The 69,363-nt window shown below is 28.3% G+C and overlaps 4 protein-coding genes across 8 annotated transcripts; all 4 read left to right on the top strand.

Annotated features, from left to right (window-relative positions):
- The first annotated feature begins 9,011 nt into the window (after positions 1-9,011).
- LOC105257920 (cytochrome P450 4C1) lies at positions 9,012-14,696 on the top strand. 3 transcript variants are annotated; one of them, XM_025408530.1, is made up of 14 exons: positions 9,016-9,110; positions 9,915-10,099; positions 10,187-10,240; positions 10,523-10,632; positions 10,870-10,960; positions 11,105-11,290; positions 11,531-11,624; positions 12,852-12,954; positions 13,063-13,168; positions 13,392-13,498; positions 13,588-13,656; positions 13,864-14,032; positions 14,224-14,403; positions 14,467-14,696. In XM_025408530.1, the coding sequence occupies exons 4-14, from the start codon at positions 10,600-10,602 to the stop codon at positions 14,667-14,669; spliced, it is 1,341 nt and encodes a 446-aa protein (XP_025264315.1). In that variant the 5' UTR covers positions 9,016-9,110; positions 9,915-10,099; positions 10,187-10,240; positions 10,523-10,599; the 3' UTR covers positions 14,670-14,696. The 3 variants fall into 3 exon arrangements, with proteins under 3 accessions (XP_025264313.1, XP_025264314.1, XP_025264315.1); XM_025408528.1 differs by having other exon boundaries at positions 9,012-9,110; positions 9,915-10,240; XM_025408529.1 differs by having other exon boundaries at positions 9,014-9,110; positions 9,915-10,240; positions 14,470-14,696.
- Positions 14,697-29,765: 15,069 nt separating this feature from the next.
- Positions 29,766-35,597, top strand: LOC105255161 (cytochrome P450 4C1-like). 2 transcript variants are annotated; one of them, XM_025408534.1, is made up of 12 exons: positions 29,766-30,006; positions 30,292-30,401; positions 30,639-30,729; positions 30,873-31,058; positions 31,990-32,083; positions 33,014-33,116; positions 33,225-33,327; positions 33,567-33,673; positions 33,796-33,864; positions 34,073-34,241; positions 34,422-34,601; positions 34,666-35,597. In XM_025408534.1, exons 1-12 carry the CDS (start codon positions 29,844-29,846, stop codon positions 34,851-34,853), a joined length of 1,563 nt encoding a protein of 520 aa, XP_025264319.1. In that variant the 5' UTR covers positions 29,766-29,843; the 3' UTR covers positions 34,854-35,597. The 2 variants fall into 2 exon arrangements, with proteins under 2 accessions (XP_025264319.1, XP_025264320.1); XM_025408535.1 differs by lacking the exon at positions 30,292-30,401 and having other exon boundaries at positions 29,934-30,006; positions 34,666-35,595.
- Positions 35,598-42,544: 6,947 nt separating this feature from the next.
- LOC109610526 (cytochrome P450 4C1-like) lies at positions 42,545-48,649 on the top strand. The gene is made up of 13 exons (XM_025408531.1): positions 42,545-42,943; positions 43,795-44,133; positions 44,414-44,523; positions 44,758-44,848; positions 45,027-45,212; positions 45,451-45,544; positions 46,768-46,870; positions 46,979-47,084; positions 47,324-47,430; positions 47,520-47,588; positions 47,801-47,969; positions 48,152-48,331; positions 48,412-48,649. The coding sequence occupies exons 2-13, from the start codon at positions 43,971-43,973 to the stop codon at positions 48,609-48,611; spliced, it is 1,578 nt and encodes a 525-aa protein (XP_025264316.1). The 5' UTR covers positions 42,545-42,943; positions 43,795-43,970; the 3' UTR covers positions 48,612-48,649.
- Positions 48,650-56,375: 7,726 nt separating this feature from the next.
- On the top strand, positions 56,376-60,790 carry LOC105258432 (cytochrome P450 4C1-like). Of its 2 annotated transcripts, none has more exons than XM_025408527.1 (12): positions 56,376-56,713; positions 57,009-57,118; positions 57,356-57,446; positions 57,590-57,775; positions 58,020-58,113; positions 58,911-59,013; positions 59,131-59,236; positions 59,473-59,579; positions 59,669-59,737; positions 59,945-60,113; positions 60,302-60,481; positions 60,548-60,790. In XM_025408527.1, exons 1-12 carry the CDS (start codon positions 56,551-56,553, stop codon positions 60,745-60,747), a joined length of 1,578 nt encoding a protein of 525 aa, XP_025264312.1. In that variant the 5' UTR covers positions 56,376-56,550; the 3' UTR covers positions 60,748-60,790. The 2 variants fall into 2 exon arrangements, with proteins under 2 accessions (XP_025264312.1, XP_025264311.1); XM_025408526.1 differs by having other exon boundaries at positions 58,890-59,013.
- The last annotated feature ends 8,573 nt before the right edge of the window (positions 60,791-69,363 follow it).

The raw sequence follows: 69,363 nt of genomic DNA, 5'->3' as shown, positions 1-69,363 counted from the left end.
TATATAATTTTAAAATTGAATGACTGAAACTTGACTGGAACTGTAAACTGAACTGTCGACTGTGCTGCTTATAGTGCTAGTTAGTGCTTATTAGTGAATGCTTAGTGAACATTTAGTGAACTAGATAATAAGTGAATTAAAGATCTAACGAACTAATGAACGCTTAGTGAACTAGATAGCAAGTGAGCTCTCGCGCCTTGCGCTTGCATTTTTTAAAGTAGTTCCTTCTCCTCCTTACTGGATGGTGGGAATTTTTTGTAATAATTTCAATACTCCCTTCTTAAGGACAAGGAGGCTGATTTTTGGGAGGAGAGGCGTTTCTTAAGATTTTTATTGTTTAAGCCCTTTCGCTGGAGATTTAGTTCCATCCAGTTGAGAGTGGGAGCGAACTGATTATCTTATCGCTTAATGCTTTGACGATTGAGGATGGCCTGTCGAACGAGCGCACGTGCAGTATTAATTTCAGAGGATTTGTTTTATGTTTACCTATGGTCAATTTCTCGAAGACCACAGGCTCTTTGTTTAACATCTCTAAGATGAAGCAAGTTATAGCCATAGATACGGGTGGTTCGAATTTCTTATACTTCCGAGTCTCATAATTCAAAAGTTTATTTAAAGTTTCTTTAGCGCTATCTCAACTGGCCATTCTCAATATTAGGTTTAAATGATTATACAGGGTGGGGAAAAAGTATGGAAGCAAACAATTATTTCCGAAACTATTCATTTTTCGACAAAATGTCTTAGACATAATTTTTATGGTATGAAAAGATGTATTATGTGGCATAGACGGCATGACCTTGAAATGACCCTTACGAGCTGCATACAAATAACGTAAAAAATTTCAAATGGAACTCGTCAGTTTTTGTTACAGATTCTTGTAGCTGATGTCGAAACGTTTACAAAACACTGCATATGAGCCCCATTCCCTTAAAAACACTCCCAGTTACGAAACAATTGTGATACAAACAATTTGTATGCACATTGACATTGCTTACTGATTTCGCATCATGACGTTCAGTTGCGTCCACTAATAACATGTAATTGTATCTGTTGTCATATGATACACTGTCTATGAATATTCATAGAATTTTTTTGATTTCTTGATCATCGCTACCTTATTTATTATTATCATTTATTTTATCCTTAAAAAAGTAGTGTCAATTGGCATACAAGTTTCGGATATTGTATTTTGAAAATTTGCTATTTTTGTCGTTTTCTATCATAGGAATTGTTACTGATTTTCATTTCTGTAATTTCAAATGTTATTTTCACGATGGCCCGATTAACAGAACGAGAGCGAATATCGCTGTTGATGATGCGTGGTTGGGGTGAGAATGAAAGAACTCACGATGAAGTTACAGTTTTGTTTAATGAAACTTTTCGAATCGGACAACCGGGCATAGTAAGATCTATCGTTGCTAAGACAATTCAACGATTTAATGAAACAGGTTCCGTAAAGGATAAGCCAAAAGTAGGAAATACGAATTATCACAATTGTTTCGTAACTGGGAGTGTTTTTAAGGGAATGGGACTCATATGCATGTTTTGTAAACGTTTCGACATCAGCTACAAGAATCTGTAACAAAAACTGACGAGTTCCATTTGAAATTTTTTACTTTATTTGTATGCAGCTCGTAAGGGTCATTTCAAGGTCATGCCGTCTATGCCACATAATACATCTTTTCATACCATAAAAATGATGTCTAAGACATTTTGTCGAAAAATGAATAGTTTCGGAAATAATTGTTTGCTTCCATACTTTTTCCCCACCCTGTATATCGCGGGTTAGGTTCCGTTTTTCTATGCGCTATCATTATTCGAACAAGGATTGCTTTGTGCTTCAAATGCAAACCGATCCTTGATTTTTCTTTCACGGTATCATTTCGAAGAAAGAAAAGAATCGTGGAGTCCACCAGACGTAACAATATACATACTCCTGGACAAAATTAACGTATAATTTTTTTCACTTGTTCTATAAAATTTTTCGTTAAAATTTAAATATCAGCTTTTAAAAAAAAGTGAAAAAAATTATGCGTTAATTTTGTCTAGGAGTATATATATTAGCAAAACATTCTTTTGCACAAAATGTTTTGTGAAATGAATTTGATACTTTGATTTATATTCGTTTTGTTTTCAATATTAATCTTTTATACTAATACTCAGTCTGTCATCTCTAATCACAGGGTCGGTTTTGATCATGTTTTTAATTGGGAGGATGTACAGATTTTAGATCGGGAACCATTTTTGAGTAAGAGATTAATTTCTGAAATGTTATAAAGGCAAAACATATGGTTTAAATTTGCAAACAGACACTTAACGTTTACCAGAAATTTATTTAAATATAATAAACAACTTGTCAAAGATGTAACTTAGTTTTCTATCATAACAAATAGGTCTGCGACTTTCCTTATGTGTACATTTTTATATATCCTTTGATTCACTTTACCGTTTATAAATTAGTCACATCTATCTGTTAAAGATTAGTCGTTCTTTGTCTTTAGAGATATTAACTTGTTTCCATTTGTCTCCTCGACTCGCCATTATCTTCGATGCCTGGAAGTATATTTCAATTTCATGGTTTTAACTTTTGATTTCTTTAATTTTTATTATTTTTTACTCTATGTTCAGTTTATATTTATTTAAAAATTTTTTGAAAATGGACATTTAACTCTACATCTTTTTAATCTTTTTACGTTAAATTTTAATATTTTTCCATTATATATTAATTTACATTATCCATTTATCTTGTTTCACCTATATTTTACATAGGCATCGTCGAGATACCGAGACATTTAGTATTACTTTGGACGGCATCCTATCTCATCGATTCAGATATGTAACACCTTTATTATAATTATACCACATTATCATATGTGCGCTAAAGATGACCCAAAAATAGGATCGAAACGTTCGCTATTCCTTCCTTTAATTTTAATTTTATTTTTATTTGTTTCATGCTTTTTTTGTATAATAAATAAATAAATATGTCATAACATCGACGCTCGACTCGTATTGCTATTGAAACTAATTTGTTAATTTTATATTTCGAGTTCTTATACCTTTATTATTTTTAATCTTTTTTAATGGCACAAATTAATTAATTTATTAAATTAATGTAAAAATCTCCTAAGGATTTTTCAATATTCTCACGTTCTTTATTCAAAACTGTTTATCGTGTTGTCCCTGACTATCGAAAGTACATTCTGCCCTCGTCGTTTATGTTCACAATATACAGGGTCTACCAAAAGTGTGGAAACCCCTAAATATCTCGGAAAATATACGTTTTACAGAAAAGTGTTTCCAACAAAAGTTGTAGGGTTTAAGAAGATCTATATACTGATTCTACCAGTTTGACCTTGGATGGCGTCGTCAAGGTCAGGTCAAGGTCACATTGACTTTTTTAAATGACACCCCCTACATTTGATTGCATATTCTTATAGCTTAATTCAAGAGCTTTCCAAAACACTATAATAATGTTCATTTTTATTAAGTACTTTGCGAGTTATGAGGGTTGAAATAATTTCTTAATTTTACATAAACCATAAAATATCTAGTAAACCATTCATTTTTCGATTATCTTACCTTCATACTTTTATGTACAAATTAATGAGAGGAATCAATTGGTGTAAAGAAAACACATAGTTGTTTCTAAGAAAAAATATGTAATTTGCAATTAACAATTCCATATTTTTTCTTAAAAACAACTGTATGTTTTCTTTACACCAATTGATTCCTTTCATTATTTTGTACATAAAAGTATGAAGGTAAGATAATCGAAAAATGAATGGTTTACTAGATATTTTATGGTTTATGTAAAATTAAGAAATTATTTCAACCCTCATAACTCGCAAAGTACTTAATAAAAATGAACATTATTATAGTGTTTTGGAAAGCTCTTGAATTAAGCTATAAGAATATGCAATCAAATGTAGGGGGTGTCATTTAAAAAAGTCAATGTGACCTTGACCTGACCTTGACGACGCCATCCAAGGTCAAACTGGTAGAATCAGTATATAGATCTTCTTAAACCCTACAACTTTTGTTGGAAACACTTTTCTGTAAAACGTATATTTTCCGAGATATTTAGGGGTTTCCACACTTTTGGTAGACCCTGTATATACACATGGGCTCAAGTCTGTCTGTATTTACTTGTCAAGCTCGTTGTCGGTTATTATTTAAAACTGCTACATTAATGATATATAAATGCGAATGCAAAATTATATTTAGAAAACTAACAATAAGACACTCCTATGTGGTACACAGTAAAAAACATTTTGTATTTCTGTTAAAATTTTCTCGTGTAAAAACTTTTGTGTTAAATTTTTAACAAACTCTTATGTTAACGTAACATATTATCATTGCGTTATTTTGATATTTCTGCGTTGAATTAATATTTATCGTTTCTAAGAGTTAAAACAACACAATTAATATGTAAATGCACGTATTTTTGATGGAATATGCTATATGTTAAACTGAACAGATAAGTTGTGTTATTTTTCTCCCTATAACAGTGTCCATATGTTAAATCGACATATCTCTTCTGTTATTTATCATAAAAATGTAAGAATAACATTTTCTTTCAATTAAATTTAATATTATAAATATGCTAATTTACCATAAACTTTATTTCCACATAAAGTTTAAGTGCTACACTTTTTTGTTAATTTTTAAGCATATTACTTGTGTTATTTATTTACATACTTGCCTTCTATTAAATTAACATTAAAATTAGAGTGGCTAAATTGGGACATGTGAAATATGTTAAATTTAACAGTAAAAGTGTGTATACATCATATATCATTGTATACATACTGCTCAACAAAATTATTGCATAGGTAACTTCATGTCAAAATTTCGGATAAATTCAAATAAGCATAACTCCGTCAATGATGCGGAAGAGGCATTATTTAAGCAGAATAAATAAAAATATGAAATAATAGAAAATTATAATTTGAATTTTCATAACCGATATATTTTTTTATTAAACATCTTATTGTTAGTATGATGAAAAGAATGGATATATTCTGATTTGGTAAGAACAATTTTGGGATGAAATGTGGGAAATATACAAATCTCTTCCTAATGAAGAAATAGTAAAAGTTATTCACAAGATTCTGCTATGATTACACGTATAATTAGCATATAAAATTTAATAGATAAATATTAATAAATAAACTGAAAAATCATGGAAAAATGCAAAACAATGATTATCTTAATTATTTTCATATTATTAAGAAACATGCAAGAGATAAAAAAATGTTGGATCACATATTAAAGAATTTAACGAATGTGAGTAATAGTATTTTTCTTCGTAAAAGTATGTTCTCTCTTTAACATGTCATATAAAAGTGTGTTACACACATACCAACACACACACACACACACACACACACACACACACACACACACACACACACACACACATATTACGATGTATACATATATATGTTATGAGAATCGAACCTGAGTCTTTCTCTATCCGAGCAACTTAATAAGCTTTATTTCTTATTCTTTATTAGACAAAAAAGCAATAAAACATGCTTCAATAACACTGTAGCAACTAATGTCGTTGATTTTATTAGAAATAGTTCGAAGCGATAAATTACTAAATAATTTATCTCCTAATACGAGTCTCTCTTTCTCTATTTCTCTTCTATTTATTGATGTAGCGAATTGATGAAGCGTTAGAAGATTTGATATGAAAATTGATAAAGAAGTGTAAAATGTTTTTCCTTATTTATTATCTATATTGATATTCATATCTGGATTTTGAAATAGATTTGTTTTAAACGGAAACAATCCTTATTTCAAATCAATGCTTTCAATCACAGAATTTTACTGACTTTCATAATTTCATAATCAAGAGACACGGTAGTGTTTTGAAATCGAGTCATCATTCAGGCGCAAGACACACCATATATTTTCTTTATTACGCGAATGGCTAAGTTGCGAGTAATGCATATTATCGGTCAATAACCGCTGAATCGATCAAATTCTTATTAGGTTTAATAAAATGCTTGGATTCAATTTATATAAGATGTCTTTATCTTTGCTCTATAAGCAGAAATATAATGATGCAAAGTCTCAATGTGAAATTTTTTAATGTAAGATACGTCCCCATCGTGGCTATATTTTTTACATATTTTTCTTGTACGGTTCGCACGTTTGACGAAAGAAGCACTGTTCTCGTGACGATGAGAAATGTATTATTTTTTTATCATGCAAGAATTTACCGACTGTAATTGGAATGAATTGATCGGTACATACAGTACTTTCCGATTCACGCATGATGCGCATGGCGTGACAGAAAATGTATAGATCATGTCACGCATATTATACATTTTCTGTCACTTTATGCGCATCATAGATGTCAATTATTTGGATCGACCATGCGTATCGAATGTAATACCCATCCAAATAATTGCCATCTATGTATCGATTAATTTATTGTAATTGCAATCGGTAATCTTTCGCATGACATAAAAATTGGTACACGAAACATAAAACTCATCCTATATGCAGTCTCTTGGATTGCAAAGTCTCTAGTAACACACTATCTAGTAACGTTAATAACAGATTTCTGAAGTTATTTAGAGACAATTTTTCTTCATTAAATATGTCGACGGTGGTGAATAATACACAAATAAATTTGGCAACGTGGAGATTTTAATAATTAAAAGCTTTTTAATTTTAATTTTTTATTAATTTTTAATTTTTAATATTTTTAAATTAATATTTAAATTTTAATATTTTCTTATAAGAAATTAAATCAATTGTTTTGTACAATAATTTGTTAAATGAAAATCATTTTATAAAAAATTTCGTGAGTTTTTTCTTATACAATGATTTTTCTCCTATTATAAATTCTTCTATTAAAAATTGCATAAATTTTTTGGATGCAATTTCATTTTACGTTAGTAGACGTCAAATATGAATTGACTTCTACTTACGCATTTTTCTGTGTGACAAATTTTGTCAGAACGATACGATGTAATCAATACAAATTCATATTAGTACATACAAGTTACATCAACTGTTCATCGTTGAATAAATCGGGATTCTGACTTTTACGACAAAGATGTAATAACTTTCGACGAAAATATAAACATAATCATCATATAACATAATGATATAAACATTTTCTTCATCTGATTATTTATCAGCAAGATTATTTATCACATCTAACACACACACACACACACACACACACACACACTCACAGACACACACAGACATTCAGACACACACACTGTCGATAAACGTAAAACAAAACTAACATTCTGAAACTTATCAGAAAGAAGGACAAGATATTGATGGCGAATTTAGCCGATTCAAATCGACATATCAAATTAACAATAGCCAAATAACTCTTACAAAAATTCGAAACCTTAGAATTTTTTTTTAATAAAACTGGCGACAAATAGACAACTGAACAAATTTTATTAATCTAAAACGTTATCGATGAAGAATACGGAAAAATAAATCGAATCGAATTTTAAAAGGCGTTGACTTTTAATGGAATCCTCCTTTTTCTCCTCCTCTTCTACACATACACACACACACACACACACACACACACACACACACACACACACACACAAACACACGCACGCACGCACGCACAATTAAAATTTTGCTATTTCTATCGCGCTAAAATTATAATCCATTTTCTTTATTTTTATTTATCTGTCTATAATATATTTGAATAAAGATAATATTAAAAATAAAATTCAATCAGAACATTTGTGTATTGACGTTTATATAATATAAATAATTAAAATATAAAAGTAGAGGCTCCAAATTAATAATTTATAATAGAAAAATTAATAATAAAAAAAGACCAATTTGAGCCTCAACGCAGTAAACAGTGTGTAATGTTAAATTGTATTTATTATCAAATTACGTCTAATTAACCTGACTAAATGTTTCGATCCTTTTGTGAATCCTTTCACTGGTACAATATAAGAAAGAAAACAAATAAGTTGTTACAGATTAAATTATCGAGCGATACACATAAATTTAAGGTGGTGAGAGTCGTAGATAATAATAAAAAATGATAATGAAATATCATCAAACCATGCATCCAAAGAAAAACGCACGATAAAAATGATATGTTATGAAAAATTGATATAATAGTATTAATGTAATATATTTTATAAAAATAATGTCATAAAAATAATAATTAATGCGTGAAAATTTTAATCTAATTATATTTTCTGTAACTATACAGTTGTAGCAAAATATACAATATATTTTACCGACATTTTGAAAAGATTTACTTGTTTTATAATAGAAATTTATCTAAAAATTTATATTATATAAGAAAATAGTATTATTACCTGTGCGGTTATTTAATAATAATAATTAAAATAATAATAACAATTATAATAATAATATAATAATATAAAAATAATATAAAAGTATATAATAATATAATAATAATATAAAAAATGATATAATAATAAATTTATAATAATACAAAAATGATAATAATATAAAAACAATATGCATTGATAGAAAATATATACTTTGATGTACACTATGCAAATTTTACAGAGAGCAATTTTGTCTCTTGATATAAATGAATTCTGATAGCCTAATCTTATCTGGAATTGTTCAATTGTAGGCATTACGTCATATATGTATATGTAAGAAGAAATTATGTCAATTAGAAATGAATATATTTATATACATTATATAATTTTATTCCTTTATAACATGTTTTTAATTTTAATATATTCAAAATGATCGTGCATGCAAGCAACAATGTATTATGTGCAATCGTACTTTCGTATTTTCATGTTTTTCGTGTGTGCAATAATACTTGTAGATAATCGGGATATAGGCAAAAGAAGCTGCCGGCAAAATATTGTGCGCGAATAAAGCAGTTGGCAATCGAGAATGTAGACGGGATCCCCACCCATTAAGAATAATAACTGATTATTAATACGTTCTTGAACTAAAGAACGATTATAAGTATAAGCCTCACATTTATCTTATTAGTTCGCGTAAATTTATTGCACTGAATTATATATTTCCATAACGAAATTTGTGATTTTATTTTAATGATTTGAGTTGTGTTTCTATCGTCGCATCATATAATCTATCAGGTAATCTTTATAATATTTGTACAAAATAAAAATTTTATAACATTCTTTTGCAAAATTTCAGTGTTTAATACTGATTAATTAGCGAAAACGTGGTTTTAATAGAAATTATTTCAAATACTATAAGTCCTTAATTTTGCCTCATATTGCGAAAATTTTATTAATTAATACTATATATTAATTATTAATAATATTATAATACTAATATATAATATTTAACAGAAAAAATTTTTTAAATATTTATTTGTTTATGACAGAGTTTGCAAGCACTTTAAATACTTTATAACTTTTATTAAAATTTATTTATTACAATTTGTTTATTACAATTTTGTATCATTGCATATCAATAAAAGTATTTTCATTAATTTAAGATATTTATAAATAAGCACAGAAATGAACTGGCGAATATTATGATATGATCTTAAGAACATTTTTTAAAGTTATAGAATAAATAAAATTATAAAAATACTAGAAACAATTTATGTTAAAGCTTTGACATATAATAGATCTATGATGATAACATTCTCCTTAATAATATAATACTATTAAATACAGTTAAGATGTTGCAGTAAAATCTGGCGAAATTTTATATTATACAATAGAGAAACAATTGCAAGAAATTGGCAGAAAAATTTTTTTTTTGATTAACAAATTTGGTGCATATGTAATATTTTTTCCTGAAATGAATAAATTTATCATATCTTTTATAGCTTGATTAAATTATTACAAAAAATATGCGATTAATGTATTACAATGATCTTTTATTTTCTCCCTCTCTCACTTTTTTTTATGATTAATATTCTTTAGAATATCAAGATAGTTGCCAAGTTTATCGAAAATCAAATATCTACTTTTACATGTATCAAAAAATATGTATGCAATACATATGAACCAAGAATAAAAAAAAACAATAAACGGAAGAAGATTCAGATTACTTAGACGGTCACAAAGAATATCGGATTAAGAAACGATGTTTACTATATCGTTATTATGTATGTTTATTTTATTGATATATTATTTGTATAACAAGTATTACATAAATTATAAAAGAAACTGGCAACTCATTAAACTTATACCAGGACCACCGAGTTTACCAATTGTTGGCAATGTGTTCCAATCACATATTTCAGAAGGTGAATACAAAATTTTTAACCTATTCATATTAATTAACAAATGATCTGTTATTTATAAAAATTAAATTTATAAATCATGTACTTTGAAACATATACTTATCAAGAATACATATAGATTTCTTATCTGAGCACTTTTCTCCACAACAATTATTTGTTTAATTAAAATACAATTTTTTTTATTAATATGTTTCCAACGAATTTGAGTAAAGATGCACTAATGTTGAAAATAAAATTTATCCCATCAAAATATTTGTACATTAATATTTATAATATTATTTTTAGAAGAAAACTGGAAGCTTCTATGTACATTATCTAATGAATATTATCCCATCTTTAAAGTTTGGAGTTTTTCCATTTTTATGGTGTTTATTCGTCATCCAGATGATTTAGAGGTAATAAAAGAAATTCAATTTTCCATAGACATTACGAATTAACCAGCTTTGGAAATCTTGCCATTCATAAAAAGATTTTTGCTCAGAAAAATGTTTCTTAAAAAGATAATAAGAAAGAATATCCCTAATGAATGAAACCAGATACAAATTTAAGATACAATTATTATTTATGTATTTAATATTTAATGAGATATAATGAACAGTTTCTCTTTTTTAACATGTTTTCGGTGATTTTAGACGATATTAAGTAACACAAACCACATCGAAAAAAGTTTTTTCTATGACCCATTGCATCCTTGGCTTGGCACAGGACTTCTCACCAGCAAAGGTAAGTAATCAAAAGATTACAAAATAATATCGTGCTATATAAAAAAAAATAAATGTAGGGTAATAATATTATTTACTGTCTTTCTGACAGTAATCTTACATAATATTATTTGTATTTTATTGTAGTATCTTGTTTTTGTTATAGGAGTTAAATGGCAAACGCGGCGAAAAATATTAACACCTACATTTCATTTTAATATATTGAACCAATTTGTTGATATATTGATCAAAGAGGGCGATTGCATGACTAAATCTTTGATGGATGTTGGAGAGACAGTAGTAAAGGATTTATTGCCATTTATTAGTGAACGTACGCTAAACGCGATATGCGGTAAGGCTATTGTAAAATTCTCATTGTACGTTATGTGCAGGAATTTCATTTTGAACGAGATCGTTTTTTAAGATTATAAGATAATAAAAAGGATAACTTCTTCCTATATATGTAAAGATAGATGGACGGATATATAATATCTGGTTTTTTATACTTAATGCTATCCAAAATATTCTTACATATTCAGCTGTAATAATCTTTGACTGTTATTTATATCTTGTATAATAAATGTATTTGTAGAAACTGCCATGGGTGTTTCTTTACGAACTATCGGCGAATTCCAGCAACAATATCGAAATGCAGTTCACGACATGATCAAATTGATATTTTACAGGTAATTTATATGAGTGCAGTAAATATACATAATTATGTAATATATCTATGATCCTTCAAGATATAATTTTGATACATATACACAGTAAAAAATAAAATGTTAATTATAACATTTTTCACATGTCACAAAAAGTCCACTCTAAATTTTAAGTTAAAATAACTCATTCGTATGTTATTTATTGACAAACTAAAAATGTTAAATAATTGACACAAATGTTACGCCCGCGGCGAGAACTTCGATAGATATCGAAGGCGCTCTAAAGAGATCAGCCGCTCGCGAGACGCGCGAAATAAATAAACACTTTTAAAAGGAACTAAGAGCTTTAATGCACAACACAGAACACAGAAGTGTAGCCACAGAACGTTAACACACAATAAGAATAACGCGGATCGGCTCGATAGAAATGCGCATCCGCTCAGCTTGACAGCTATTTTACGACTCGACAGTCATACGTCTTATAAACATTCTTCTTGACAACCAGATGTTCTTGTTAATCGGAGCCATCCCGAACACGGATATCAGGGACGTAACAATACTTTATTTTTGTTATTGTGACTTTAAGTGTAATGTAAAAATAACATACAAATTAATTAAAAATTACATGAATAGATAGTTACAATAACTTGTAATAATTGTTGTAAAACATTAACATATGATAATAATTATTTTAACTTAAATTATTTGTAATAAAAGCACTTCATTTTAGGAAATTTGATTATTTTGAAAAAAAAAAAATATTTTTGTATTGAAAAATTTAAATGGTGTTTATACAGAATAGACCATTTTAATCAATATGCGAATATTTCAGAAACAATCATTAAATCGAAAAATGTTTCATGTCAATTCGTTTAAATGGTCAAACTGCAATGAAAATGTAATGTTCATTGCTAAATATTTCATTATAAAATAAACATTATTTTGAAATGTTAAAAAGATGGGAAATGTTAGGTCATGTTGTAAAATTAAGAAAAAAATGAAATATAATAAGATTTAAGGAGAAATTATTTTTAATCAAAAAATTATAACTGAAACAAAAGTAGAATGTTTTGAAAAGTTCCTATCTTTTTGGTAACAAATATATAATTTAACATTTTTAACCTCTTGTACATGATTATTTAAAGATTACTTTGACATGTTAGAATGGGTTTAAATAACATTTTAAAAATAAGGCTTTTATAAAATTATATTATTATTGTAATTATATAGCTTTATTAAATTACTGTTTAGAGCATTCAGGCCTTGGTTTCACAACGATATGGTATTCTCATTATCATCACAAGGAAGAAAGCAAAAGAAAATCCTGAAAATATTGCATGGATTTACGGAAAAAGTAAGTAATATAAAGAACCATAATTTAAATTTTTCAAATATTTACATTTAAAATTACACTACTATTAATATAAAAGAATCACTGTAAAATTTTGTACTGCGTACGTAGATTATTGCGAAAAGAAAACTATATCACGAACGTATCAATGGTCAATACTTAAAAAACCTTGTAAATGATAAAGAAGCGGCGACAAATGATGTCGACACGTTTGGAAGTACGTACGAACAGAGTTCCTAATTTTTTGATTGCGCAATCTAATATTATAAATTATACTTATAGTATTTATACTAAACATAATCACACGTAGAAGTACAATATATATTTGCTGTAAAATTAAATCATTATTTGTAATAGAATTTGAATTTTAATCAAAAAATGTTTAAAAATTAAAGCGCAACGCGCAAAAATGAGTTTGTTTCTAATATGCTTTTTTTTAGTTAAAAAAAAGCGGTTAGCCATGTTGGACCTTTTATTAGCGGCATCTCAAGAATATTCTTTAACTGATTTGGACATCAGAGAGGAAGTTGATACCTTTATGTTCGAAGTACGTATCTGTAATCTTTTTTCATTAATCTTTTTTTGTACATATTATCTAAGCACATATAATATATGATGATATGATGATGATTACAGGGTCATGATACCATAGCGACGGGTATAATGTTTACTTTATTACTATTAGCTGAACATAAGGATATTCAGGTACGTATTTTTAAATATATTGCGATACATTATTTAAATTACAATTTTTAAATGGCAAGTTCTTTTATGTTACAATATATTTTTTCAATATTAGTAAATATGTATATCACTTTATTTTTTATTTTCATTTTTAAGTATTTACTTACATCTATGTAAATAGAAAATAGAATATTAAGAAATATATTTTAATTATTATGGATGACATAGGAGCGTGTGAGGCTTGAAGTCGATAATGTGATGCAAGAGAATGAAGGGAAACTTAACATGAGATCACTGCAAAATTTATCATATTTAGATAGATATTTAAAGGAAGCGTTACGTTTGTATCCCAGCGTGGGTATAATATCACGATGCACTGGAGATGATGTAAAATTACGTAATTATTCACTTTTTTCCTATATAGTATATCTTTGAATATATTATACATATAGCACAGAATACATTATTGAATGTCAAATAATATTAATGTATTAATATTTTAAGAATTCATTATGAACGTTTTGTTTTTTTCAAAATTTCTTTTGTTGTAAATTTTAATATTTTTTAATTTTATAATATGCTTTCCAGAATCATATGTCGTACCCGCTGGAACGTTTGTAGCGCTTAATATCTACGCAGTTCACAGAGATTCTAATTTTTGGCCAAATCCAGATGTATTTGATCCGGACAGATTCTTACCCGAAAAGATAAAGAATCGTCATCCTTATTCTTATATACCTTTCAGTGCAGGATCAAGGAATTGCATAGGTAAACCGCCTGCAATTTTTGTTTCTCCTTATGTCGATCATTTTTAATAAATTTGACATTAAGTAGGTCAACGATTCGGCCTCCTGGAGTTGAAAGCTATGATAGCTCCTTTGGTGCATAATTTTTATTTGGAACCCGTTGAATATTTGAAAGATATTCAATTAAAATTGGATTTAGTTATTCGTCCTTCTCACCCAGTTCATGTGAGATTCATCCCAATCACATGCAAACAAAAATCGTTTAAAACTAACGCGGAGGCTACATAAGTGTAATAAGTTGAGTACAGCATTGCATTGCAAAAATAGAAGAAAATAGGTAAGGATATTATATGTTCTACTTTATTATTAAAATATTATATATATATATATATATATATATATTTATGGATATTATATTTAATCGTCAAAATATCCACACAGAATGTCTTATAAATCAGATCCTTGTAAATCCATCCAAATAAGCAATTAAGTTTATTTATATTAAATAATATTATTTATATTAAAATAATATGTATGTATAAATTTTATGATAAATAATGATAAATAATGCAATAGTCTAATATAAAATGTACATATTTTGTATAATTTATATTAATTTTTATATATACATATATATTCCTGGACAAAATTAACGTATAATTTTTTTTCACTTATTCTTTAAAATTTTTCCTTAAAATTTAAATATCATCTTTTAAAGAAAAAGTGAAAAATATTATACGTTAATTTTGTCGAGGAGTATATATATTAACAAAACATTCTTTTGCACAAAGTTTGGGAGGTGAATTTGATACGTTGTTTTACTATCGTTTTGTTTTCAATGTTAATCTTTTTTAATGGCACGAATTTATTGATTTATTAAATTAATGATATATAAATGCAAATGCAAAATTATATTTAGAAAACTAACAATATGACACTCCTATGTGGTATACATCATATATCATTGTATATATACTGCTCAACAAAATTATCGCATGGATAACTTCACGTCAAAATTTCGGATAAATTCAAATAAGCATAACTCCGTTAAAGATGCGGAAGAAGCATTCTTTAATCAAAATAAATAATAATATGAAATACAAAATTATAATTTGAATTTTCATAATCGATATATTTTTTTTATTAAACATCTTAATATGATGAAATGAATGGATATATTCTGATTTAGAACAAGCTTAGTATGAAATGTGGGACATACTCAAATCTCTTTCTAATAATGAAATAGTAAAAGCTATTCGCATGATTCTATTATGATTACACGTGGAATTAGCATATAAAATTTAATAGATAAGTATTAATAAATAAACTAAAAGATCATGGAAAAATGCGAAACAATGATTATCTTAATTATTTTCATATTATTATTATGAAACGTGTAAGAGATGAAAAAATGTTGGACCACAAATGAAGAATTTAATGAATGTGATTAATAGTATTTTACTTCGAAAAGTATATTCTCTCTTTAACATGTCATATAAAATTTTCTCACACACACACACACACACACACACACACACACACACACACACACACACACACACACACACACACGTCATGAGAATCGAACCTGAGTCTTTCTCTTTCCGGGCAACTGCTCTAAATCACTGACACGAGCTATTCAGCTCTTACACCTAATGCCGCTATTTAATACAGTGTTATGCGACTGCAGAGCAATGTTGGAATCTTCCTCGATGGTTGCAATGTAAATTGTCACGGAGGACTCCTGATAAATCGTTCGCTGAACAAATAAGCTTTATTTCTTATTCTTTATATCTTTATACTTTATATTTTTTATTCTTTATATTCTTTATTCCCTATATTCTTGATTATTTATATTTGTTATTCTTTATGTTCCTTTATCTTTATATTCCTTAATCTTCATACTCTTTATTCTTTACTCTTTATATTCTTTATTCTTTATACTCCTTACTCTTTATTTCTTTATTCCATATATTCTTTATTTTTTGTTCTTTATTTTTAATAAATGCATTTGTAAGAGTAATTACATTTTATAGACAAAAAAGCAATAAAACATACTTCAATAACACTGTAACATCTAATGTCGTTGATCTTATTAAAAATAATTCGAAGCGATAAATTACTAAATAATTTATCTGCTAATACGAGTCTCTCTTTCTCTATTTCTTTTCTATTCATGTAGCGAATTGATGAAGCGTTAGAAGATTTAATAAGAAAATTGATAAAGAAATATAAAATATTTTTTCTTATGTATTATTTATATTGATATTCATATCTGGATATTGAAATAGATTCGTTTTAAACGGAAACAATCCTTATTTCAAATCAATGCTTTCAATCACAAAATTTTACTGACTTTAAAATAATTTCATAATCATTTTTGCATTATCAGATAAATATGTAAATAAAATGTAAATGAATATGCAAATAAATATGTCATTTATGTCCGTATTTATAGTCGTTTCTCGAATCTTGACTCAAGAACTTATCAAATGAGATATTCAGATTGAAGTTTTGTGTCTTGAGATAAGAACTGTTCAATAGTTACATTTTGATTAAAGATCACTTGAAACTATATTCAATTGAAAAGTGGAACAATTATTCATATGAAATTCGTCTTGAGATTTAAAATATTGATCAAAGCAGCAATACGCGCTTGTTTGTGTAATCTTCTTTTAAATAAGTTTCATAAGTGAATACAAAAGTGACAGAATGTCATCGACACAAAAAAAATTTTACATCTTTTGAAAAATAGTTTTTACTTGAATGCATCAAGTACACATATGTTATTGAAAATAAAAAAAACGGATGACAGTTCCATTAAAGCCAAGCAAGAAGCATGACTCAAGATTGCATCTGCTTTCAATGCTAGCATTATGTTTATAAAAAGGTAATTATTATATATAATAATTTATGTAATTGTATATAATAATAATAATGTAATAATATAATAATATAATAATATAATAATATAAAAATGTAATAATATAATTTATGTAATTATATATAATAATTATTATAAATAATTTACATTATTGTATACAATTTACGTATTACATAATTATTTGAGTAATTAATTTTTTACATATAGACTACAAACAAACAGTTGCAAAGATTATGAGCAAATTTCAAACAATGCCAACGAAGCAAACTAGCTAAGGAAAAGCAATATAGAATTGCCACGGGTGCTGGAGAAGCTATTGGGGATGTAGAAATAGATCATTTAATAGAAATTATAAACCCGCATTTAATTATGGAAATTCCATCACTTAATGATTCCGACAATCTTATCCAAACTGACCAAACTGACGAACATAAGAGATTATTGTATATTATTATTATTTATTGTTAACAATTTCTCACTAAATCGTCTTAAATTTCACACGCGCGTGGAACTGCGGATTAATAGCCGTTTTCAGGGAAAGGCAGAAATTAATTTAGAGACTTTATCAAAAAAGAATCGTTAGGCGGTGTTTATTTATCTCTTGATGTACAGATAGCGACGGCTTCCGACGGCTCGTTCGACCGCCGTATATACGGTGATATTCGTCTACCGGATTTTTTCGAATACGACCAATCGGGCGAAGGCACGCTTTGCCACGCTTTAGCCCGACAAACGTGTCCTCAACAAATATAAAAAAAAGGAACAATACACAATATAAACATACTGTTGTTCGGTTACATACATGACCGTTATTCGCGTCTATTTTAAATAAATTGCTAACATTATCTTTATGATTATTATAATTATTATTAGTATTATTATTATTATCATTATATATTATTATTTTTCTTATTTATATTTATACTTATATTTATACTTATATTTATTATTTATTTATTATTATATAGATTATTATTTATTAATAATTTATGTTTATTAATCATTATTTTATTACCGTTAATGAATCAATTACTTTATCCGATAATATATAAACGATACTCTACCAATTTTGATTAAAGAGCCTGAAAATGAAGGTACTACAATTAAATTATTTAATATCAATAAATATTAGAGATTTTAAATTAATAAATTTTAAATATTCTTATAAGAATATTTTATTATTGATTATATATATATATTGTTACGCGCGTGCCCGAGTCGTCACGGCCCTGCCGTTGTCCGGATCCTGTCGGCAAGAAGATTATTTACAAACAACGACTGTCAGCTGAGTTCGGTTCCAGCTGTCCGGCGCGGACGCGAATTTGTATCGAGCCGCTAATTTTGTGTTAAACCGTTCTGTGTTATCGTTTGTGTTGCCCTGTGTTGAGTATTAAAGCTCTTAGTTACTTTTAAAAGTGTCTATTTATTTCGCGCGACTCGCGAGCGGCCGATTTTTTCGATATTTATCGAAGTCCTCGCCGCGGGCGTAACATTTTGGGGGCTCATCCGGGATCGGACGAAACGGAAAATTGTGAGAAAGTGACCGCGAGAAGTGACCGTGAAAGAGTGATGGCGACAATAGCCGCGAAGAGGAGAAGGAGGGAGCAGTCGGAGCCGCCCTCGGAGGGGCGGGCGACGGAACCGCGGACGCCGGAGACAGCGGCAACGGAGGCAGCGGCGACGGAGACGGCGGCGACGGAATCTTCCGCTCTGCTCACCGTCCTGCAGGAGATGCGGCGGATGCGCGAGGAACAAGCGCGACGCGAGGAGGAAATCGCCGCGATGCTGCGCCGTCACGACGAGGAGATCCAGCTTCTACGCGGGAGCCGGCTACAGTCTCCTCAGCTAAGTCCTTCCGAGTTTAAATCGGGGTCTCGGGAAAGTCGCGACGCGGAGACACGTAACGAGACCGGATATAAGTTGAAGCCGGATACGTTCGATGGGACAGTTTCGTTGCGGGAATTTTTCTCGCAGTTCTCCCTCATAGCGCGCGCGAACCGTTGGGACGACGCGACGAGGACTGTAGTATTAGCGTCGTGTTTGAGGGGGAAGGCCCGCTCTGTTTTGGAGTCAATCGAGGATTTAGAGACCTGTACGTTCGAGGAACTAAAATCCAAGCTCGAATTGCGTTTCGGTGAGGGGCAATCTCAGAATTGCTATACGCAATTCACGAACCGAAAACAGAAATTCTGGGAGGATTTTGCAACTTTCGGTTCAGAGTTAGAGAGGCTCGCCCGTTTGGCCTACCCCGAATGTTCTTACGCGGTGCGGGATAAGATTGCTTGCGCACAATTTGTTTCGTCGCTTCTCGACGGATTCGTGAGGAGGACTCTCCAGCTGGAAGGCATAACTTCCCTGAAACTGGCCGTAGAAAGGGCGAAGGCCATAAAAATAATTCAGGGAGAGAATTTCGAGAGGAAAAGGAATTTCGAAAGGCGCTTCGAGAGAGGGAAGGGGGACGCGCGAACTTTTGAGAAGAAAAGTGAAGAAAACGGAAAGAAAAAGGGGAACGAGAGGGGAAACTGGAAAAAGCCTAACACGAAGGAATGTTGGCTTTGCGGGAAGACTGGACATTTCCGTGCAGAATGTCCGGAAAATGTGGGAAACACGGTTTAGTTGCTCTCGGCGGGGGGAGAACAACTGGGTGGAGCGAAACCCCGCTGTACATAAATCGTATAGGGTTAAATTCGGATTGTTTCAATTATAAAGGGAAATTAGATGATAACGAGTGTAATTCTAAGATAGATATGGGCTCCGATATTTCTATTCTTAATAAGAGGTTAGTTAGGAAAGGTAAGCAGAGATTTCCTGTTAAAAAGGGCACAATTAATTATCCTTCTGGGGAGGAGGTTCCCATCGATTTTATAGTAAGAGAGACAGTGGCTCTGGGAAAATTCTCCAAAGAAATTTCTCTGTATGTGCTGGAGATGAAAGAGGACTGCTTACTAGGCATAGATTTTCTGAAGAAGGCTGGCTTGGAAAATGTTTTTGAGGAAGCCTTCGGTTTTTCGGAGTTCGTGGAAAAGCAGAACCTAAATTGCTCACGGATCCTGAACGTTTCCGAAAAAGTCCCTTCCATTTTGAAGGAACTTTACGTAAAGGATTCTGCGGACTTGGAAAAGTCTCAGAAAGACGTTTTCGCGAGACTTTTATTCGAATATGAAGACATATTTTCCGAAAAGATTGTTGCAGGAAATTGCGATATTTTGTCTCATGTTATTAACCTAAAAGATTCTTCTCTCATAAAGCAGGTTCCTCGTCGTATTCCCATACAGATGCGGAGTGAAGTCGATAAAATAATTGAGGAAATGAAGGATCAGGGAGTCATTGAGGAGTCACAAAGCCCCTGGACTTCTCCCGTTGTTTTGGTCAAAAAGAAAGATGGAACGATAAGATTTTGTGTGGATTTTCGGAAATTAAACGAAGTAACAAAAAAAGACTCCTATCCCTTGCCTAAAATAGACGAAGTGCTCGACCAACTTTCAGGTAACTCTTGGTTTTCCACTTTAGATCTTAAGAGCGGCTATTGGCAACTAAAAATTCATCCTGCGGACAGAGAAAAGACTGCTTTTTCTATCGGGCACGGATTGTGGCAATTCACCGTAATGCCTTTTGGACTGTGCAACGCCCCCGCTACTTTCGAACGTTTAATGGAAAAAGTTTTGCAAGGGTTACTGTTTAAAATTTGTCTGATCTATTTGGATGACGTAATTATTTTCGGAAAGGACTTTCTTGAGATGACGGAAAATCTTAGACAAGTTTTTGCTCGGTTACGTTCCGTCAATTTGAAAGTAAACCCGAAGAAGTGTATTCTTTTCGCGAAGAAAGTAAAATACTTAGGACACGTAGTTTCTTCGAGAGGCGTTACCACAGATCCCGAAAAGATTTCCGCCATGAGGGACTGGCCAATTCCACACACTAAAAAAGAACTCCGAAGCTTTTTGGGGTTCTGTTCTTATTATCGAAGATTTGTCAAAGGATTTTCTTCTTTGGCTAAACCTTTGTATGCCCTGACGGAGAATCAGGCTAAGTTTTCTTGGGATGAGCAGTGTCAGAATGTTTTTTTGGAATTAAAACAAAACTTATCTTCTTCCCCTACATTAGCTTTTCCAAAGGGAGAGGGAGAATTTATTTTGGATACCGATGCTTCAAATATTGGAATTGGTGCAGTCCTATCACAGAATCAGGAAGGGAAGGAAAGAATAATCGCGTATTTTAGCCGCGTATTAAGTAAGACCGAAAGGAACTATTGTGTTACGCGCCGAGAACTTTTGGCGATAGTTGATTCTATTAAATTTTTCCGACATTACCTTCTAGGACGAAAATTTTTGATCCGAACGGATCACGTTTCTTTGAAATGGCTTCTGTCCTTCAGAGATTTAGAAGGGCAGTTAGCACGTTGGCTGGAGAGACTCCAGCAATACAAATTCGAAATTATTTATCGGAAGGGTCGGATCCATAAAAACGATGGACTTTCCAGACGGCATTGTGAATCTTCTGGCTGTGTGTACTGTTCCAAGGTCGAAAAGAAGAATTCGAGGGAGCTTCAAACATCCGTCGCTCGGATCCTTCTTACAGGAAACACTCTGCAGGATTGGGAAAGAGAGCAATCCGAAGACCCGAGCCTCTCTCTGATTTACCATGGGAAGAAAACAGGCATATGTCCACTCCGTTCGGAGATACCCGATGGAGATATTTCCGCCCGAGTTTATTGGTCCTATTGGAACGCAATAAGTTTAGAGAATGGAGTTCTCTATAAGAAATGGGAAACGCCAAATCTCAGATCAAGCATCTTTCAGCTTATTGTTCCTCGTAAGCAGGTTGATCGAATTTTAGAAGTGGCGCACGATTCTTCTTCTGGAGGACACTTCGGGGTCAATAAGACTTTGGATAAGATTCGCAAGCGGTTTTATTGGGCCACCTGTAAGCAGGATGTACAGGAATAGAAGGTGTAGAACCTGCAAAGTATGTGTGTCCAAGAAGGGCCCCTTAGGAAAAGGAAAGTCCCCGTTACAAATATATAACGTGGGAGCCCCTTTTGAGAGACTTCAGATGGATGTGCTAGGTCCTCTTCCTACTACCACCCGAGGAAACAGATATCTTCTTGTCATCGTAGACTGTTTCACCAAATGGGTGGAGGCTTTCCCTCTGAAGAATATCAAGGCGCGGACAGTGGCGGAAGTCTTCGTCAACCAGATAATTTCCAGACATGGGATCCCTCGGGAAGTCCATACGGATCAAGGAAAGAACTTCGAATCTAAGTTGTTCGCGGAGTTGATGACTCTTCTTGGAATCAAAAAGACGAGGACGACTGCTTTACATCCTCAATCAGATGGACAGGTCGAGCGACAACATTTAACCATCATTAATTATTTGTCCAAATTTATTTCAGAAAATCAAAGAGACTGGGATAGTTGGATTCCCATGTTTTTATTAGCGTACAGATCTTCTAAACATGAAACCACTGGTTTTACTCCTGCCGAGCTGTATTTGGATCACGATCTTAGATTGCCCTTGGATCTACTTCTGGGAAGTACACCAAGGGGGGGATCTCAATCCGAAGCTGACTTCGCTTCGAGCCTTAGAAGAAAATTGGATAGAATCCATTCCGAAGTTAGAGGGCGGATGGACATAAAATCTTCCCGAATGAAGAGCTGGTATGACCGCAATGCCAGACAAATTCTTTTTCAAGAGGGAGAGTAGGTGTGGTTCTTTAATCCTCGAAGAATTAAGGGAAGAGCTCCCAAACTTCAATCTAGTTGAGAAGGCCCTTTTGTAGTAGTGAAGAAGTTAAGCGATGTGGTGTCTTGCATACAAAAATCCGTTAGGCATAAGAAGAAGATCGTCCATGCGGATAGATTAGCTCCTTTTTCTGAGAGACGATAGGGTAGATTAGATAGGGAATAGCTTGGAGCCTGTAATAGAAATTAAGATAGGAATTAAGTTTCTATTTTCCAGTTATTGCGTTTTCTTGTTATTTTTTTTAACAGGTGAAGTGTTTTCTGAATGGAAAAGGAGAAGAAAGCTGACGAGTCGTGAAATGGAGATTTAACAACGTGAACTCTGAAAGAGAAGACTGCCTCGCCCACGGTTTTTGAGCCGTGGTTTTCCCGTGAGCCGGAGGGCGAATGCCGAGGCAGGGACTTGGGGAGTCCTTTTGGGACGACGGGTCCACGGTAGATACCCCCCTCTTGTCCGAAGAAAGTCACGGGAGGAGAAGGACCGAAAAGGACTCGCGCCGGGAAACAAGAGGATGGTTGAAATGGGAGACTGCCCTGGAGTCGGTTCTTGAGAGACTGGCCAGCTCTCTGGATGGAATCGATTGGGAGCCTGCCCGGTAGATTGGGACCTGTTCGGAACGATGCTCGGTAACCGGGAGCAGCAGCTCAGGGAGAGCAGGATCGTTCGGGGTTCCTGGAAGTCCACGATGGTTGAGCCCCTTGCTGATTGTCGGGACGACAATCTTGAAGAGGAGGGGCAGTGTTACGCGCGCGCCCGAGTCGTCACGGCCCTGCCGTTGTCCGGATCCCGTCGGCAAGAAGATTATTTACAAACAACGACTGTCAGCTGAGTTCGGTTCCAGCTGTCCGGCGGCGCGGACGCGAATTTGTATCGAGCCGCTAATTTTGTGTTAAACCGTTCTGTGTTATCGTTTGTGTTGCCCTGTGTTGAGTATTAAAGCTCTTAGTTACTTTTAAAAGTGTCTATTTATTTCGCGCGACTCGCGAACGGCCGATCTTTTCGTGCGCGGCTTCGATATTTATCGAAGTTCTCGCCGTGAGCGTAACAATATAATATATTAAATTAAATAAAATATGTCTCAATTAATGCTTAATTGAGCCACATCTTTTCCAGGACGTGGTATTGATTTTATTGATATTGATTCTATTGATATTGGCAAATCAAGAGGAATATTATTATCAATTATTAAAGCGTCTTTAATTATGAGAGCGATATTATGTAAAACCGCGCAAGCAACTATTATGTTGCATACTGTTTCCAATTTGTTTCCCATTCCTCGATTTAAACATGGAAATCTTCTTTTCCAAATTCCAAACATGCGCTCTACAACATTGCGAGCTTCAACAAATCCAAAAAAAATATGTGTCAAATCAAAACTTATATACTTCAACTAACGCGTTCTTTGTTTCATACACAACAATTTATATTCTTCTTAGAAGAATTTAATAATTTTAAATTTCAACAATATTATAGTCTTATTTTAATATTGTAATAGTCACCTCAAGAATATGTAATTATTTGATTGTACTTTAAGAAAATTGTAATCTTTGATTTAAAAATGTTATTTACTATCTAACATTATTTTTTTCCATTCAAGAAAATTAAATCTTAAATCATAAGAATATATTTTTCTCGATTGAACTATATAAAATGGCTTCATTCAAGTAAGCAATTATTCAAGAATTATATTTTTCTTTAATTAACGCAATATAATCTCATTTCAAGATTTTCATGATAAAACTAAATATATTTTCAAAACAAGAATGTCCTTTTTTTCTGATCATGAGCATGATTATATCGTATTTCTGGAGCTGTCCAAGGATTCAATATGGAGGTACCAAGGAAGGCTGAGCTATCAATTATCACCAAGTAGTGCACCTTATAATTCTCGTAATAATTAATTGCAAATTACATATTTTTTCTCCGAAACAATTATGTGTTTTCTATACACCAATCGATTCTTCTCATTATTTTGTGCATAAATGTATTAAAGTAAGATAATCGAAAAATGATAATTTTACGGTTTATGTAAAATTAAATAATTATTTCAAGCCTCATAATTCGAAAAATACTCAATGAAAAATACCTTATTATGGTGTTTTGGAAAGCTCTTGAGGCAAACTACAAGAATATGTAAAAGTATATAGGGTGTTCCATTTAAAAAGTTGGATGTGATCTTCACGTGACATTCAGGTAATTCTTCAAGGTCAAATTAATAGCACCATCTTATGTCCTCCTTCAAGCCATACAACTTTCGTCTGAAACATTTTTCGATTTAATGCAGTGTTTCTGAGATATTCGCGTGTATTGATTAAAATGGTCTACCCTGTATAAACAGCATTTAAATTTTTCAATACAGAAATATCTTGTTTTTTTTTTTTTTCAAAAATCAGTTTAGCTAACTTGGAAGAATGCTGTAGCATAAATCGAAGGCAATAAAAGAAGCTGTTTAATCGGTGATGTTGGAAGACCTCTTCTTGATGATTTAGAGGAAACTCTTCAATTCGAGGGAGAATATAATACATTACAGATTTTTTTCAAAATCTGTATCTCTTAATAAATTCCTCTTCAAACCACCATTCGAAAAAATTTCGTGCATCTCTAATATAACGTTTTGGTAAACGTTCGCGTAATTCTTCATATATATCATATTGATCATAATTTTCATAAATATTATATTGTTCATAATTTTCAATCCAATTCATTTTAATTAACCTGTACATTGTCAAAAAATTTTGTAATAAATATATTTTCACTATTAAGTATAATACTTTTTTAATATGAAGTAAAATTATTATTCATATTACTTATATTAATAATATATTACTTAATTATTTCATATTATTCATATTATAATAATTATATTACATATTACTTATTATTAATATTATTATTTATTACTTTTTTGTTATTAAGTAGACGTATATATTATTAAATTGCAAAACATAAACATACTTCTATACATATATCATTTGATGATTAATTGTAAATTATTCTATTAAATCTGTCACATTTTTCTCAAGTCATCTTCGAACCACACTTGAGTGATACGCAATATTTTTTCGACTCAAATCTTAGCTGATACGAAATTCAAAGACTATTAATATGTAAATGTGTGATTTTTTCTCAAGCTGCGATTATTGAAATGCATTCACAGCTCAAGCTGCATATCAAGACAAACTTCCTCTGAGTATTTCTATTGAATCGAGAATATAAATGAATGCCATATCGATTCTTAAGATTCATTTATTAAACCGTACACATCTCAAAATTAGTTTCAGATGAATGTCTCAGCAGAATCGTGATTATAAATAATAATCTATATTTGTCATCTAATATTTATGAGTCATTACGAAGAAAACACGCAAAAATACTAACAATGAATCAAAACCGATCCCTTTAACAAATAATTATGTGAAGATAAAAAAATATCGAAAGGAAAACAGACAAATATATCTATGATAGAACAATATAGATCTTCCTCTAAATAGAAAGAATAACATCCTAAAGCTTATCAGAGAGGAGAACAAGAAATTGATGGCGAATTTAGCCGACCCAAACCGACAAATCTAACCAACAATAGCCGGATAAATCTTACAAAAATTCGAAACCTTAGTAAAAAACTGGCGATAAATAGACACCTTTTGACCGTTTTAGGCAAACAAATTTTTTTAATCTAAAACGTAATTGAGGTAGAATAACGAAAAAATAAATCGAATCAAATTTTAAAAGCTGTTGACTTTTAATGGAATCCTCCTTCTTCTCCTCCTCTTCTACACACACACATACAATTAAAATTTTGTTACTTCTATCGCCCTAAAGTTATAATCCATTTTCTTTATTATTATTTATCTGTCTATAACATATTTGAATAAAGATAACATTAAAAACAAAATCCAATCAGAACATTCGTGTATTTATTTTTATATAATATGAATAATTAAAATATAAAAGTAGAGGCTCCAAACTAATAATTTGTAATAGAAAAATTAATAATAAAAAAGGACCAATTTGAGCCTGAACGCAGTAAACGGTGAGTAATGTTAAATTGTATTTATTATCGAGTTATGTGTAATTAACTTGACCATATATTTCGATCCTTTTGTGGATTTTTTTACTGGTACAATATAAGAAAGAAAATAAATAAATCGTTACAGATTAAATGATTGAGCGATACATATAAATTTAAGGTGATGAGAGCCGTAGATAATAATAAAAAATTATAATCAAATATGATCAAACTATGGATCCAAAAAAAAACGGACGATAGAAATGATATATTATGAGAAATTGATGTAATAGTATTCATGTTAGATATTTTATAAAAATAATGTCATAAAAATAATAATTAATCCGTGAAAATTTTAATATATTTATGTTTTCTGTAACTATACAGTTATAGCAAAGTGTATAACATATTTTATCGACATTTTAAAAATATTTACTTGTTTTATAATAGAAATTTTTCTAAAAAATTATATTATAAGAAAATAGTATTGTTCCTACGGTTATTTAATATAATAATATAAAAACTATACGCCTTGATAGACAATATACACTTTGATATTCCCTATGAAAATTTTACATAGAGCAACTTTGTCTCTTGATATAAACGGATTCTGATGACCTAATCTTATCTGGAATTGTTTATCGTAGGCAATACATCGTATATCAGTATGTAAGAAAATTATGTCGATTGAAAATAAATACATTTATATACATTATATAACTTTATTTGTTTGTAACATGTTTTCAGTTTTAATATATTCAAAAAGATTCAAATGATTAGTATTATGCACAAAAAAGCAGACTTACGCACTAAAGATATACTTCTTCAATATTTATTTCTCTTGCATAACAATTTTTTTGAACAATATTTTATAAACGGAATCTTATTTACGAATTTTTTTATGAATGGACATCTTATTCTCACATTGCTTTCGATGTCAGTCATTATTACACAACATAGTCGACTTATTAGATTAGAATGATATATGTAAATGCAAAACTTGCAATTATATAGCTTACGAGAGCCATTTCGGATAACCTTAATCATGACATATTGTGAAGTTGATGATCTTGAGCAATATTCAAAAGTTTTAAGCGCACGTTGTTTATTTAAAAGTTATAAACAAAAAAAGTTTTATAAATAGAATATTTTGTTTCTGATACTAAGTATATACTGGGTGTTAAAAAAGTCTGGACACTATCGAATGTCTTGATAAGGAAGAGTTTTACTAGAAAGTGTTTCAGACAAAAGTTGTATGGCTTTGAGGAGGACATAATATGGTGCCAATGGTTTGACTTTGAAGAGTTATTTGAAGGTCATATAAAGGTTATCTTCAATTTCTTAAACGCAACCTACTCTTTCTTATTACATATTCATGTAGCTCATCTCGAGAGCTTTCCAAAACATTATAATTAAGTTAGTTTTTAAGTACTTTCCGAGTTATGAGGTATGAAATCATTTCTTAATTTTACATAAAACATAAAATATTTTGTAAAATATTTATTTCTCGATTATCTTACCTTAATATTTTCATATACAAACTAATAAGAGGAATCAAATGATGTAACGAAAACACATAGTTGTTTTGAAGAAAAAATATGTAATTGTTAATTGCAAATTATTTTATTTTTTGTATTTTTATTTCTTTCGTGTGTGCAATAATATTTGTACATAATCATGATATAGGCAAAAGAAGCTGTCCGCATAATATTGTGCGCAAATGAAGCAGTTGGCAAACAGGATCCCCACCCATTAAGAATAATATCTGATTATTATTAAGATCTTGAATTGAAGAACGGTTATAAATATGAGCTTCACATTTATCTTATTAGTTCGAGTAAATTTATTGCACTGAATTATGTATTTCCATAACGCAATTTGTGATTTCATTTTAATGATTTGAGTTGTATTTCGATCGTCGCATCATATAATCTATCAGGTAATCTTTATAATATTTGTACAAAATAAAATTTTATAACATTTTTTTGCAAAATTTCAGTGTTTAATACTGATTAATTAGCGAAAACGTGGTCTTAACAGAAATTATTTCTAATACCATGAGTCCTTAGTTTTGTCTAATATTGCAAAAATTTTATTAATTAATATTATATATTAATTATTATTAATATTATAATATTAATGTATAATAATATTTCAACAGAAAAAAATTTCAAAATACTTATTTGTTTATGACAGAATTTGCAAATACTTCAAATACTTTATAACTTCGGTATATTACAACTTTGTAATCAGATATTATGATATGACTTTCAGAATATTTTTTACAATTATAAAATAAATAAAATTACTGAAATAAATAAAAATACTAGAAACAATTTATGTTAAAGATTTGACATATAATAGATCTATGATGTTAACACTCGGCTTAATATTATAATACTATGAAATACAGTTAAGATGTTGCAGTAGAATCTCGCGAAATTTTATATTATGTAATAGAGAAACAATTGAAAGAAATTGGCACATTAAAAATTTTTTTATTTGATTAACAAATTTAGTGTATATGTAATATTTTTTCCTGGAATGATTAAATTTATCGTATCTTTTATAGCTTGATTAAATTATTACAAAATATGGGATTAATGTATTACAATGATCTTTTATTTTCTCCCTCTTTCTTGTTTTAGGATTAATATTCTTTAGAATATCAAGATACTTTCAAAGTTTGTCGAAAATCAAATATCTACTTTTATATATATCAAAAAATATTTATGTAATACATATGATCAAAGAATAAAAAAAAAAAACAATAAACGGAAGAAGGTTCGGATTACTTAGACGGTTAAGAATATCAGATTAAGAAACGATGTTTACTATATCGATACTATGTATGTTTATTTTATTGATATATTATTTGTATAATAAATATTACATGAATTATAAAAGAAACTGGCGACTCATTAAACTTATACCGGGACCACCGGGTTTACCAATTGCTGGCAACGTGTTCCAATGGCATATTTCAGAAGGTAAACACAAAATTTTTAATTTATTTATATTAATTAAATAAATGATCTATTATTTATACAAATTAAATTTATAAATCATGTACTTTGAAACATATACTTAGCAAGAATACATACAGATTCCTTATTTGAGCACTTTTCTTCACAATAATTACTTGTTTAATTAAAAATTACAATTTTCTTTATCATTATGTTTCCAATGTATTTGAGTAAAGATGCACTAATGTTGAAAATAAAATTAAACCTATCAAAATTTTTGTACATTAATATTTATAACATAATTTTCAGAAGAAAAATGGAAACTTCACTGTACATTATCTAATGAATATTATCCCATCTTTAAAGTTTGGAGTTTTTCCATTTTTGTGGTGTTTATTCGTCATCCAAATGATTTAGAGGTAATAAAAGAAATTCAATTTTCCAGAGACATTACGAATTAACTAGCTTTGGAAATCTTGCAAGTCATAAGTAGATTTTTGCTCAGTAAGATATGTTTCTTAAAAAGATAATAAATAAGAATATCCCTAATCAATGAGACAAGATACAAATTTTAAATGCAATTATTATTTATGTATTTAATTCAATGAGATATAATGAACAGTTTCTCTTCTTTAACATGTTTTCGGTGATTTTAGACGATATTAAGTAGCACAAATCATATCGAAAAAGGTATTTTTTATGACGCATTGCATCCTTGGCTCGGTACAGGACTTATCACCAGCAAAGGTAAGTAATCAAAAGATTATAAAATAATATCGTGCAATATAAAAAAAATAAATGTAGGGTAATAATATTATTTACTGTCTTTCTGACAGTAATCTTACATAATATTATTTGTATTTTATTGTAATATCTTGTTTTTCTTATAGGAGTTAAATGGCACACGCGGCGGAAAATATTAACATCTACATTTCATTTTAATATATTAAACCAATTTGTTGATATCTTGATCAAAGAGAGCGATTGCATGACTAAATCTTTGATGGATGTTAGAGGGACAGTAGTAAAGGATTTATTGCCATTTATTAGTGAACATACGCTAAACGCGATATGCGGTAAGGCTATTGTAAAATTCTCATTGTACGTTATGTGTCGGAATTCCATTTTGAACGAGATCATTTTTTAAGATTATAAGATAATAAAAAAGATAACTTCTCCTTATACATATATCGATAGCTGAATGGATAAATAATATCTGCACTGAGAAAGAAATTTGGTTACATTAATTAGAATCCTGATAGATTCAACCAGTATGTCTATTGGAAAATGGAGGAACCAGAATTCTTGTAGGAATTACGAGATGAATCTGATTAATTTCTTCCTGTTAAATTTATCAAATTTTCTTGTTAATAATACTAAACTCGCCAACACAAATTCGTCTCAAATTTTTTCCGTCTCAAAAGTCTGTTTAATATTCTGAATTCTAACAAGATTATTGGATAAATTCAATCCAGATTATTGAATAAATGATTTTAAATTCAGTTTGTTAGAAATTAAACTGATAAACAGTGATGCAAGAAGAGGATGCAGCTCAAACACAAACAATCAGAGAGCTAGCGTCCTCTTTCTGGTACTACTGCACGTAAAAGAAAAAAAAAATACTTTGAATTTAATGTTAATACAATTCTTTATATATATTTTATGGCAAATATTGAATACGAGTTAAGTTAAGAGTGGCTCGCCGTTTAACGGCAAGCAAAGAAATTAATATAACAAGAAATTTTAAACATCCAATCAGAAAATACTAACCTAACCAAATAGTAAAATCTTATAGTAAAATCTATTAAACGTTCTAGTTATAAAAAATCGAGTTTTATCATGATAACTAGAAATTACTTGGATTGGTTTAATCAAAATGTTTTCAATCGTGTACATTCAAATGATTTTTCTCAGTGCGGTTTTTTATACTTAAAGCTATGTATTAAATATTCAGCTATAATAATTTTTGACTGTTATTTATTTCTTATATAATAAATATATTTGTAGAAACTGCCATGGGTGTCTCTTTACGAACTCTCGGCGAATTTCAGCAACAATATCGAAATGCAGTTCACGACATGATCGAATTGGTATTTTATAGGTAATTTATATGAGTGCAGTAAATATACATAATTATATAATATATTTATCACCTTTCAAGATATGATTTTGATATACACAGTAAAAAATAAAATTTTAATTATAATTACATTTTTTACATGTCCACTCTAAATTTTAAGTTAAAATATCTCATTCGTCGTATGTTACTTCTTGACAAACTAAAAATGTTAAATAATTCACATAATACTTTACATTTATTTTTGTTATTGTGACTTTAAATGTAATATAAAAATAACAAATTAATTAAAAATTACATGAAAAAATAGTTACAATAACTCGTAATAATTGTTGTAGGACATTAACGTATGATAGTAATTATTTTAACTTAAATTATTTGTAATAGAAGCATTTGATTTTAGAAAATTTGATTATTTTGTATACTAAAGTTCAGGATTATTTGAATATATATATATACACACATCAAAATTATTTTAATAATATCTTAAAAGTTCTATCATAAATATGTTATACATTAATTATAACAAGATAAACAATTAATAAAGAAAAAAATTAATAAAGAATGTCAATTTGTTTAAACGGGCAAACTGCAATGAAAATGTATTGTTTATTGCTAAATATTTCATTATAAAATAAACAATATTTTGAAATCTTTAAAAGATGGGAAATGTTAGGACATATTGTAAAATTAAGAAAAAAATAAAATGTATAATAAGATCTAAGGAGAAATTATTTTTAATCTAAAAATTATAACTGTAACAAAAGTACAATGTTTTGAAAGTTCCTATCTTTTTCATAACAAATATAATTTAACATTTTTAATCTCTTGTACATGATTATTTAAAGATTACTTTGACATGTTAGAATGGATTTAAATAACATTTTATAAATAAGGCTTTTATAAAATTATATTGTTATTGTAATTATATAGCTTTATTGAATTACTGTTTAGAGCATTCAGGCCTTGGTTTCACAACGATATGATATTCTCATTGTCATCACAAGGAAGAAAGCAAAAGAAAATCCTAAAAATATTGCATGGATTTACGAAAAAAGTAAGTAATATAAAGAACCATAATTTAAATTCTTCAAATATTTACATTTAAAATTACATTACTATTAATATAAAAGAATCACTGTAAAATTTTGTACTGTGTACGTAGATTATTGCGGAAAGAAAACTTTATCACGAACGTACCAATGGTCAATATTTAAAAAACCTTGAAAGTGATAAAGAAGCGGCGACAAATGATGAGGTGTTTGGAAGTATGTACGATTAGAGTTCCTAATTTAAATTTGATTGCGCAATTTAATATTATACGTTATACTTATAGTATTTATAGTAAACATAATTACACGTAAAAGTATAACATATATTTGCTGTAAAATTAAATCATTATTTGTAATGGAGTTTGAATTTTAATCAAAAACAAGTTTAAAAACGTGTTTAAAAATTAAATCGCATCGCGCAAAAATGAGTTCGTCCCTAATATGCTTTTTTTTAGTTAAAAAAAAGCGGTTAGCTATGTTGGACCTTTTATTAGCGGCATCTCAAGAATATTCTTTAACTGATTCGGACATCAAAGAGGAAGTTGATACTTTTATGTTGGCAGTACGTATCTGTAATCTTTTTTTATTAATCTTTTTTTGTATACGTTATCTAAGCATATAATATATAACATATAATATATAACATATAACTTATAATATATGATGATATGATGATAATTACAGGGTCATGATACCATAGCGACGGGTATAATGTTTACTTTATTACTATTAGCTGAACATAAAGATATTCAGGTATCTATTTCTAAATATATTGCGATACATTATTTAAATTACAATTTTTAAATGTCAAGTTCTATTTTGTTACAATATATTTTTTCAATATTAGTAAATATGTATATCACTTTATTTTTACATTTTAATTTTTAAGAATTTATTTACATTTATGTAAATAGAAGGTAGAATATCAAGAAATATATTTAAATTATTATGGATAACATAGGAGCGTGTGAGGCTTGAAGTCGATGATGTGATGCAAGAGAATGGAGGGAAACTTAACATGAGATCACTGCAAAATTTATCATATTTAGATAGATGTTTAAAGGAAGCATTACGTTTGTATCCCAGCGTGCCTACACTATCACGATACACTGGAGATGATGTAAAATTACGTAATTGATCACTTTTTTCCTATATATATCTTTGAATATGTTACGTAGCACAGAATACATTATGGAATGTAAAATGATATTAATGTATTAATATTTTAAGAATACATTATGAACATTTCGTTTTTCTCAAAATATCCTTTTTTGTAAATTTTAAAATTAATTTTATAACATGCTTTCCAGAATCATATGTCGTACCCGCTGGATCGATCTTAGTGCTTAATATCTACGCAGTTCACAGAGATTCCAATTTTTGGCCAAATCCGGATGTATTTGATCCGGATAGATTCTTGCCTGAGAAAATAGAGAATCGTCATCCTTATTCTTATCTACCTTTCAGTGCAGGGCCAAGAAATTGCATAGGTAAATTGGTTGCAATTATTGTTTCTCCTTATGTCGATCAATTTCAATAAATTTGATATTGTAGGTCAACGATTTGGTCTCTTGGAGATGAAAGCTATAGTAGCTCCTTTGGTGCATAATTTTTATTTGGAACCCGTTGAGTATTTGAAAAATATTCAGTTCAAAGCGGATATAATTATTCGTCCTACTCATCCAGTTCATGTGAGATTCATCCCAATCACATGCAAACGAAAATCGTTTAAAAAATACTAACGCGGATGCTACATAAGTATAATAAATTGAGTGTACCGCATTGCATTGGAAAAATTGAAGAAAATAGTTAAGGATATTACATGTTTTTTAAAGAAAAAGTGAAAAAAATTATGCGTTTTGTCGAGGAGTATATATATTAACAAAACATTCTTTTGCACAAAATGTTTTGTGAGATGAATTTGATACTTTGTTTTATTATCGTTTTGTTTTCAATGTAATTCTTTCTTAATGGCACGAATTAATTGATTTATTAAATTAATGATATATAAATGCGAATGCAAAATTAGATTTAGAAAACTAACAGTAAGACGCTCCTATGTGGTATACATCATATATCGTTGTATACATACTGCTCAACAAAATTATCGCATGGGTAACTTTATGTCAAAATTTCGGATAAATTCAAATAAGCATAACTCCGTTAAAGATGCGGAAGGGACATTCTTTAATCAAAATAAATAATAATATGAAATACAAAATTATAATTTGAATTTTCATAACCGATATATTTATTTATTAAACATCTTAGTATGATGAAAAGAATGGATATATTCTGATTTAGTAAGAACAAGCTTGGGATGAAATGTACAAATATACAAATCTCTTACTAATGATGAAATAGTAAAAGTTATTCGCAAGATTCTGCTATGATTACACGTATAATTAACACATAAAATTTAATAGATAAATATTAATAAACTAATAGATCGTGGAAAAATGCAAAACAATGATTATCTTAATTATTTTCATATTATTATTATTAAGAAACATGCAAGAGATAGAAAAAATGTTGGATTACATATTAAAGAATTTAATGAATGTGAATAATAGTATTTTTCTTCGTAAAAGTATATTCTCTCTTTAACATGTCATTTAAAAGTTTGTTACACACACACACACATACACATACATATATATATATATGAGAATCGAACCTGAGTCTTTCTTGTTCCGAGCAATTTAATTGGCTTTATTTCTTATTCTTTATTCTTTATATTTCTTATTCTTCATATTCTTTATTTTTTCTATTTTTATTCTTTATATTCTTTATTCTCTATATTCTTAATTCTTGATTATTTATTCTTAATTATTCCTTATTCTTTATATTTCTTATTCTTTATACTCTTTATTTTTTATTCTTTATATTCCTTATTCTTAATATTCTTTATTCTCATATTCTATTTTCTTTATTTTTAATAAATGCATTTCCAAGAGTGATTACAGTTTACAGACAAAAAAGCAATAAAACATACTTCATTAACACTGTAGCAACTAATGTCGTTGATTTTATTAGAAATAATTCGAAGCGATAAATTACTAAATAATTTATCTCCTAATACGAGTCTCTCTTTCTCTATTTCTCTCCTATTTATTGATGTAGCGAATTGATGAAGCGTTAGAAGATTTGATATGATTGAAAATTGATAAAGAAATATAAAATATTTTTCCTTATGTATTATTTATATTGATATTCCTATCTGGATTTTGAAATAGATTCGTTTTAAACGGAAACAATCCTTATTTCAAATCAATACTTTCAATCATAAAATTTTACTGACTTTTGAATAATTTCATAATCATTTTTACATTATCAGATAAATATGTAAATAAAATGCGAATGAATATGTCATTTAGGCCTGTATTTCGAATCTCGTCGTTTCTCGAATCTCGACTCAAGAACTTATCAGATGAGAGACTCAGATTGGAGTTTCGATAAGAGATTATATGATTATTATATATTATTATTAGTTATCTTTATGATTATTATAATTATTATTAGTATTATTATTATTATCATTATATATTATCATTTTTCTTATTGTTATATTTATTATTTATTTATTATTATATAGATTATTATTTATTAATAATTTATGTTTATTAATCATTATTTTATTACCGTTAATGAATCAATTACTTTATCCGATAATACATAAACGATACTCTGCCAATTTTGATTAAAGAGCCTGAAAATGAAGGTACTACAATTAAATTATTTAATATCAATAAATATTAGAGATTTTATATTAATGAATTTTAAATATTTTTATAATAATATTTTATTATTGATTACATATATATATATATATATATATATATATATATATAATATGTTAAATTAAATAAAATATGTCTCAATTAATGCTTAATTGAGCCATATCTTCTCCAGGACGTGGTATTGGATCTATTGATATGGGCAAATCAAGAGGAATATTATTATCAATTATTAAAGCGTCTTTAATTATGAGAGCGATATTATGTAAAACCGCGCAAGCAACTATTATGTTGCAAACTGGTTCCAATTTGTTTCCCATTCCTTGATTTAAATATGGAAATCTTCTTTTCCAAATTCCAAACATGCGCTCTACAACATTGCGAGCTTCAACACACCAAAAAAAATATGTGTCAAATCAAAACTTATATACTTCAACTCACGAGTTCATTGTTTCATACACAACAATTTATATTCTTCTTAGAAGAATTTAATAATTTTAAATTTCAGCAATATTATAGTCTTATTTTAATATTGTAATAGTCACCTCAAGAATATGTAATTATTTGATTGTACTTTAAGAAAATTGTAATCTTTGATTTAAAAATGTTATTTATTATCATCTAACATTATTTCTTTTCCATTCAAGAAAATTAAATCTTAAATCATAAGAATATATTTTTCTCGATTAAACTATATAAAATGGCTTTATTCAAGTAAACAATTATTCAAGAATTATATTTTTCTTTAATTAACGCAATATAATCTCATTTCAAGATTTTCATGATAAAACTAAATATATTTTCAAAACAAGAATGTTCTTTTTTTCTGTGCATGAGCGTGATTATATCGTGTTTCTGGAGCATTTCTGTCCGAGGATTCAATATGGAGGTACAAAGATATGGAAAGCTGAGCTATCCATTATCACCAAGTAGTGCACCTTCTAATTCTCGTAATAATTAATAGCAAATTACATATTTTTTCTCCGAAACAATTATGTGTTTTCTTTACACCAATCGATTCCTTTTATTATTTTGTGCATAAATGTATTAAGGTAAGATAATCGAAAAATGAATATTTTACGGTTTATGTAAAATTAAAAAATTATTTCAAGTCTCATAATTCGAAAAATACTTAATAAAAATACCTTATGGTGTTTTGAAAAGCTCTTGAGACAAGCTACAAGAATATGTAAAAGTATATAGGGTGTCCCATTTAAAAAGTTGGATGTGATCTTCACGTGACCTTCAGGTAACTCTTCAAAGTCAAATTAGTAGCACCATCTTATGTCCTCCTTCAAGCCATACAACTTTTGTCTGAAACATTTTTCGATTTAATGCAGTGTTTCTGAGATATTCGCCTGTATTGATTAAAATGGTCTATCCTGTATAAACAGCATTTAAATTTTTCAATACAGAAATATCTTGTTTTTTTTTTCAAAAATCAGTTTAGCTACCTTGGAAGGATGCTGTAGCATAAATCAAAGGCAATAAAAGAAGCTGTTCAATCGGTGATGTTGGAAGACCTCTTCTTGATGATTTACGAAGAGACCTTTCAATTCGAGGGAGAATATAATACATTACAGATTTTTTTCAAAATATGTATCTCTTAATAAATTCCTCTGCAAACCACCATTCGAAGAAATTTCGTGCATCTTTAATATAACGTTATAGTATACGTTCGCGACGTTGTATTAATTCCTCATATATATCATATTGATCATAATTTTCATAAATATCATATTGTTCATAATTTTCAATCGAATTCATTTTAATTAACCTGTACATTGTCAAAAAATTTTGTAATAAATATATTTTCACTATTAAGTATAATACTTTATTAAGTATAATACTTTTTTACTATGTAGTAAAATTATTACCTCTAAAGAAACCTTACAAAGGTAAAAAAAGTACGCCAAGTACATAAAAAATATTCTACCATATGCAATAAATTTATATTTAATATATTTAATAAAATTATCCATAAAATAGTTTACAGAAATTTTCTCTAAAAAAATAGTTGTCCTAAAAGAAAAACAAAACTAAATATGAAATCAATAATTAACTAGCCAAGTACATTGAAGCAATTCATAGAGATTTGTAATTTAAAATATGAAATATAATGATATATAATGATATATAAAAATACATTATTATCCAAATTTAAATAAATATTTGTACAATATATGAAATAGCACTAATATATTGCGAATTTTATCATAAACATAAATAATAAGTCATAAAATTATTTAATCTTTACAATAACATTGATTACATTAATCGGTAATTTTGAATAGAAGTGTCTCGAAAAACTAATCGATTTGTTTCGAGATCATCAAGTTTTACCAAGTAAATCCGGAACTAAAGAAATTAAGAAAAGTTACATACAAAAACTTAATTCAGATAGCATTATAATATATTTATTATTAATAAATATTTAATTTTGAAATTAATTCTAAGTTTTACCAAGTAAACTTGCAATTGAAAAAGTTAAATCAAAATAAAAAAAACTTGGCGTGCTCTCGTCGTATCCCATAATTCACATAATTTTATTTTAGTAAATATTTAAAATTAAGATTCGCAAATTATATTCCTGTAATTATTAATTACATATCTGTAATTATAATATTTACTAATCATAACAATATGAATATTATAATGCGGCGAGAGCACGCCAAGTTTTTTTTTATTTTGATTTTAACTTTTTCAATTGCAAGTTTACTTGGTAAAACTTAGAATTAATTTCAAAATTAAATATTTATTAATAATAAATATATTATAATGCTATCTGAATTAAGTTTTTGTATGTAACTTTTCTTAATTTCTTTAGTTCCGGATTTACTTGGTAAAACTTGATGATCTCGAAACAAATCGATTAGTTTTTTGAGACACTTCTAAATTTAAAATTGCCGATTAATGTAATCAATGTTATTGTAAAGGTTAATAATTTTATGACTTATTATTTATGATAAAATTCGCAATATATTAGTGCTATTTCATATATTGTACAAATATTTATTTAAATTTGGATAATAATGTATTTTTATATATCATTATATATCATTATATTTCATATTTTAAATTACAAATCTCTATGAATTGCTTCAATGTACTTGGCTAGTTAATTATTGATTTCATATTTAATTTTGTTTTTCTTTTAGGACAACTATTTTTTTAGGGAAAATTTCTGTAAACTATTTTAGGGATATTTTTATTAAATATATTAAATATAAATTTATGCATATGGTAGAATATTTTTATGTACTTGGCGTACTTTTTTTACCTTTGTAAGGTTTTTTTAGATGGGGGGGGGGATATCACACCTTTTTGTAAAAATTATATTTTTTCTGCAAAAAGTATATATGCATTTTTAGCACTTCAAGGCCAACTACACTTTTGTACTACTAAATCATTTATTAATTGCCATTCAGTACCTTTAGCACGTACAATGTTTGTGTAGTGTCCATCAAGTATATTTTTACCTTCATGAAAATTCCACTAATGACTTTATATGTATTTCCAGCAATATATATCTTTTCCGTAGGTACAGCTTTAATTTTTAATCTGTTATTTTAATAATTTTATATCATTGATTTTAAATAATGGTAACTGTAAGATAATAATACTTTTTGTCTCTATTATTTAGTCTTTTCAAGCAAAGAATAGCACTACAATTGGTACATATTTTGTCAACATTATCNATTGTCCATATTTGCGTTAATGACGGTGTTTTAAAAAAATATAATCTTTTTGTACATGCGGTTAATAATATGATTTGGGGAAAGCAATTGTTGGAAAGATCTGCTTAACCGATGTCATATTTTTGGAATGAAATCGAGTGTCTGCCAATAAAATGGCGTGATCACAAGATTGTAAATAGGTTTCCTGTACCAATCAGTCAGAAGACGACCATCTGATCGGATAATAATCGTGTCAAGAAAACTGATACCAAAATCAGACTCGGTTTCATGCGTAAATGCTAAGCGTTGATGGTAATTATTAAAGGTCGATTTTATCTTCAACTTTTGAGCGTGGAACAATGGTAAAAATGTCATCAACATACCTATAATATGTCGGAATATTAAAACTTAGTTGACTTAAGCAATACGTTTCCAAGTCATCCATCACGATATCTGCCAAAATAGGTGATAGGGGGAGCCCATAGGAGAACACGGGAGAAAGAGAGAAATCGCGGAAATGTTTTTTATAAAAAAGTTTGACAACACGATCAACTTACAAAAGGACACTGAAAATTTAAACAATATTTATGATAGACTAATAAAGATTGTCTAGTCTTTCTCTGTGTGTTGATAGAGACGGTTGACATGACAATCTTGACGAAGTGATTTCCTTATTTCTCACAATAGAATAGTTAACTAAATTATTGTATGTATTTAACTTGCCGCTCATTTTTTATTTCAAAATCAATGTAATTTATTTTTTGTGTAATATTGGAAATAATTTGTTGTAGTTCACTCGAAAAGGACCAAAACCATGGTCGAAACGTCGTGAGTCACTTTAATAAAATTTGCCAGTGTGGTCGTTTTTAATTACTTCTTATATTTTATTTACTGGCGACCTTCAAGAGTTTAACGTTATAAGAAAATAGTATTGTTACCTGTGCGGTTATTTAATAATAATATAAACAAATATAATAATATAATAATAAAAATAATATAAAGTATATAATAATAATAATAATATAAAAAATAATATAATAATATAAATTTATAATAATATAAAAACAATATGCCTTGATAGAAAATATACACTTTGATATACATTATGAAAATCTTACAGAGAGCAACTTTGTCTCTTGACATAAACGGATTCTGATGATCTAATCTTATCTGGAATTGTTCATCGTAGGCAATACGTCGTATATATGTAAGAAATTATGTCGATTGAAATTAAATACATTTATATAACTTTATCATTTGTAAGACATTTTAGTTTTAATATATTCAAATAATTCAAATAATTAGTTTTATACACAAAAAAATAAAGATATACATCAATATTCATTTTAATATTCATTTCTATTGCACAACAATTTTTTTGAAACAGATTTTTTTTCATAAACAGATATCTTATTTTTCGAATTTTTTCATGAAAGTATATCTTAATCTCATTGCTTTTAATATCAATCATTATTACACAACGTAATTGACTTATTAGACTTGACGTAATTGACTTATTAATGATACATGTAAATGCAAAACTTATGGTAATTATTTAGCTTGGGAGAGCCACCTCGGATAATTTTAACCTTGATATATATTATCAAGGTACTGACCTTGAGTAATTTTCCAAACGTTTTAGTCGGCGCACATTGTTTATTTAAAAGTTATAAACAAAAGAAATTTTATAAATAGAACATATTTTTTTTATACTATGTATAAATATTATTATATGTACATATAGTATGGGTTTATAACTTTCTATGCAAAGCGTGATATAACCCATATCACGGACATGGATTAGGTTGGGTTTTATCTTTCGAAAGTGGAGCGCTCTGCAGGGACGGAACATACTGTATCTACGCAAGTACTTTCTCAGATAGAAGAGTACTGTATATACATGTACTTTCTAAGATTCTAAGAATAGGAAGGGCTTCAGTCGCCTACATTCACGTTTGCCAACTGCTTGCGTATAATATCATGTGTGTAATGTGTATGTGCTTAATAATATCATGTGTACAATCTGCATGTATGCAATAATTTCATGTGTGCAATCGTGCATGCAAGCAACAATGTATTATGTGCAATCGTACTTTCGTATTTTCATTTTCTTCGTGTGTGCAATAATACTTGTAGATAATCGGGATATAGGCAAAAAAAGCTGTCAGCAAAATATTGTGCGCAATTGAAGCAGTTGGCAATCGGGAATGTAGACAAATGGAACCCCACCCATTAAGAATAGTATCTGATTATTAATAGTTTTTGAGCTGAAGAACGGTTATAAATATAAGCCTCACATTTATCTTATTAGTTCGCGCACATTTATTGCACTGAATTATATGTTTCTATAACGAAATTTGTGATTTCCTTTTAATGATTTGAGTTGTGTTTCTATCGTCGCATCATGTAATCTATCAGGTAATCTTTATAATATTTGTATAAAATAAAATTTTATAACATACTTTTGCAAAACTTCAGTGTTTAATACAGATTAATTAGCGTAAAAATGGTGGTTTTAACAGAAATTATTTCAAATACCATAAGTACTTAGTTTTGTCTTATATTGATAAAATTTTATTAATTAATATTTTATATTAATTAATATTACATATTAATTATTATTATATAATAAGATTACAATATCAATATATAATAATATTAAAAAAAAAAAAGTTTTCAAAATATTTATTTGTTTATGACAGGAGTTGCAAATCCTTTAAATATTTTATAACTTTGGTTTATTACAACTTTGTATCACTGCATACCAATAAAAGTATTTTTATTGATTTAAGATATTTATAAATAAGTACAGAAATGAGTTGTAATCGGATATTATGATATGATCTTAAGAACATTTTTTACAGTTATAGAATAAATAAAATTATAAAAATATCAGAAACAATTTAAGATTTGACACATAATCAAGATCTATGATGTTAACACTCGCCTTAATATTATAATACTATTAAATACAGTTAAGATGTTGCAGTAGAATATGGCGAAATTTTATATTATACAATAGAAAAACAATTGCAAGAAATTGGCAGATTAAACATTTTTTTATTTGATTAACAAATTTAGTGCATATGTAATATTAATTAATGTAATTTTTTCCTGGAAAGAAATTTATCATATCTTTTATATCTTGATTAAATTACAAAACTATCTACAAAAAATACTTGATTAAATTACAAAACTAACTACAAAAAATATGCGATTACAACGATGTATTACAACGATCTTTTACTTTCTCCTTTTCTCACTTTCAGCATTAATATTCTTTAGAATATCAAGATAGTTGCCAAGTTTGTCGAAAATCAAATATCTACTTTTATATGTATCAAAAAATATTTATGTAATATATATGATCCAAGAATAAAAAAAAACAATAAATAGACGAAGATTCAGATTACTTAGACGGTCAAGAATATCAGATTAAGAAACGATGTATACTATATCGATATTATGTATGTTTATCTTATTGATATATTATTTATATAATAAGTATTACATAAAGTATAAAAGAAACTGGCAACTCATTAAATTTATACCGGGACCACCGGGTTTACCAATTGCTGGCAACGTGTTCCAATTGCATATTTCAGAAGGTGAATACAAAATTTTTAATTTATTCATATTAATTAACAAATGATCTGTTATTTATAAAAATTAAATTTATAAATCATGTACTGTGAAACATATACTTATCAAAATACATACAGATTTCTTATCTGAGCACTTTTCTCCACAACAATTACTTGTTTATTTAAAAAATACAATTTTCTTTATTATTATATTTCCAACGTATTTGAAAGATGCAATAATGTAGAAAATAAAATTAATCCCATCAAAATTTTTGTACATTAATATTTATAATATAATTTTCAGAAGAAAAATGGAAGCTCCTCTGTGCATTCTCTAATGTATATTATCCCATCTTTAAAATTTCGATTTTTTCCCTTCTTATAGTGTTTATTCGTCATCCAGATGATTTAGAGGTAATAAAAGAAGTTCAATTATCCATAGACATTACGAATTAACAAGCTTTTAAAAACTTGCGATTCATAAGAAGATTTTTACTCAGAAGAATATGTTTCTTAAAAAGATAATAAGAAAAAATATTCCTAATCAATGAGACTAGATACAAATTTAAGATACAATTATTATTTATGTATTCAATTCAATGAGATATAAGGAATTTCTCTTTTTTAACATGTTTCCCGTGATTTTAGACGATATTAAGTAGCACAAATCATATCGAAAAAGGTTTTTTCTATGACGCATTGCATCCTTGGCTCGGCACAGGACTTCTTACCAGCAAAGGTAAGTAATTAAAGAATTACAAAGTAATACCGTGCGATATAAAAAAAATAAATGTAGGGTAATAATATTATTTACTGTCTTTCTGACAGAAATATTACATAATATTATTTGTATTTTGATGTTTATTTTGATGATTATTTGTATTTTGATGATTATTTGTATCTTGTTTTTGTTATAGGATTTAAATGGCAAACGCGGCGAAAAATATTAACACCTACATTTCATTTTAATATATTGAACCAATTTGCTGATATCTTAATCAAAGAGGGCGATTGCATGACTAAATCTTTGATAGATGTTGGAGGGACAGTAGTAAAGGATTTATTGCCATTTATTAGTGAACATACGCTAAACGCGATATGCGGTAAAGCTATTGTAAAATTCTTATTGTACATTATGAGCAGGAATTTCATTTTGAACGAGATCGTTTTTCAAGATTATAAGATAATAAAAAAGATAACTTCTTCTTATACATACATGTATCGATAGATGGACAGATAAGTAATATCTGTTTTTTATACTTAAAATTATCTATTAAATATTCAGCTGTAATAATCTTTGACTGACTTTATTTATATCTTATAAAATAAATGTATTTGTAGAAACCGCCATGGGTGTCTCTTTAGGAACTCTCGGCGAATTCCAGCAACAATATCGAAATGCAATTCACGACATGATCGAATTGGCATTTTATAGGTAATTTACATCGGTGCAGTAAATATACATAATTATATAATATATTTATCATCTTTCAAGATATGATTTTGATACATATACACAGTAAAAAATAAAATTTTAATTATAATAATATTTTTCACATGTCCACTCTAAATTTTAGGTTAAAATATCTCATTCGTCGTATGTTACTTATTGATAAATTAAAAATGTTAATTGACACAATGCTTTACATTTATTTTTGTTATTGTGACTTTAAGTGTAATGTAAAAATGACATACAAATTAATTAAAAATTACATGAAAAAATAGTTAGAATAACTCGTAATAATTGTTATAGAACATTAACATATGATAATAATTATTTTACTTTAAATTATTTGTAATAGAAGCATTTGATTTTAGGAAATTTAATTTTTTTGTATCCTAAAGTTTAGGATTATTTGAAGATTTACTTTAACTTTTCTTGGAATGTTAAACTGACTTTGAGACATGTTGATTGTTTAAAATGATTATGTTAAAAATACTCAAAATAATATTTCATTCCTAAAAGACATATACAAAGTGTTAAGTTATAAAGTTGACGTAAATGTAACACATTGAAACGTTATAAAAATAATATCATATCAGTTGTATGTTAATTTTACATTAAAATACTAATCAAAACGTGGTAATACAAGAAAATTTTAATCTGGACGCACAATTTTTTACTGTTTATATATATATGTATATGTATATATATATATATATATATATATATACATATACATATATATATAAACGTAAATATAAAAATAAATATATATAAAGTCTTATAAATATGTTACACATTAATTATAAGAAAATAAATAATTAATAAAAATCTCAATTCGTTTAAACGCGCAAATTGCAATGAAAATATATTGTTCATTGCTAAATATTTTATTATAAAATAAACATTATTTTGAAATGTTAAAAAAATGGGAAATGTTAGGATATGAAAAATTAAAAAGAAAATAAAATGTATAACGACATCTAAGAAATTATTTTTAATCTAAAAATTATAACTGAAACAAGAGTACAATGTTTTGAAAGTTCCTATCGTTTTCGTAACGAATATAATTTAAAATTTTTAATCTCTTGTACATGATTATTTAAAGATTACTTTGACATATTAGGACGAGTTTAAATAACATTTTAAAAGTAAGACTTTTATAAAATTATATTATTATTGTAATTATATAGCTTTATTGAATTACTTTTTAGAATGTTTAGGCCTTGGTTTCGCAACAATATGATATTCTCATTGTCATCACAAGGAAGAAAGCAAAAAGAAATTCTAAAAATATTGCATGGATTTACGGAAAAAGTGGGTAATATAAAAAACCTTAATTTAAATTCTTTAAATATTTACTTTTAAAATTACACTATTATTAATATAAAAAATCAGTGTAAAATTTTGTACCCATGTACGTAGATTATTGCGGAACGAAAACTTTATCACGAACGTACCAATGGTCGATACTTAAAAAACCTTGAAAGTGATAAAGAAGAGGCAACAAATGATGTCGAAGTGTTTGGAAGTATGTACGATTAAAGTCCCAAATTTAAATTTGATTGCGCAATCTAATATTATAAATTATAGTATATTATAAATTATAGTATTTATACTAAACATAATCACACGTAGAGGTACAACATATTTGCTGTAAAATTAAGTCATCATTATTTGTAATTGAATTTGAATTTTAATCAAAAAATGTCTAAAAATTAAAGCGCAACGCGCAAAAATGAGTTTGTTCCTAATATGCTTTTTTTTTAGTTAAAAAAAAGCGGTTAACCATGTTGGACCTTTTATTAGCGGCATCTCAAGAATATTCTTTAACTGATTTGGACATCAGAGAGGAAGTTGATAACTTTATGTTGGCAGTACGTATCTGTAATCTTCTTTTATTAATTTTTTTTTGTACACATTATCTAAGCACATATAATATATGATGATATGATAATGATTATAGGGTCATGATGCCGTAGCGACGGGTATAATGTTTACTTTATTATTATTAGCTGAACATAAGGATATTCAGGTATCTATTTCTAAATATAATATATTGCGATACATTATTTAAATTACAATTTTTAAATGTCAAGTTCATTTTTGTTACAATATATTTTTTCAATATTAGTAAATATGTATATCATTTTATTTTTTTATTTTGATTTTAAAAATTTAATTACATCTATGTAAATAGAAAATAGAATATTAAGAAATATATTTTAATTATTATGGATGATATAGGAGCGTGTGAGGCTTGAAGTCGATAATGTGATGCAAGAGAATGGAGGAAAACTTAACATGAGATCACTGCAAAATTTATCATATTTAGATAGATGTTTAAAAGAAGCGTTACGTTTGTATCCCAGCGTGGCTACATTATCACGATGCACTGGAGATGATGTAAAATTACGTAATTAATCATTTTTTTTCTATATGTTTGAATATGTTACATAGCACTGAATATATTAAATGGAATGTAAAATAATATTAATGTATTAATATTTTAAGAATACATTATGTACATTTCGTTTTTCTCAAAATATCCGTTTTTATAAATTTTAATATTTTTTAATTTTATAACATGCTTTCCAGAATCATATGTCGTACCCGCTGGAACGATCTTAGTGCTTAATATCAACGCAGTTCACAGAGATCCCAATTTTTGGCCAAATCCAGAAGTATTTGATCCGGATAGATTCTTGCCTGAGAAAATAAAGAATCGTCATCCTTATTCTTATCTACCTTTCAGTGCAGGGTCAAGGAATTGCATAGGTAAATTGCCTTTTTGCAAAAAATTGCAATTTTTGTTTCTCCTTATGTCGATCATTTTTAATAAGTTTGACACTGAATAGGTCAACGATATGGTTTCTTGGAGATGAAAACTTTGATAGCTCCTTTGGTGCATAATTTTTATTTGGAACCCGTTGAATATTTGAAAGATATTCAATTAAAATTGGATTTAGTTATTCGTCCTTCTCATCCAGTTCATGTGAAATTCATCCCAATCACATGCAAACAAAATTCGTTTAAAAGTAACGCGGATGCTACGTAAGTGTAATAAGTTGAATGTACAGCATTGCACTCGAAAAATTGAAGAAAATAATTAAGGATATTATATGTTCTGTATTTTATGTGAATAAATATTATATATATGTATATATATATATGTGTGTATATATATATATATATATATATATATATAAACATTATATTTAATCGTCAAAATATCCACACAGAATGTCTTATAAGTTAGATCCTTGTAAACCCATTCAAATGAGCAATAAAGTTTATTTATATTAAGACAATATATATGTATTAATTTTATGATAAAAAATGATAAATAATACAAAAGTCTAATATAAAAGGTACATTTTTTAAATAATTTATATTAATTTTGTATATATATATATATATATATATATATATATATATATACATACTCCTGGACAAAATTAACGTATAATTTTTTTTCACTTGTTCTTTCATATTTTTCGTTAAAATTTAAATATCAGCTTTTAAAAAAAAGTGAAAAAAAATTATGCGTTAATTTTGTTTAGGAGTATATATATTAGCAGAACATTCTTTTGCACAATATGTTTTGTGAGATGAATTTGATACTTTGATTTATTATCGTTTTGTTTTCAATATTAATCTTTTTTACTAATACTCAGTGTATCATTTTTAATCACAGGGTCGATTTTGATCATGCTTTTAATTGGGAGGATGTACAGATTTTAGATCGGGAACCATTTTTGGGTAAGAGATTAATTTCTGAAATGCTATATGTAAAAAGGCAAAATATATGGTTTAAATTTGCAAACGGACACTTAACGTTTACCAGAAATTTATTTAAATATTGTAAACAACTTGTCAAAGATTTAACTTAGTTTTTATATATCCTTAGACATTTTTATATATCCTTTGACTCACTTTACCGTTTATAAATTAGTCACATCTATCTGTTAAAGACTAGTCGTTCTTTGTCTTTAGAGATGTTGACTTGTTTCCATTTGTCTCCTCGATTCGCCATTACCTTCGATGCCTGGAAGTATGTTTCAATTTCATGGTTTTAACTTCTGATTTCTTTAATTTTTATTTCTTTTTTACTCTATGTTCAGTTTATATTTATTTAAAAATTTTTTAAAAATGGACATTTAACTCTTTACATCTTTTTAATCTTTTTACGTTAAATTTTAATATTTTTCCATTATATATTAATTTACATTATCCATTTATCTTGTTTCACCTTTATTTTACATAGGCATCGTCAAGATAGTGAGTTACCGAGACATTTAGTATTACTTTGGACGGCATCCTATTTCATCGATTCAGATATGTAACACCTTTATTATAATTTTATCACATCATCACATTTGCGCTAAAGATGACCCAAAAATAGGGTCCAAACGTTCGCTATTCCTTCGTTTAATTTTAATTTTATTTTTATTTGTTTCATACTTTTTTGTATAATAAATAAATAAATATGTCATAACATCGACTCGTATTGCTATTGAAACTAATTTGTTAATTTTATATTTCGAGTCTTATATCTTTATTATTTTTAATCTTTTTTAATGGCACAAATTAATTAATTTATTAAATTAATGTAATAATCTCCCAAGGATTTTTCAATATTTTCACGTTCTTTATTCAAAACTGTTTAACTGTTCTTGTTGTCCCTGACTATCAAAAGTACATTCTGCCCTCGTCGTTTATGTTCATAATCAAGAGACACGGTAGTGCTTTGAAGTCGAGTCATCATCACTTAGGCGCAAGACACACCGTGTATCTTTACGCGAAAGGCTAAGTTGCGAGTAATGCATATTATCGGTTCTCAATAACCGCTGAATCGATCAAATTCTTATTACGTTTAATCAATTGCTTGGATTCGATTTATATAAGGAAAGTGTCTTTATTTTTGCTCTATGTGCTCTATAAGCAGAAATATAACAATACAAAGTCTCTATGTGAAACTTTTTGATTAAGAAACGTCACCGTCACCGTCGTGGCTACATTTTTCACATATTTTTCTTGTACGGTTCGCACGTTTGACGAAAGAGGCGCTGTGTTCTCGTGACGATGAGAGATGTATAAATTTTTTTATCATGCGAGAAATTACCGACTGTAATTGGAATGAATTGATCGGTACATAATATACTTTCCGATTCACGCATGATGCGCATGAAGTGACAGAAAATGTATAGTTCATATTACGCATATTATTATACATTTTCTGTCACTTTATGCGCATCATGTGTGAATCGGAAAGTACCTATAGATGTCAATTATTTGAATCGACCATGCATATCGAATGTAATACTTATCCAAATAATTGCTACCTATGTATCGATTAATTTATTGCAATTGCAATCACCCAGATAGCAAGCACATGTCATTTTGATGTTTCAAATTGGTCATTCACTGATTATTCTTGACGTCACGAATTGACGTTTTTAAGACGTAAAAGTGACGATCTAACTGTCACAGATTCCTGACATCATGACATGTACCGCATTTTGACGTCTTTCTCTTAGCATAATAATATATTTAATAATGTTGTCGAATAAAGCACTCTCTAAAAGTGAATCAGTGTATTATCACTGAAAAACAGTAAATAATCACTGATTACAGTAATTATTATATACTCGTAAGTACAGCGCTGTAAATCAGTAATATTTTATAGAAAGAATCAATTAATAATTTTGACTATTTCAGTAACATCTCAGTAATATTCCTTTCGTTATTGCCAGTAATATTAAACTTTTCAATTGAAGAATGTAGCTTTGTTAATATTTTAACTTTACGAAGTTTGCAAAAAGTATATTAAGTAGAGAAGATCGTCATATTTTAATGAAATGACGGGCTGGTGGCAGATTCTTTGCTTATTTATTTGGATATTTAACATATTCTCAAAAATTACTTTTTTAAAAAGTATAAAAAAGTTAATCATGTGTAAGTATTAAATTGTAAAAAATTTTATGTTATTGTAAAAAACTGTTTTATGCACAAGACATAGTATTATTTAAACTACAAAAATGTTACATTAAACAAAGTTAATGTGCAAAATAGTTATTTCTTAATTGTCTACAAAAATTAGTGATATCCTAAAAAAATTACCTTTTCAAAAAACGGTAAAAAAAAGAAGTCGAGTCATCTCAGTAGTAAAACATTATTGTATAGAACTATTTCACAAAATATTATTTTAATAAAAAATTGCTGTATTAAAAAAAATTGTGTAAAATAGTTGTCATAACTATCTACAAAAAGTAATGATATATTTAAATAGAAAATTACGTCGAGAATAAAAGAGTGCGATTTTATTTTATGTTTATCAACAGTGTGTGTGTGTCTGTCTCTCTCTCTCTCTCTCTCTCTGTCTCTCTCTCTCTCTCTCTCTCTCTCTCTCTCTCTCTCTCTCTCCCTCTCTCTGTGTGTGTGTGTGTGTGTGTGTATATGTGTGTGTGTGTGTGTGTGTGTATGTGTTAGATGTGATTGACTGCTGATAAATAATTAGGTGAAGAAAAATTATGTTTATATTATCGTCGAAAATTATTACATCTTTGTCGTAAAAGTCAGAATCCCGATTTCTTCAACGATGAACAGTTGATTCATGTAGCTCGTAATTTAAAAAATTTTAATTATTAAAAAACTGCACGCTGCCAAATTTATTTGTATATTATTCAGCAGCGTCGAGTTTTTTAATAATTAAAATTTTTTAAATTACGAGATACATGAATCAACTGTTCATCGTTGAAGAAATTGGGATTCTGACTTTTACGACAAAGATGTAATAACTTTCGACGAAAATATAAACATAATTTTTCTTCATCTAATTATTTATCAGCAGTCAATCACATCTAACACACACACACACACACACACACACACACACACACACACACACACACACACACACACACACACACACACACACACACACACACACACTGTCGATAAACGTAAAACAAAATTGCACTAACATTCTGAAACTTATCAGAAAGGAGGACAAGATATCGATGGCGAATTTAGCCGATCCAAATCGATATATCTAACCAACAATAGCCAGATAACTCTTACAAAAATTCGAAACCTTAGAATTTTTTTTAAATAAAACTGGGGACAAATAGACACCTGAACAAATTTTATTAATCTAAAACGTTATCGAGGAAGAAGATACGGAAAAATAAATCGAATCGAATTTTAAAAGCCGTTGACTTTTAATGGAATCCTCCTTCTTCTTCTCCTCTTCTACACACACACACACACACGCGCGCGCGCGCGCGCGCACGCACGCGCGCACAATTAAAATTTTGCTGTTTCTATCGCGTTAAAATTATAATCCATTTTCTTTATTTTTATTTATCTGTCTAACATATTTGAATAAAAATAATATATTAAAAACAAAATTCAATCAGAACATTTGTGTATTGACGTTTATATAATATAAATAATTAAAATGTAAAAGTAAAGGCTCCAAATTAATAATTTATAACAGAAAAATTAATAATAAAAAAGGACCAATTGGAGCCTGTACGCAGTAAACGGTGCGTAATGTTAAATTGTATTTATTATCGAGTTATGTGTAATTAACCTGACCAAATGTTTCGATCCTTTTGTAGATTCTTTCACTGGTACAATATAAGAAAGAAAATAAATAAATCGTTACAGCTTAAATTATCAAGCGATACATGACCATGTATCCAAAGAAACAACGCACGATAAAAATGATATATTATGAGAAATTGATGTAATAATATTAATGTAATATAATTTAGAAAAATAATGTCATAAAATTATTAATTAATGTGTGAAAATTTTATTATAATTATATTTTCTGCAACTATACAGTTGTAGCAAAACATACAATATATCTTATCGACATTTTTTAAATATTTACTTGTCCTATAATAGAAATATTTCTAAAAAGTTATATTATAAGAAAATAGTATTGTTACCTGTGCGGTTATTTAATAATAATATAAAGACAATTATAATAATAATATAATAATTTAAAAATAATATAAAAGTATATAATAATATAATAATAATATAAAAAATAATATAAAAATATAAATTTAAAATAATATAAAAACAATATGCCTTGATAGAAAATATAGTTTAATTAATAGTTTAACTAATCATTTGAATCTTTTATAAACTAAATATAAATTTAGTTTATAAAAGATTCAAATAATTAGTTTTATACAAAAAAAGCAGACTTAATCAATAAAGATACTTCAATATTCATTTCAATATTCATTTCTTTTGCACAACAATTTTTTGAACAACTTTTTTATAAACAGATATCTTATTTTACGGATTTTTTCATGAATTGATATTTTATTCTCACATTGATTTTAACGTCAATCATTATTACACAATGTAATCGACTCATTAAGTTAATGATATATGTAAATGCAAAATTTATGGTAATTATTTAGTTTAGGAGAGGTACCTCGAATAATTTTAACTTTGACATTTATTCGTTTGTAACATGTTTTTAGTTTTATACACAAAAAAGCAGTCTTATGCAATAAAGATATACATCAATATTTATTTTAATATTCATTTCTATTGCACAACAATTTTTTTTGAACAACTTTTTTATAAACAGATATCTTATTTTTCGGATTTTTTCATGAAAGGATATCTTAATCTTACATTGCTTTTAATATCAATCAATTATTACACAACGTAATCGATTTCTTAGATTAATGATATATGTAAATGCAAAATTTATGGTAATTATTTAGCTTAAGAGAGCCACCTCGGATTATTTTAAATTTGACATATATTGTCAAGGTGATGACCTTTGAGTAATATTCAAAAGGTTTTAGTCGGCACACGTCGTATATTTAAAAGTTATAAACAAAAGAAGTATTATAAATAGAACATATTTTTCTTGATACTATGTATATATATTATTATATATATACTGCGCGACGACGATTCATTCCGCGGCTCCCCTCTCGCGAAGCAAGGGAAGCGTAGAAGTGACCAATCAGCTGGCAGCGTGGCAGTGGCTGATTGGTTAAAGGCTACGCTCCCCTTGCCCCGCGAGAGGGACCAAGGAACGAATCGTTGTCGCGCAGTGTACATATAGTATGGGTTTATAACTTTCTATGCAAAGCGAGGTATACCCCATATCACGGACATATATTAGGTTGGGTTTTATCTTCCGAAAGTGGAGCCCTCCGCAGGGGCAGAACATACTGTATCTACACAAGTACTTTCTCAGATAGAAGAGTATATACATGTAAGATTCTAAGATTCTAAGAAAATTATGTCGATTAAAAATAAATACATTTATATAACTTTATTTGTTTGTACCATGTTTTTAGTTCTAATATATTCAAAATATTTAGTTTATAAAAGATTCAAATGATTAGTTTTATACACAAAAAAGCAGACTTAAGCAACAAAGATATATTTCAATATTCATTTCTTTTGCACAAAAATTCTTTGAACAACATTTTCATAAACAGATATCTTATTTTACGGATTTGTTCATGAATTGATTTCAGAATAGGAAGGGCTTCAGTTGTCTACATTACCATTTGCCAACTGCTTGTGTATAATAATATTATGTGTGCAATATGTATGTGCTCAATAATATCATATGTGCAATCTGCATGTATGCAATAATTTCATGTGTGCAATCGTGCATGCAAGCAACAATGTATTATGTGCAATAGTACTTTCGTATTTTCATGTTTTCGGTGTGTGCAATAATACTTGTAGATAATCGGGATATAAGCAATCGGGATATAGGCAAAAGAAACTGTGCAGTTAGGCAAAGTACTGTGCGCAAATGAAGTTGGCAATCGGGAATGTAGACAAACGGGATCCCCACTTATTAAAAATAATATCTGATTATTAATACGTTCTTCATCTGAAAAACGGTTATAAATATAAGCCTCACATATCTCTTATTAGTTTGCGCAGAATTATTGCACTGAATTATATGTTTCCATAACAAAATTTGTGATTTCATTTTAATAATTTGAGTGGTGTTGCGATCGTCGCATCATATAATCTATCAGGTAATCTTCATAATATTTGTACAAAATAAAATTTTATAACATTCTTTTGCAAAATTTCAGTGTTTAATACTGATTAATTGGCGTAAACATGGTGGTTTTAACAGAAATTATTTCAAATACCATGAGTCCTTAGTTTTGTCTCATATTGCTAAAATTTTATTAATTAATATTATATATTAATTATTAATAATATTATAATATCAATATATAATAATATTTAAACAGAAAAAGTTTTCAAAATTTTTTTTGTTTATGACAGAGCTTGCAAATACTTTAAATACTTTATAACTTTGGTTTATTACAACTTTGTATCATTGCATACCAATAAAAATATTTTCATTGATTTAAGATATTTATAAATAATTACAGAAATGAGTTGTAATCGGATATTATGATATGATCTTAAGGACATTTTTTACAGTAATAGAATAAATAAAATTATAAAAATATCAGAAACAATTTATGTTAAAGATTTGACATATAATAGATATGATGTTAACACTCGCCTTAATATTATAATACTATTAAATACAGTTAAGATGTTGCAGTAGAATCTGGCGAAATTTTATATTATACAATAGAGAAACAATTGCAAGAAATTGGCAGATTAAACATTTTTTTATTTGATTAACAAATTTAGTGCATATGTAATATTTTTCCCTGGAATGAAATTTAACATATCTTTTATATCTTGATTAAATTATTAACTACAAAAAATATGCGATTAATGTATTACAACGATCTTTTATTTTCTCCCTCTCTCACTTTCAGCATTAATATTCTTTAGAATATCAAGATAGTTGCCAAATTTGTCGAAAATCAAATATCTACTTTTATATGTATCAAAAAATATTTATGTAATACATATGATCCAAGAATAAAAAAAAAACAATAAATAGACGAAGGTTCAGATTACTTAGACGGTCAAGAATATCAGATTAAGAAACGATGTATACTATATCGATATTATGTATGTTTATTTTATTGATATATTATTTGTATAATAAGTATTACATAAATTATAAAAGAAACTGGCAACTCATTAAACTCATACCGGGACCACCGGGTTTACCAATTGTTGGCAACGTGTTTCAATGGCTTACTTCAGAAAGTAAATACAAAATTTTTAATCTATTTATCTATCTATTTATATTAATTAAATAAATGATCCGTTATTTATACAAATTAGATTTATAAATCATGTACTTTGAAACATATACTTATCAAGAATACATACAGATCTTATCTGAGCACTTTTTTTCACAATAATTACTTGTTTAATTAAAAAATACAATTTTTTTTATTAATATGTTTCCAACGAATTTGAGTAAAAATGCACTAATGTTGAAATTAAAATTAATTCCATCGAAATTTTTGTACATTAATATTTATAATATAATTTTCAGAAGAAAAATGGAAGCTCCTCTGTACATTATCTAATGAATATTATCCTATCTATAAATTTTTGCTGTTTTCCACTTTTGTGGTGTCTATTCGTCATCCAGATGATTTAGAGGTAATAAAAGAAATTCAATTTTCCATAGACATTACGAATTAACAAGCTTTTGAAAACATGCGATTCATAAGAACACTTTTATTCAGAAAAATATGTTTCTTAAAAAGATAATAAGAAAAAATATTCTTAATCAATAAGACTAGATATAAATTTAAGATACAATCATTATTTATGTATTTAATTCAATGAGATATAAGGAACAGTTTCTCTTTTTTAATATGTTTTGCGTTACTTTAGACGATATTAAGTAGCACAAAACATATCGAAAAAGGTTTTTTCTATGACCCATTGCATCCTTGGCTCGGCACAGGACTTCTCACCAGCAAAGGTAAGCAGTTAAAAGATTACAAAATAATATCGTGCGATATAAAAAAAATAAATGTAGAGAAATAATATTATTTACTGTCTTTCTGACAGTAATATTACATAATATTATTTGTATTTTGATGTAGTATCTTGTTTTTGTTATAGGATTTAAATGGCAAACGCGGCGAAAAATATTAACACCTACATTTCATTTTAATATATTGAACCAATTTGCTGATATCTTAATCAAAGAGGGAGATTGCATGACTAAATTTTTGATGGATGTTGGAGGGACAGTAGTAAAGGATTTATTGCCATTTATTAGTGAACATACGCTAAACGCGATATGCGGTAAGGCTATTGTAAAATTCTCATTGTACGTTATGACCAAGAATTTCATTTTGCACGAGATCGATTTTTAAGATTATAAGATAATAAAAAAGATAACTTCTTCCTATACATACATCGATCGTATCGATAGATGGGCAGATAAGTAATATCTGTTTTATTATACTTAAAACTATCTATTAAATATTCAGCTGTAATAATCTTTGACTGACTTTATTTATATCTTATAAAATAAATGTGTTTGTAGAAACCGCCATGGGTGTCTCTTTACGAACTCTCGGCGAATTCCAGCAACAATATCGAAATGCAATTCACGACATGATCGAATTGGTATTTTATAGGTAATTTATATGGCTGCAGTAAATATACATAATTATGTAATATATTTATGATCTTTCAAGATATGATTTTGATACATATACAAAGTAAAAAATAAAATTTTAATTATAATAACATTTTTCACATGTCCACTCTAAATTTTAGGTTAAAATATCTCATTCGTCATATGTTACTTATTGACAAATTAAAAATGTTAAATAATTGACACAATGCTTTTCATTTATTTTTGTTATTGTGACTTTAAGTGTAATGTAAAAATGACATACAAATTAATTAAAAATTACATGAAAAAATAGTTACAATAACTCGTAATAATTGTTGTAGGACATTAACATATGGTAATAATTATTTTAACTCTCATAAATATGTTACATATTAATTATAAGAAGATAAACAATTAATAAGGATATCAATTCGTTTAAATGGGCAAACTGCAGTGTGAAAATGTATTGTTCATTGCTAAATATTTCATTATAAAATAAACATTATTTTGAAATGTTAAAAAAATGAGAAATATTAAGACATGTTGTAAAATTAAGAAAAGAATGAAATGTAAAATAAAATCTAAAGAGAAATTATTTTTAATCTGAAAATTATAACTGAAACAAAAGTACAATGTTTCAAAAAGTTCCTATCTTTTTCGTCACAAATATAATTTAAAATTTTTAATCTCTTGTACATGAATATATAAAGATTATTTTGACATGTTAGGATAGGTTTAAATAACATTTTTAAAATAAAGCTTTTATAAAATTACATTATTATTGTAATTATATAGCTTTATTGAATTACTGTTAAGATCATTCAAGCCTTGGTTTCGCAACGATATGATCTTCTCTTTGTCATCACAAGGAAGAAAGCAAAAGAAAATTTTAAAAATATTGCATGGATTTACGGAAAAAGTAGGTAATATAAAAAACATTAATTTAAATTCTTCAAATATTTATATTTAAAATTACTCTATTAATACATTATTAATATAAAAAAATCACTGTAAAAGTTTATACTCATGTACATAGATTATTGCGGAAAGAAAACTTTATCACGAACGTACCAATGATCAATACTTAGAAAACCTTGAAAGTCTTAAAGAAGCGGCGACAAATGATGTTGAGGTGTTTGGAAGTACGTACGATTAAAGTTTCTAATTTAAATTTGATTGCGCAATCTAATATTATAAATTATACTTATACGTATAGTAATTATACTTATAGTATTTATACTAAACATAATCACAACATATTTGCTGTAAAATTAAATTATTATTATTTGTAACAGAATTTGAATTTTTATCAAAAAACGTTTAAAAATTAAAACGCAACACGCAAAAATGAATTTGTTTCTAATATGCTTTATTTTAGTTAAAAAAAAGCGGTTAGCTATGTTGGACCTTTTATTAGCGGCATCTCAAGAATATTCTTTAACTGATTTGGACATTAGAGAGGAAGTTGATACCTTTATGTTGGCAGTACGTATCTGTAATCTTTTTTTATTAATCTTTTTTTGTACACATTATCTAATCACTTATAATATATGATGATATGATGATGATTACAGGGTCATGATTCCATAGCGATAGGTATAATGTTTACTTTATTACTATTAGCTGAACATAAGGATATTCAGGTATCTATTTCTAAATATATTGCAATATATTATTTAAATTACAATTTTTAAATGTCAAGTTCTTTTTTGTTACAATATATTTTTTCAATATTAGTAAATATGTATATCACTTTATTTTTTATTTTGATTTTTAAGAATTTATTTACATCTATGTAAATAAAAAGTAGAATATTAAGAAATATATTTAAATTATTATGGATAACATAGGAGCGTGTGAGGCTTGAAGTCGATGATGTGATGCTAGAGAATGGAGGGAAACTCAACATGAGATCACTGCAAAATTTATCATATTTAGATAGATGTTTAAAGGAAGTGTTACGTTTGTATCCCAGCGTGGGTATAATATCACGATGCACTGGAGATGATGTAAAATTACGTAATTATTCACTTTTTTTCTATATAGTATATCTTTGAATATGTTACATAGCACAGAATATATTACGGAATGTAAAATAATATTAATGTATTAATATTTTAAGAATACATTATGTACATTTCGTTTTTTTTCAAAATATCATTTTTTGTAAATTTTAATATTTTTTAATTTTATAACATGCTTTCCAGAATCATATGTCGTACCCGCTGAAACGATCTTATTGCTTAATATCAACGCAGTTCACAGAGATCCCAATTTTTGGCCAAATCCAGAAGTATTTGATCCGGATAGATTTTTGCCTGAGAAAATAAAGAATCGTCATCCTTATTCTTATCTACCTTTCAGTGCAGGGTCAAGGAATTGCATAGGTAAATTGCCTGCAATTTTTGTTTCTCCTTATGTCGATCATTTTTAATAAGTTTGACACTGAATAGGTCAACGATATGGTCTCTTGGAGATGAAATCTATCATAGCTCCTTTGGTGCATAATTTTTATTTGGAACCCGTTGATTATTTGAAAGATATTCAATTAAAATTGGATTTAGTTATTCGTCCTTCTCATCCAGTTCATGTGAAATTCATCCCAATCACATGCAAACAAAAATTGTTTAAAACTAACGCGGATGCTACGTAAGTGTAATAAATTGAGTATACAGCATTGCATCACAAAAATTGAAGAAAATAATTAAGGATATTATATGTTCTGTATTTTATGATTAAAATATTATATATATATATATATATATATATATATGTGTGTGTGTGTATATATATATAGACATTATATTTAATCGTCAAAATATCCACACAGAATTTCTTATAAGTTAGATCCTTGTAAACCCATTCAAATGAGCAATAAAATTTATTTGTATTAAGACAATATATATGTATGAATTTTATGATAAAAAATGATAAATAAAACAAAAGTCTAATATAAAAGGTACATTTTTTAAATAATTTATATTAATTTTGTATATATATATATATATATATATATATATATATATATATATATATTGTTACGTCCAGACCCTGAAAGTATAGGTTGTATGGAAGAACGTAACTTACTTACCGTGACACACTTTATTCGGGCGTGTGTGTGGATCGGGTCGAACGAATGTGAAGGGTCTGACACAGGTCAGCGACCGAAGGTCTCTTTAACTCTGAGTTTTACGCCTATTCGTTCGGTGGTCTCTTTTGAATAAAGGAATTTAATCCTTGTTACGCGGGATAGGACCTAGTGCTATCTCAGGATTTAGGGAAGAGAACGGGTTAAATAATTATATTCTACATTAAATAAAAAAAAATATATTATATAAAGAAAATATAAGGAAAGAAAAATACATCTTAGGAGTTGTAGTTATGCATGAGTGAGTATGTGTGTGTGTGTGTGTGTGTATTTATATATTCTCGCGTATGTGTTATATTCTCGCGTATGTGTTATAGTTAGAATTAAAATTTTCTAAATTTCGCTGAAACACAGGTCCAAATTAAAATACAATAATAAAATTTTAAATAAGAGATTTGCCAAGTCTAAGTCAAAAATTATTAGTTATTTCAAATATTATTTATCTATTTTAACGGTTTCTCCCAAAAGTAGTGATAATACAAAGAAAGTAGTAGAGAGAGAGAAAAGAAAAAGAGAAAAAATTAAAGGAAACTAGGGATGGATTATTCTTCGGAATCTTCGGAGAGCAGAAGAGTATTCGCGAATTCCAATGCTGAAATCCAGGACAAATAAATAAGGAAATATTCGTGAATTCCAATGCTGAAATTCTGAACGAATGGATAAAGATCTTAGGAGATTTATTAGCGAATTCCAATGCTGAAATCCAGAGCGAATAAATAAAGGAAGTATTCGTGAATTCCAATGCTGAAATCCTGAACGAATGGATAAAGATCTTAGGAGATTTGTTCGCGAATTCCAATGCTGAAATCCAAAGCGAATAAATAGAGGAAGTATTCGTAAATTCCAATGCTGAAATCTTGAACGAATGGATAAAGATCTTAGGAGATTTATTCGCGAATCGCCTTTCGGAGATTCTAGGCGAATTAGGAAGAACAAGGAATGAAGCTGGAGGAGAAGTGAGACAAGGATTAATTGATTGATTGATAGTAATTAGTAAAGATTTAATGATTATTAAACTGTTTAAAATTATTTGTCAGACATAAATTTTAAATTATGAGATAGTAAGATATGGGAAAGGGAGAAAATAAAAATTACTTAAATTTATTCACAACTCGTTAGGATCACAAAAATAAATGCGTTGATAAAATTGCAATGGTTGAAGTCGGAGGTTTATAACATGAAGAGCCGAGTAATGGAGATGTTCATCAGAAATTTCACATAATACACAATTAAATGTTAACAAAATCATTTTCACTGTATATAAAACAAATTAATAATTTAACTGCATAATGCAAGAAAAGGGATTCCCGAGGCTATATAATTTTAAAATTGAATGACTGAAACTTGACTGGAACTGTAAACTGAACTGTCGACTGTGCTGCTTATAGTGCTAGTTAGTGCTTATTAGTGAATGCTTAGTGAACATTTAGTGAACTAGATAATAAGTGAACTAAAGATCTAACGAACTAATGAACGCTTAGTGAACTAGATAGCAAGTGAGCTCTCGCGCCTTGCGCTTGCATTTTTTAAAGTAGTTCCTTCTCCTCCTTACTGGATGGTGGGAATTTTTTGTAATAATTTCAATACTCCCTTCTTAAGGACAAGGAGGCTGATTTTTGGGAGGAGAGGCGTTTCTTAAGATTTTTATTGTTTAAGCCCTTTCGCTGGAGATTTAGTTCCATCCAGTTGAGAGTGGGAGCGAACTGATTATCTTATCGCTTAATGCTTTGACGATTGAGGATGGCCTGTCGAACGAGCGCACGTGCAGTATTAATTTCAGAGGATTTGTTTTATGTTTACCTATGGTCAATTTCTCGAAGACCACAGGCTCTTTGTTTAACATCTCTAAGATGAAGCAAGTTATAGCCATAGATACGGGTGGTTCGAATTTCTTATACTTCCGAGTCTCATAATTCAAAAGTTTATTTAAAGTTTCTTTAGCGCTATCTCAACTGGCCATTCTCAATATTAGGTTTAAATGATTATACAGGGTGGGGAAAAAGTATGGAAGCAAACAATTATTTCCGAAACTATTCATTTTTCGACAAAATGTCTTAGACATAATTTTTATGGTATGAAAAGATGTATTATGTGGCATAGACGGCATGACCTTGAAATGACCCTTACGAGCTGCATACAAATAACGTAAAAAATTTCAAATGGAACTCGTCAGTTTTTGTTACAGATTCTTGTAGCTGATGTCGAAACGTTTACAAAACACTGCATATGAGCCCCATTCCCTTAAAAACACTCCCAGTTACGAAACAATTGTGATACAAACAATTTGTATGCACATTGACATTGCTTACTGATTTCGCATCATGACGTTCAGTTGCGTCCACTAATAACATGTAATTGTATCTGTTGTCATATGATACACTGTCTATGAATATTCATAGAATTTTTTTGATTTCTTGATCATCGCTACCTTATTTATTATTATCATTTATTTTATCCTTAAAAAAGTAGTGTCAATTGGCATACAAGTTTCGGATATTGTATTTTGAAAATTTGCTATTTTTGTCGTTTTCTATCATAGGAATTGTTACTGATTTTCATTTCTGTAATTTCAAATGTTATTTTCACGATGGCCCGATTAACAGAACGAGAGCGAATATCGCTGTTGATGATGCGTGGTTGGGGTGAGAATGAAAGAACTCACGATGAAGTTACAGTTTTGTTTAATGAAACTTTTCGAATCGGACAACCGGGCATAGTAAGATCTATCGTTGCTAAGACAATTCAACGATTTAATGAAACAGGTTCCGTAAAGGATAAGCCAAAAGTAGGAAATACGAATTATCACAATTGTTTCGTAACTGGGAGTGTTTTTAAGGGAATGGGACTCATATGCATGTTTTGTAAACGTTTCGACATCAGCTACAAGAATCTGTAACAAAAACTGACGAGTTCCATTTGAAATTTTTTACTTTATTTGTATGCAGCTCGTAAGGGTCATTTCAAGGTCATGCCGTCTATGCCACATAATACATCTTTTCATACCATAAAAATGATGTCTAAGACATTTTGTCGAAAAATGAATAGTTTCGGAAATAATTGTTTGCTTCCATACTTTTTCCCCACCCTGTATATCGCGGGTTAGGTTCCGTTTTTCTATGCGCTATCATTATTCGAACAAGGATTGCTTTGTGCTTCAAATGCAAACCGATCCTTGATTTTTCTTTCACGGTATCATTTCGAAGAAAGAAAAGAATCGTGGAGTCCACCAGACGTAACAATATACATACTCCTGGACAAAATTAACGTATAATTTTTTTCACTTGTTCTATAAAATTTTTCGTTAAAATTTAAATATCAGCTTTTAAAAAAAAGTGAAAAAAATTATGCGTTAATTTTGTCTAGGAGTATATATATTAGCAAAACATTCTTTTGCACAAAATGTTTTGTGAAATGAATTTGATACTTTGATTTATATTCGTTTTGTTTTCAATATTAATCTTTTATACTAATACTCAGTCTGTCATCTCTAATCACAGGGTCGGTTTTGATCATGTTTTTAATTGGGAGGATGTACAGATTTTAGATCGGGAACCATTTTTGAGTAAGAGATTAATTTCTGAAATGTTATAAAGGCAAAACATATGGTTTAAATTTGCAAACAGACACTTAACGTTTACCAGAAATTTATTTAAATATAATAAACAACTTGTCAAAGATGTAACTTAGTTTTCTATCATAACAAATAGGTCTGCGACTTTCCTTATGTGTACATTTTTATATATCCTTTGATTCACTTTACCGTTTATAAATTAGTCACATCTATCTGTTAAAGATTAGTCGTTCTTTGTCTTTAGAGATATTAACTTGTTTCCATTTGTCTCCTCGACTCGCCATTATCTTCGATGCCTGGAAGTATATTTCAATTTCATGGTTTTAACTTTTGATTTCTTTAATTTTTATTATTTTTTACTCTATGTTCAGTTTATATTTATTTAAAAATTTTTTGAAAATGGACATTTAACTCTACATCTTTTTAATCTTTTTACGTTAAATTTTAATATTTTTCCATTATATATTAATTTACATTATCCATTTATCTTGTTTCACCTATATTTTACATAGGCATCGTCGAGATACCGAGACATTTAGTATTACTTTGGACGGCATCCTATCTCATCGATTCAGATATGTAACACCTTTATTATAATTATACCACATTATCATATGTGCGCTAAAGATGACCCAAAAATAGGATCGAAACGTTCGCTATTCCTTCCTTTAATTTTAATTTTATTTTTATTTGTTTCATGCTTTTTTTGTATAATAAATAAATAAATATGTCATAACATCGACGCTCGACTCGTATTGCTATTGAAACTAATTTGTTAATTTTATATTTCGAGTTCTTATACCTTTATTATTTTTAATCTTTTTTAATGGCACAAATTAATTAATTTATTAAATTAATGTAAAAATCTCCTAAGGATTTTTCAATATTCTCACGTTCTTTATTCAAAACTGTTTATCGTGTTGTCCCTGACTATCGAAAGTACATTCTGCCCTCGTCGTTTATGTTCACAATATACAGGGTCTACCAAAAGTGTGGAAACCCCTAAATATCTCGGAAAATATACGTTTTACAGAAAAGTGTTTCCAACAAAAGTTGTAGGGTTTAAGAAGATCTATATACTGATTCTACCAGTTTGACCTTGGATGGCGTCGTCAAGGTCAGGTCAAGGTCACATTGACTTTTTTAAATGACACCCCCTACATTTGATTGCATATTCTTATAGCTTAATTCAAGAGCTTTCCAAAACACTATAATAATGTTCATTTTTATTAAGTACTTTGCGAGTTATGAGGGTTGAAATAATTTCTTAATTTTACATAAACCATAAAATATCTAGTAAACCATTCATTTTTCGATTATCTTACCTTCATACTTTTATGTACAAATTAATGAGAGGAATCAATTGGTGTAAAGAAAACACATAGTTGTTTCTAAGAAAAAATATGTAATTTGCAATTAACAATTCCATATTTTTTCTTAAAAACAACTGTATGTTTTCTTTACACCAATTGATTCCTTTCATTATTTTGTACATAAAAGTATGAAGGTAAGATAATCGAAAAATGAATGGTTTACTAGATATTTTATGGTTTATGTAAAATTAAGAAATTATTTCAACCCTCATAACTCGCAAAGTACTTAATAAAAATGAACATTATTATAGTGTTTTGGAAAGCTCTTGAATTAAGCTATAAGAATATGCAATCAAATGTAGGGGGTGTCATTTAAAAAAGTCAATGTGACCTTGACCTGACCTTGACGACGCCATCCAAGGTCAAACTGGTAGAATCAGTATATAGATCTTCTTAAACCCTACAACTTTTGTTGGAAACACTTTTCTGTAAAACGTATATTTTCCGAGATATTTAGGGGTTTCCACACTTTTGGTAGACCCTGTATATACACATGGGCTCAAGTCTGTCTGTATTTACTTGTCAAGCTCGTTGTCGGTTATTATTTAAAACTGCTACATTAATGATATATAAATGCGAATGCAAAATTATATTTAGAAAACTAACAATAAGACACTCCTATGTGGTACACAGTAAAAAACATTTTGTATTTCTGTTAAAATTTTCTCGTGTAAAAACTTTTGTGTTAAATTTTTAACAAACTCTTATGTTAACGTAACATATTATCATTGCGTTATTTTGATATTTCTGCGTTGAATTAATATTTATCGTTTCTAAGAGTTAAAACAACACAATTAATATGTAAATGCACGTATTTTTGATGGAATATGCTATATGTTAAACTGAACAGATAAGTTGTGTTATTTTTCTCCCTATAACAGTGTCCATATGTTAAATCGACATATCTCTTCTGTTATTTATCATAAAAATGTAAGAATAACATTTTCTTTCAATTAAATTTAATATTATAAATATGCTAATTTACCATAAACTTTATTTCCACATAAAGTTTAAGTGCTACACTTTTTTGTTAATTTTTAAGCATATTACTTGTGTTATTTATTTACATACTTGCCTTCTATTAAATTAACATTAAAATTAGAGTGGCTAAATTGGGACATGTGAAATATGTTAAATTTAACAGTAAAAGTGTGTATACATCATATATCATTGTATACATACTGCTCAACAAAATTATTGCATAGGTAACTTCATGTCAAAATTTCGGATAAATTCAAATAAGCATAACTCCGTCAATGATGCGGAAGAGGCATTATTTAAGCAGAATAAATAAAAATATGAAATAATAGAAAATTATAATTTGAATTTTCATAACCGATATATTTTTTTATTAAACATCTTATTGTTAGTATGATGAAAAGAATGGATATATTCTGATTTGGTAAGAACAATTTTGGGATGAAATGTGGGAAATATACAAATCTCTTCCTAATGAAGAAATAGTAAAAGTTATTCACAAGATTCTGCTATGATTACACGTATAATTAGCATATAAAATTTAATAGATAAATATTAATAAATAAACTGAAAAATCATGGAAAAATGCAAAACAATGATTATCTTAATTATTTTCATATTATTAAGAAACATGCAAGAGATAAAAAAATGTTGGATCACATATTAAAGAATTTAACGAATGTGAGTAATAGTATTTTTCTTCGTAAAAGTATGTTCTCTCTTTAACATGTCATATAAAAGTGTGTTACACACATACCAACACACACACACACACACACACACACACACACACACACACACACACACATATTACGATGTATACATATATATGTTATGAGAATCGAACCTGAGTCTTTCTCTATCCGAGCAACTTAATAAGCTTTATTTCTTATTCTTTATTAGACAAAAAAGCAATAAAACATGCTTCAATAACACTGTAGCAACTAATGTCGTTGATTTTATTAGAAATAGTTCGAAGCGATAAATTACTAAATAATTTATCTCCTAATACGAGTCTCTCTTTCTCTATTTCTCTTCTATTTATTGATGTAGCGAATTGATGAAGCGTTAGAAGATTTGATATGAAAATTGATAAAGAAGTGTAAAATGTTTTTCCTTATTTATTATCTATATTGATATTCATATCTGGATTTTGAAATAGATTTGTTTTAAACGGAAACAATCCTTATTTCAAATCAATGCTTTCAATCACAGAATTTTACTGACTTTCATAATTTCATAATCAAGAGACACGGTAGTGTTTTGAAATCGAGTCATCATTCAGGCGCAAGACACACCATATATTTTCTTTATTACGCGAATGGCTAAGTTGCGAGTAATGCATATTATCGGTCAATAACCGCTGAATCGATCAAATTCTTATTAGGTTTAATAAAATGCTTGGATTCAATTTATATAAGATGTCTTTATCTTTGCTCTATAAGCAGAAATATAATGATGCAAAGTCTCAATGTGAAATTTTTTAATGTAAGATACGTCCCCATCGTGGCTATATTTTTTACATATTTTTCTTGTACGGTTCGCACGTTTGACGAAAGAAGCACTGTTCTCGTGACGATGAGAAATGTATTATTTTTTTATCATGCAAGAATTTACCGACTGTAATTGGAATGAATTGATCGGTACATACAGTACTTTCCGATTCACGCATGATGCGCATGGCGTGACAGAAAATGTATAGATCATGTCACGCATATTATACATTTTCTGTCACTTTATGCGCATCATAGATGTCAATTATTTGGATCGACCATGCGTATCGAATGTAATACCCATCCAAATAATTGCCATCTATGTATCGATTAATTTATTGTAATTGCAATCGGTAATCTTTCGCATGACATAAAAATTGGTACACGAAACATAAAACTCATCCTATATGCAGTCTCTTGGATTGCAAAGTCTCTAGTAACACACTATCTAGTAACGTTAATAACAGATTTCTGAAGTTATTTAGAGACAATTTATTCTTCATTAAATATGTCGACGGTGGTGAATAATACACAAATAAATTTTGGCAACGTGGAGATTTTTAATAATTAAAAGCTTTTTAATTTTAATTTTTTTAAATTTTTTAATTTTTAATATTTTTAAATTAAATTATTTAATTTTAATATTTTCTTATAAGAAATTAATCAATTGTTTTGTACAATAATTGTTAAATGAAAATCATTTTAT

Source organism: Camponotus floridanus, unplaced genomic scaffold (assembly GCF_003227725.1).
Source record: "Camponotus floridanus strain SB8 unplaced genomic scaffold, Cflo_v7.5 scaffold213, whole genome shotgun sequence".
Lineage (NCBI taxonomy): Eukaryota > Metazoa > Arthropoda > Insecta > Hymenoptera > Formicidae > Camponotus > Camponotus floridanus.
Note: the sequence above shows the minus strand (reverse complement) of the source record. Positions and strands in the feature narration are given on the sequence as shown.

Coding starts and splice junctions, on each gene's coding strand:
- LOC105257920 (XM_025408528.1), top strand. CDS start 10,078: ATGTTTACTATATCGTTATTATGTATGTTTATTTTATTGATATATTAT. Junction 10,241..10,522: donor CCAATCACATATTTCAGAAG/GTGAATACAAAA, acceptor TATTATTTTTAG/AAGAAAACTGGAAGCTTCTA. Junction 13,169..13,391: donor TGATGTCGACACGTTTGGAA/GTACGTACGAAC, acceptor GCTTTTTTTTAG/TTAAAAAAAAGCGGTTAGCC.
- LOC105255161 (XM_025408534.1), top strand. CDS start 29,844: ATGTTTACTATATCGATACTATGTATGTTTATTTTATTGATATATTAT. Junction 32,084..33,013: donor ATCGAATTGGTATTTTATAG/GTAATTTATATG, acceptor ATTACTGTTTAG/AGCATTCAGGCCTTGGTTTC. Junction 34,602..34,665: donor AGGGCCAAGAAATTGCATAG/GTAAATTGGTTG, acceptor TTGATATTGTAG/GTCAACGATTTGGTCTCTTG.
- LOC109610526 (XM_025408531.1), top strand. CDS start 43,971: ATGTATACTATATCGATATTATGTATGTTTATCTTATTGATATATTAT. Junction 47,085..47,323: donor TGATGTCGAAGTGTTTGGAA/GTATGTACGATT, acceptor CTTTTTTTTTAG/TTAAAAAAAAGCGGTTAACC. Junction 47,970..48,151: donor TGGAGATGATGTAAAATTAC/GTAATTAATCAT, acceptor CATGCTTTCCAG/AATCATATGTCGTACCCGCT.
- LOC105258432 (XM_025408526.1), top strand. CDS start 56,551: ATGTATACTATATCGATATTATGTATGTTTATTTTATTGATATATTAT. Junction 58,114..58,889: donor ATCGAATTGGTATTTTATAG/GTAATTTATATG, acceptor GTAATTATATAG/CTTTATTGAATTACTGTTAA. Junction 59,014..59,130: donor TGCATGGATTTACGGAAAAA/GTAGGTAATATA, acceptor TCATGTACATAG/ATTATTGCGGAAAGAAAACT.